The sequence below is a fragment of the Lygodium microphyllum genome, chromosome 6, assembly GCF_053477565.2.
Source record: "Lygodium microphyllum isolate KBCC chromosome 6, Lygodium_microphyllum_v1.1.10, whole genome shotgun sequence".
NCBI lineage: Eukaryota > Viridiplantae > Streptophyta > Polypodiopsida > Schizaeales > Lygodiaceae > Lygodium > Lygodium microphyllum.
The window spans coordinates 85,559,027-85,631,115 of NC_141140.1; the positions used below are offsets into that span (position 1 = coordinate 85,559,027).

The 72,089-nt window shown below is 42.1% G+C and overlaps 1 protein-coding gene across 2 annotated transcripts; it reads left to right on the forward strand.

The window, feature by feature from the left end:
* Positions 1–11,022: 11,022 nt before the first annotated feature.
* On the forward strand, positions 11,023–37,055 carry LOC148034765 (vicilin-like seed storage protein At2g28490). 2 transcript variants are annotated; one of them, XM_087679739.1, is made up of 6 exons: positions 11,023–11,801; positions 30,493–30,674; positions 30,760–30,831; positions 32,510–32,821; positions 35,302–35,428; positions 36,613–37,055. In XM_087679739.1, the coding sequence occupies exons 1-6, from the start codon at positions 11,117–11,119 to the stop codon at positions 36,768–36,770; spliced, it is 1,536 nt and encodes a 511-aa protein (XP_087535865.1). In that variant the 5' UTR covers positions 11,023–11,116; the 3' UTR covers positions 36,771–37,055. The 2 variants fall into 2 exon arrangements, with proteins under 2 accessions (XP_087535865.1, XP_087535863.1); XM_087679737.1 differs by having other exon boundaries at positions 11,029–11,801; positions 35,302–35,548.
* The last annotated feature ends 35,034 nt before the right edge of the window (positions 37,056–72,089 follow it).

Sequence of the window (72,089 nt, forward strand, 5' to 3'; positions counted from 1 at the left end):
GCAGGAAAGAAAGCATATAGTTTCGTGGATGGCTTCTCACGCTATAACCAAGTGCAAGTCCATTCGGACGACAAGTATAAGAGACATAATTTGCCACACTGAATGGGGGATGTTTGTCTACATAGTCATGCCATTTGGGTTGATCAATGCCCCTGCTACCTTCGAGTGCCTTGTGTGTGCCATCTTCAAGGGCGTGCTCAAAAAATGGTTAGAGGTATTCGTCGATGACTTGTGCATCCACACCAACTAGGAAGAGCACTTAGAAAAGCTACAAATAATCTTTGAACTGTGTAGGCAATAGGATCTCTTGTTGAATCCCTTAAAGTGCTAGTTTTGGGTGAAGCACGGTTGTATTTTAGGGCATGTTATATCAAGGAATGGGATAGCCATAGACTCCTCAAAAGTGAGGGTAATTGTAGGCCTTCCCCCTTCGACCAACTTCAAGGGATTGTAGGCCTTCCCCCTTCGACCAACTTCAAGGGATTTCAATGCTTCTTAGGCCACACAGGAGGGTACTAGCGACAGTTTATGCTGAACTATGCATTGATTGCTAGACCTTTGTACAAGCTATTGATAGCATTTGAGTGGACCAAAGAATATTAGCAAGCCTATGAAAGGCTTAAACGGGATCTAACTTCAACTCCTATCTTAAGAGCCCTAGATTGGTCCATTACCTTCCATGTGCATGTTGATGCATTGAAATTTTTAGTGGGAGCAATGTTGTGCCAACCTTGTGAGCATAACCTTGATTACCCACTGAGCTTTGCTAGTAGACAACTCATTGATATGGACATGAACTATTCCACAATAGAGAGGGAAGGGTTAGCCATGGTGTTTGCTGTAAAGAAGTTTAGATACTATCTTTTAGTGATACCCTTTGCCTTCTTCGTGGATCATCAAGCATTGCTTTATTTGGTGAACAAACCCTGTGCAATAGGATGCATTGCTTGATGGATAGTTCTGCTTTTGGAATTTAACTTCTCTATGGTAGTAGACAAAGGCAAACAACACTATATGGTAGATCATATATCTCGCATACCCATAAGTGAAGCGGCTAGATAGGGCATCATTGATGACCTATTGGATACCCAAATTTTTAGAATGTCTAGTGAATGAACGAGACTTATCTAGAGCAAACCTCACACCATATTGGGTGGATGACATAGTCCATACCCTAGAGAATGGATTTCCTGAACAACCCATAGAAAAAGTTAGGTTAAAGAGACTAACTTTGAAGATCCAACCCTATCAATTAATTTCCAATGAATTATATAAGTTGGGATAGGATGGACTTTTAAGGAGATGTGTCTGCAAATACTAAATGTATGATGTGCTCACAGAAGCACATGGTGGGATTGCTAGAGAACATTTCACTAGAGCCACCATAGCATGCAAGGTGCTCTAGTCTCAATTGTGGTGACCTATGTTATTCTACGATGTAGCTAAGTGTGTGAAGCACTGTGATGAGTGTTAACGGAACAAGGTCCCTATTCGTAAGGACAAAATGGAGTTGACCGAATGAGCTTCCACTAGTAGCAGACAATATGCGTACAATGGAGGGATATGGAGCAAAAGTACAATGGCCATTCCTAGACAAAGCCCACGTCAATATCAATGGCATTCCTCGGTATTGTTTGCCAAAGAAATTGTATCTGAGAGCTAGAGTATCCAAATAGAGATTCTACTAGCAGGTCAATTTTTCACTCCCCAAATAAGGTGGCATGGACAGGTGCAATATTCTTCATTTGCTGCACTATCATTAAAGTGATTTTCAAAGTCGCATGACATGGTTCTAGTAATCCTATTGCAAGTAAATCGCACTAATCAAGTCTAAATACATGCCCTGCACAGGTAAGCTTAGTACCACCATACCGACTGTTGGAATGTCAGTAGCTGTTGGTCTCAGAAGCCTTGGATGCTTCTATTATAAGAACCCCCCCCCCCCCCCCAATCCTACTCTCCAAGTGTGAGTGTGTAGTGTATTATGTGGTGTCAGCAAGGCCAATGTCAAGACTATTTATTCATCAAGGCACACATAACCATGAGGTGCAAAGTGGCACATGTAGAGCAAAAGTCAAAGAGGTGTGAAAGACCGTAGAGTAAATGGTAAGGGACTTTAGTGCAGCTGGACCTCGACACCTGCAAATGACCGTGGCTAGAAGGCTAGTGATGGGTGCCTTGGTTCGTGAGCAAGGTGTCCCCACATCCGACACTAAACTCTGGACAATGCTGAAGAAACTCCAACCACTCATTTAGAGGAACAAGTAACATACTATTCCATTCACAACACATTTCAAAAAATGTTTAAAATGCCATGCATATGAAGATCAATATTTTGTGCATGCAGGTTCAAGCACATGGTCCATGTAGCACACGCTAAGAGTGATCAGGGAATGGAATCTCATCTTCTAAAGTTAAAGCAACGTTGTGCATACATATTTTTCCATGGTAGCCTATTTCCTAGGCAAGCCGTTGACAATGATAGTAGGTGCTTTATATTCAAAATGTCAACAACTGGGCAAGCCTCAAGGGTTGACTTAGTGAATCGTATGCAAAGGAATGACACTGGGGACCTACGCAATAGCTGGGTATGCTTCGACCACATGCATCACATTAATGATTGGACCACCATGGCAGCACATGTGTATGACCCAAGGTAGTTTATCTTACTTGATTCTACTGTCACACAACACAAACTCAAGTAACATAGTTCTCCTTACTCTCCCATTCCTTTCTTGTGTTTCCATAGTGTACAAGAGTTGATGACTCCGGCAATATGTGAGATGAAAAAAGAGGATACAGATGCACAAGCTCTTTTTTGGATAAAGATGAATGAGGTGATGGAGAAGTGTGGACACCCAAGTGCTGATTTTTGAGGATTCATGGCAAATGAGGCAGCTACCAATTGGAGGGCCATCCACACAGTGTTCAATGGTGGTTCAGACAACGTAATGCAAGGAAGAGAGAGATCTTGCTTATTTCATTGGGAACAAAGTCTCCAAATACACACATCACAATATGTGCACAAGAGTTTTCAAGATGAGCATAAGTGCTTGTGCCACATGTGGAGGTGTGTAGTCACGGAAGATGATGCAACAATGCAATATCGATTCATTTGGGCCTGGTGGGCCTTAGGAAAAGTTGCGGATTGCAATATACCAGCAATGGATTGTTGGCTTAGTGGGTGGTATATCAGATATCCACATTGGAGGCGGCACTTTGTCGAGGTAAGACTAGTTCGTAATAGTAGGATGTGACATGTGGTGCATTTGGTTTCTCACATTCCATACCTTCTCGTGCTGTATTTTTGTCAAGGTGGTGGATGACATTGCTCATATGCCAAGCACGGACTTGGCAAAGCCAATGCATGCAAGTTGGTTGGCAGGGGAGGGATTCAAGGAATCTATTAGCTTATACGTTGCATGTGTCAGTGATTTGGCCAACGCTCTACTAGAAAGTGAGAGAGAGAGGGAGATAAACATGAAGAGTAAGTGAGTGACTAAGATATATATATATAGGTGAGAGGGAGAGAGAGAGAATGTAGAGTAAGAGGGAAAAATTGCATGTATAAACCTAACTGAGAGAGAGTAAAGACATGGAGTAATGAGAGAGAGAGAGAGAGAGAGAGAGAGAGAGAGAGAGAGAGAGAGAGAGAGGTGTGGACCATGGTGTTCCATTCTTTCGGGGGGTGATCACATGACTTGGGTAAGTTACTCATGAATATATGTGTGCATTGCGTGGGTTCGAAATAGTGTATTTTGAAAATACAATTTTTATATATTTTTTACACATAGAAGGGTGTAATATAAGGGGGTTATTTACATATTGAATAGAAAAGGATTATGTTTTATTCATGAAAAATTCACAGATAAGGATATTTATAAATAGGCCTTGAATGCACGTGATGTAGAGGATATACATATAGTAACTTCCCCGAGTCGCATGAATGAATCCACGTTATGTGCTAGAGAGAGAAATTGTTTACATAAGAAGGAGTGATCTTTGATCGAGTGTGCTAGAAAGAGAAAAAGAGAATATACACATAGAGGGAGAAACAAAGAGAGAGAGAGAGAGAAAGAGAGAGAGAGAGTAGAGTAGAGTAGAGTAGAGTAGAGTAGAGTAGAGCAGAGCAGAGCAAAGCAGAGTAGAGTATTATCGTCCACCACGGAAGGCCAAATTATGACCCATGGGATGTCAAGATTGTGGGAGAGAAGGAAGGAGTCTCACTTGTAGCTTTCTTGCTTGCACAATGGGGGAATACACACAAAGGTGGAGGCTGAAAACAGTTTTCCTCTTCTTAGTTGTGTAAGGCAAAGGAACTCAAGTACAAAGAAATAGAAGAACCCTAGATATGGGTCTCAAACCAAACTCAACTAACTAAGGTGGCATACTAACTGAGCCACGAACTAGAGTAGATAAGGATAGCTATCATGTAGCTATTATTCAGGGGCGGTGTACCAACCGCATCTGCAATTGACAAGTCGGTGACATAAATACACAACGATCACCCTGGCGTATCACGAGTGGAGCTCGATATCTCAATACTCCCCCTCGAGCTCAATCCCAATTCCTGCACACCAAGCAGGTCTCTGAACTTGCGCAGCTTCTCTGCGGCCAATGCCTTCGTGAATATGTCAGCTACCTGATCCTCTGTGCTGACATAAACTAGATCAATAAGACCTAGTAAAACCCTCTCTCGCACATAGTGATAATGCACCTCAATGTGCTTTGTTCTAGCATGATAGACTGGGTTATTTGCCAAGTGTATACTACTCATGTTGTCACAATAAATGACAACTGGCCCATCTGTATTATGATGCATATCATAAAGTAGCTTATGCAACCAAGCTACCTCACATGCAGCCATTGCTGCATCCTGTACTCAGCCTCTATGCTCGACAAGGCAACTGTAGGCTGTTTCTTGCTGCTCCAAGTGACTGCAGCACTCCCAAAAGAGAACACATATCCACTGGTAGATCGTCTATCAGAAATACTACCAGCCCAATCAACATCAGTGTATCCATGCAACTGTATGTGAACCCCAGTCTCATAAAATAGTCCATACTGCAATGTGGACTTCACATACCTGAGTATGCGTCTAGCCGTATCCAAATGTGGTTGCCTTGGAGTCTGCATAAACTGACTTACCAATCCAACAGCATAGCTCAAATATGGCCTGGTAATAGTCATATAAATCAAACTTCCTACTATGCGTCTGTACATAGTAGGGTCTTCTAGAAGCTCACCTGCATCTGTGCTCAGCTTCATATTCTGCTCCAAAGGAACTGAAATAGGCTTACAGCCTGTCATCCCATATTTGGACAGCATGTCCAATCCATACTGCCTCTGCAAGAGCTGTATCCCACTTGGTGATCTAATCACCTCAATGCCCAAGAAATAACGCAGCTCTCCCAAATCCTTCATCTCAAACTTCTGCTTCAATAGCATTTTCACATGAAGGATATCTTCATCACTGTTACCTGTCATAATCAAATCATCAACGTAAATGACAAGTAGCATAATACCTTTCTCTGTTTTTCTCACATAAAGTGAGAAATCTGCCTTGGAAATCTGAAAGCCAATAGTGACAAGATACTGTCCTATCTTGTCAGACCATGCTCTAGGTGCTTGCTTCAAGCCATACAAGGGTTTCTTCAACCTGCAAACAAACTCAGGATGAATAGCATGCACATAACCTGGTGGTTGCTCCATATAGACCTCTTCTTGCAAATCACCATGCAAGAAGGCATTCTTTACATCCATCTGATGTAAAGACCATCCCTTTGATGCAGCCATAGCAATGACTGCTCTTACAGTTGCCATCCTTGCAACGGGACTGAATGTTTCTTCATAGTCAATGCCATATGTTTGTGCATACCCCTTGACTACTAATCTTGCCTTGTATCTGTTCACAGAACCATCTGCATTGTGCTTCACCTTATAAACCCACTTACAGCCAATTGCATTCTTACCTTTAGGCAAAGGTACTAATTTCCATGTAGCATTTGCTTCCAAGGCATCCATTTCTTCATCCATGGCTTTCTCTCATTTTTCTTTTCCCATGGCTTGCTCAAAAGATGTGGGTTCTGGTTCCTGTATCACTTTGACCATATATGCATAGTGAATGGCTGTAAATCCATCATATTTCAGCCTATCCACAGGATACCTAGCTCTCGTAGACCTGCACAAAGTAGGTTCACTCCCAGGTGCTCTCAAAACATCCCTGGTCTTCCTTACTCCAGGTGTAACAATAGAAGGAATACCCAACTCATCATCAATGCTCTATTCTGAGCCACTAGATTCACCATCCACATAAGAGTGACCTGCATTCACATCAAACATGGCCTGATCAACCTTCTCTTTTCCTTTTCGTGATACCTGCATACCACTATCTGCATTGCTTTGAGAAGATTCTCCTGATCTCAATCTGCCTGTCCATGGCGAAGAATGTGAACCACTGCTAGAGGACGCTCCAGGTCCACTAATATTTTGTGACTGCTGCTGTGAATTCTGTGCAGCATTACCATTTTGTGCATCTACATCATCAATCACATTTACTGGTTTATACCAGCTACTCATCTCATCAAAAACAACATCTCTGCTCACTGTAAACTTACGAGTAGAAGGGTTATAGCATCTATACCCTTTTTGCTGCAGAGAGTAACCAATAAAGATGCACTTCTCAGCTTTTGGATCCAACTTGGATCTCAACTCATCTGGCACATGTACATAGGCAATGCAACCAAAAATTTTCAAATGAGAAATATCTGGTTTCCTACCAGTATACCTCTCCTCTGGAGTCATCCCATATATTGCTGCAGTGGGAGTCCTGTTCATTATATAGACTGCTGTAGCAACTGCTTCAGCCCAATAAAAATCTGGCAAGTCTTTTTCATTGAGCATGGCACGAGATACCTCTCCAATATGCATGTTTTTCCTTTCTGCAATTCCATTTTGTTGTGGGGTATAACTGCATGAATATTGCTGCTTTATGCCATGCTCCTGCAAGAACTTTGCAAACTCATTTGAGAGGTACTCTCCCCCTCCATCTGACCTTAGGCATTTTATTTGCAGGCCTGTTTCTTTTTCAGCCATAGCTTTAAGGGTTTTGAAATGCCCAAAAACTTCACTTTTCTTTTTCATAAAATACACCCAAACTTTTCTGCTATAGTTATCAATAAAAGTGACAAAATAATGACAGCCTCCAAGAGATGCAGCTTTAGTAGTCCACACATCAGAGTGGATTAATTCCAATGGCTTCTCACTCTCTTGAACATGTCTAGGAAATGGTTTCCTTGCCTGTTTTCCAAACTGACAGGCTTCACATACCTTATGCATTTTTGCAACCTTGAATTTTGGCAATCCTGCAACAATATTTTGGGCCTGCATTGATTTAAGTCGTTGTACATTAACATGACCAATGCGTTTATGCCAGATATCAATATCTGCAACTACACCGGTCCCATGTGCAAACATTGCTGCACTCAATTCAGACATGTCTGCATCCAACGTAAACATTCTGCCCTTCTTCTTTCCTTTTGCTATCAAGGAACCTTTATTTTTCATATCCTCAACAAAGCATCCATGAGGATTAAATCTGACCTGCAAGCCCTGCTCAACCATTTGACCGACAGAAACCAGATTCTTGGTGATATTCGGGACATGAAATACATCGGACAGGTATTTCTTTTTCCCATTCTGCATAGACAAGGAAATTTTTTCAATCTGCACAATAGGATGTGCAGTATCATCACCAGTCTCCACAAATCCTGGTTTTTCCATTTTCCTTGCATCCTCCATCCATTCTGCATGACCTGTCATGTGGTTTGATGCACCTGAGTCAACATACCATACATCATTGCTTTCTTCTGCACTTGTCACAGAATTGTTCATGTGCTACACCATGAACAAATGCTCATTTCTGTCATCACCCTGTCTGCTAGAAGATGCATAATTCCCTTGTTGCAATTTTCCATTCATGATGTCATTCTGCTTTTTATAGCAGTCTTTAGCCATATGACCCATTTTACCACAGTAGTAGCATTCAACATTACTGTTTGCATTTTGACCTCTTTGCCATCCACCACGACCTCTTTGGCTCCCCCTGCCTCTAGAGTTACCACGTCCTCCTCCATAGGACTGGTTTTCTTGAGTTTGCTACATATTCTGATTTCTACCACGGCCTCCAAATCGGCCTCCTCTACCTTTGCCTCTACCTCTTCCAGCATTTGAGTAGAAGACAGCTTCTTTTGAAGTTCCTCCTGAAGAAGATGCACCACCATTTCTCTGTTCCTCAGAAATTAGAAGAGCAATCAACTCCTCAAAATCAGGAAATCTTTCACGAACTGAAATGGATGTCCGAAACTGTGCATAATCCTTTCCTAGACCATTCAAGGTCACAGAAACTAAATCATCATCTTCCTCTGGTGACCCAAATGGAAGCAAGTGCATCTGCAATCTTCTTCACCTTCATGTGGTAGTCGTTGATGCTCATATTTTCTCTTCGCACATTGTGCAACTCTTGCTTGAGCTGCATTTTCCTGGCTTGCGTATTTGTGCTATACATTTTTGACAAAGTATCCCATGCCTCCTTTGGCGTACTTGCATCCTGAATATGCACAATCATAGAGTCTGAAATGCTGATAGACAGCCAATACATAACTTTCCTGGCTCTCTCATGCCATGCTTTAAATGCCTGCATTTGCTGTTGATTGGGAACATCAGGAAGAACTGGTTCTTCTTCATTTCCTGCAACAAATTCCCAATATCCTTTTCCCATAAGGAAATTCGTCATTCTAAACTTCCATGCTTGGAAGTTGTTCTTGTCAAGCTTTTCAGTGACAATCTGTGAAAGAGAATCAGATGCCATTACAGAAGACTGCAAAAAATTCTGTCACTGCAAAAACCACAGCTTCACCCTCACAAGGGAAAATCTGCAAAACTGGCGAAAGTGGTATTTGACCACACAGTCACTTCCTAGTGACGATTTTGCATCAACAGGCAACATGGATGATTCTGTAACTCCCAATGTCTCTGCGCACAAGCATACAATGCAATTTTTACAGTAACTATTCACCGACCTGTAGAACAGTGGCTGCACAGCATAAAACTGGGCCTTTTCCTGAGTGCGTGCAGAAAACTTCCGCCTCCAAAACAGGCCCCGAAATGGCCTCAAATAAAAAAAACAAGGTCGCCAAGGGCTAAGGCCCTTGCCCGCAGCATATACTGCCCTCTTGCTTCACCGCGAAGGGCGTCTCAACCTGAGACAATGCACTCCTGCACTTTCCGGCTGTGCTACCTGCAGAGATCTGCTCCCAAAACAGAAAATGAAAGCAACACTGCTCCTCTTACCAGAACACCGCGAGCTTGGCTTGCTTTCTTGAGCTCCTTACCACGAACAAGGCTCTGATACCATGTCAATATTGTGGGAGAGAAGGAAGGAGTCTCACTTGTAGCTTTCTTGCTTGCACAATGGGGGAATACACACAAAGGTGGAGGCTGAAAACAGTTTTCCTCTTCTTAGTTGTGTAAGCCAAAAGAACTCAAGTACAAAGAAATAGAAGAACCCTAGTTATGGGTCTCAAACCAAACTCAACTAACTAAGGTGGCATACTAACTAAGCCACGAACTAGAGTAGATAAGGATAGCTATCATGTAGCTATTATTCAGGGGCGGTGTACCAACCGCATCTGCAACTGACAAGTCGGTGACATAAATACACAATGGTCACCTTGGCGTATCACGAGTGGAGCTTGATATCTCAACATGGGACCTTTCCAGATATATAATGATTATCCTCTCCCATATTAGGAAAGGGTAGCTATGGTGAAAGAATGATCTATGTAGCCTGGTTCTCCCGAAAGCATAACATGCGGGTGATGAAAGCCCCTAACTTTGATATAGGAGTAGTGGTCAGAAACTGGTGAAGTGGCCCCTGTAAAGGGATATCAAAGTCAGCCCGTATGTGTGCATATGTTGGGCATGTCATAATCATGTGCTCCTCCGATTCTACACTCTGTAGTCCACACAGCTTGCATAACCTTGTCTCTCTTGGCTATCCACTCCATGCGTGCAATACTCCATCTAAATACCATTGAGAGTGGGTTGGCTATGTACGACTGTGTTTGTGCCTCTGCATGCATGTAGGATTCCCAACATGAAGGATAGATATGCATATTATAATAAGAAAGTTTGCCATTTGCTCCCTTGCGTTGATGTTTTGCTTGATACGCTTGTAAGAGGTCTGATTGAAACATGTCCATGCATATATCTTCAAATGCCATATCTAGATATCTATCCACTCCCCACCCTTTAAACCATTTTTGCATATCCAGCACCCATTCTGTTGAAAAAAATCAAGGAGTGGAATAAGTCGACTATGTGGAACAAGAAATGGAGGTTGCCCAGAAAAGCTCGCTCAAAAAGCTCGCTTCTCGCATGCACTCGGGTGCTTTTAGTGGACTATCATAGCTTTTTCATGATCATATTTAATGTGTAGTCATTTAAAGTAGTATTGGAAGAAGTAGAGGCAATTGTTCGTCGGCGAGGGCTATCTAGATTCTTGAAGGTAGATTGTGAGAAAATGTGGAATGATTTGTGAGACATGTATAGTTGTCTCAATTGATGCCTAGGTATTTTGCCTTAGAACACTCCAGTTACATGTTTGATTGTAAATGAATTATGGAAGAATATTGAGCCCATGTGGCAAGAAGGGTGGTTGCAACCATTGCTATTAGTATCATTATTTTATTGTAACTGTCGCTATAACCACACCCTTGGTATCGAATCTCGATGCTCCTAGCCCTACGTCTCTTTGACGCCTAAGTTAGATGCATCATGCGCTTCCCTAGAGCGGGGGCCCGGATATGTCTGAACCCACCCTTAGGATAGTTTTTTCTTTTTCAAAGGCCATGAAAGGAAAGTTCAAGGATGCACGTAGTATGTCTCCGCCATGCATGGCAAGGCATCGACCACCTGGCTTCCTCCATCTTCTCTCTGTTTCCAATATGGGCCACGCTCTCGGGCAGCACAAATCCTGCTGCTGCTGCTGTTTCGATTTCCCCTACACCTGTAACACAAAATATTCACCCTCCCTAGCTTCTGATCTGCAGCAGCTATGGCGAGCTCGTTGCTGCTCACGCTCCTGGTAATTTGTTTCCTCGCTTCATCTCTCGTGCAAAATGCAGACTTCCGCCTTGTCACCACCCCTTCGAAATCATCAGATCAAGCATCCCATGGTTTGATCGATCTGGCTGCGGCAACGGAGCTGTCAGGGATCCTTGGCGTGATTCAAGAGGCAACCGACATAAAACCTGCGAATATATTGGGGCATTCGGCGGGCATTCTCGACAGAAAGCATGGTGACAGCTTAGGCTATAGTACACACCAATACGACGGACTACGCGAAGAAGAGGAAGAGGACGAGGAGGCAGCGCACGAGGGGCGCCTGGACGAAGATGAGGCTGAGGACGAAGATTACGAGGATGAGAGAGCACATGAAGAGGAGGAGGAGACTGAAGAAAAGGAAGATCAGGGACGCAGGCGGCGCAAAAGGGAGGAACAGCAGCCGGAAGAGGAAGAAAAGCCAGACCATCGTCATGAGCGCAAGCAGAGATCATTCGTCCTTGACAAGACAATGAAGGTGATCAAGACCGATGCTGGGGAGTTGCGCATCCATCCGCACCAATGGAACAAGGCACTTGCCGAAAACCATGTAGGACTGGGTTTCCTGAGCCTGGAGCCCAAGGCCTTGTTGTTGCCTCACTACATCGACGGAAGCTCCCTATTCCTGGTTCATGCAGGTATGATCAGTCCTTAATTGTAAGGCTGAGGAAAAACTAACTTGGGTTGTAGTTTTTTAATATAACCCTCTACAGTTTCTGATTTGGCCTCAAATTCATTCCCCTTGCAATGTCTCTCCCACTGAAAATGTGCTATCTCAGGATTCATCTGAATATCCTGTTTCATCGGTAAGCTATGCATAATGCACTCTAATGATTAATCCCAACGATTAGAGCTTTAAGAGCTGTGATGCCCAAAAATGTTATAGACTGGAACTTGACAGAAATTTGGACAACCGTGCTGCAATTGAAGAGGGTGTTCTGTTAGGCATGTAATAATGCAATGTCGAAAGGCTGTAATGTACAGTAATGTGAAAAGGGCAGTTTGATTTGGGCTGAAGATAAATATCAGTATGGGCCCCAGATTTTTGTGGACGTGTCAGTTCTCTCCTGGTGACATGCCGGAAGCTTAAATTTTTATATTTATTTGAATAATTAATTTGGATGATGCAGGCCTGTCATCATCTTCTCACGTGGGCGCATGGTTCTGAGCGTTTGCCTCTGACAGACAGGGTGCAGGGTTCGAAACCTGGGGAGTCAGTCGAGGAGAGACCAAACCTCATTTTAGGGGCATTTTTAATCTGTGGGACCCATAATTACCTAGTACATGCTGAACCCGTCAAAATCGGTGGGGCCTGTGCTGATATATATCCACAGCCTTTGATTTGAGGCAACCATGATCTCGCAGATCTATGATGCTGTGAGCAGGAAGTTTTCTGAAATAGCAAGATGCTCTCATGACAGTTGGTTTGAGGCAGTCGTTGATCTTTGGGCTATGATAGTATGATTTTGATGACCGTTAAAACTATTATGGAGGCTATAAACCTTCTGTGGCCTCTAAGGCAATAAGAAATTAGGACCATGATGCTGTGATCGATGTGACTTAACTAGTTGAGGCTATGATAATTTGAGACAATAAGAACTTAGGACCATGATGCTGTGACCAACATGACTTAACTAGTTGCTCGGGGAAGTTACTATATGTATATCCTCTACATCACGTGTGTTCAAGGCCTATTTATAAATATCCTTATCCGTGGCTTTTTCTTGAATAAAGCATAACCCTTTTCTATTCAATCTGTAAATAACCCCTTTATATTACACCCTTCCATATGTCAAAAATGTATAGAAATTATATTTTAAAAATAACTTATTTTGAACCCACGTGATGCACACATATATTCATGAGTAACTTACCCGAGACTAGTTGAGGCTATGACAATTTGAGACAGTGAGAACTTAGGACCATGATGCTGTGATTGACATGACTTAACTATTGATTGACATAGTTGTAGTATTTTGGTGGGCTACATGAACCACCATAGAGGACTAGTTGTGCCAATTTCAGATAACGTTAAATGAGCAAGAGCCACTTTTTCACAAATTGACTTACAAGCTAACGGTCTGCACCTTCATGTGAGACTTGATCACACTTCAAGTGAGATGATTTGTGCTAATCAAGGTTTGCATGAAAGTCTAAATTGAGTAAGAAAAAGCTGGGGATAGAAACACACAGGAGACTGAAGGAATGGAGATATTTGATTGAAGGGCTTATTGCTGAGGAAAAATTTAATGATCTGAGTGATTGTTCTTGAGGCATATTGCACTACAAGGAAGGCTACTATAATTTTCGGTTGAGGCAGTTGTTGGATTCTCATGTGAGAGGAATTTAAGTGGATACTACTTTGGAGTAAAGGCGGTCATTGCTGTTGAGGGTTGTAATGTTTTGATAGGGTATTTAGGTTGAGAACTCCATTGAGGATCGCAATGCATTGATTGAGGCATTGAATTCCATAATATCTCAATGAAGTGTGATAGGTTTAATAGACTAGGATCAAATGGACATAATGCATCAATACTTCTAATGCTACAAATCGTTCTTCAGATCAATTATACCCACTATAGTATCTCTTAAGCTGCCTTTTGACAGCACTTGGATTGTGACTCTGAATTCTGAACTCAATGGTCACTGTTGTACATGTTATGCTTTTGGACTGATAGGGAATAACATCTAGGAAGTAAGGAAAACCGGTGGATAGTTCATTCTATTGGTGAGTTGTCACATGGCTGGGATGATGCAGTGTCGATGGTGATACGAAATTAGACTACAGATGTCAGCTTTACATTGTCATAGATTCTCAAGGGTCTCTAAATGGAGTAGGAGACCATTCTATATGACACGAAATTAGACTGCAGATGTCAGCTTTACATTCTCATAGATTCTCAAGGGTCTCTATATGGAATAGGAGACCATTCTATGTGTTAATTCATGTGATATTGTCGTAAGTGAATATGCAGATATTTGAAAATGCATAATGTTCGCGGTTGTGAAGAAAATTAATGATGTCTCTATGAACCTTCAGCCCGCCAATCTCTAACCCATCATGCCAAGTTATGCTGTCCACGAGCAGTCTTGGTGCTTCCATGACATCTTCAGCACATAGATTACTTTAGCTATTGGCGAGGCCTCATGCTGCTACCATGCCATCATGTACTGTTGTCACCACCAGCCTGCAATTAAAACAGAACTGTTGATGCCCTTTTCTACTGCCTCGGATCATCACAACTGCTACTATTGCAGCCTGGCTCGCAGCCTATGCTGCTTTTCCAGGCTGCCATGCAGCATCCTGTGCTAAAACACCATCCTGCAGGCTTGGAGCCCTAACACAAATGCTTGCAGCCCTAAATAGGGCACAGGTCTGTCCTCGCTGTCCGGAAACCCTACATGTGTGTGTTGGTTCACTGCTCACATTTGGGAAATGTCTTCCTGGCCCCTATGTAGACCTACAACTGGCTTTTTCTTTGGGCCTTTAGTCCTGTTTAGGCTTGGAAATTCCACCTCAGGTACAACATTTGGCATCTTTCAGCAAAGGTTGGCATTAAATTGGGTGACATCACATCGAGTAAAAATTTCACCCAATTTCTTCAATTTCTATTCAATTTTCAGGTAAAATTTGGGGCTTTTGCCTTAAATCTTCTTCACACTCAATGTGCAACCCAAAAAAGAAAAAAAGCTTCCTATTTCCTGACATTGAAGGAAATTTATATTATTTGAAGGCTCTTTTCAAGTGAATCTTCTCAAATTTTGTTGCTGTTCCCATAATTAGGGAATTCTTAGCCATTTATTTCTGATTTCAGCATATTGTTGATTGCTAACTTGTTTGGGTAATTTTTATTTCAAAAATTTATTATTTTCAGCATATTTTTTTCCTACCCAAATGGAAAAACAATAGGAAAACATTATTATCACATCATTCAACTCCATTGAAGCAGCCAACAACTCTTCTATCAATGATTCATCATTATTCAGTGATTTATCTTCTTTCTCTTCCCTCAAAAATTATTATATTATTGTTGATTTGCACTCATGGCCAGCCATGGCAATGATTATTGGGTATGCTTGATGCCAATGACAAGCTCAACAATACCAAGTATCCTATGTGGGCGTATCGTACCAAGTATCCTATGTGGGCATATGATATGATACGTGTTCTTGTCACAAAGAATCTTTAGAATATTGTGAATGGCATCAAGCAAAGGCCGGTTTCTCAAACACTAGCACCACCTCTTGCCTCCATATTAAGAGGTGGTTGTCATGATACTAAGTCATCTTCCTCTTCCACATCTCAGGCAATTTACTCTTTGTAAAGGAGATAGGTCACCGACAAGGAAGAATCCTACATACAAGAGTCGTATGACCCCCCCCCCCCCCCCCCCCCGTTACGGACCTTCATGGGACTTCATGGTAAGACCTGTCGTGAGGCACAAAAGGCACAACGGAATGGCACACAAGATATATCAATAAGGAATCTTTGTATTCATGATATCAAAAAGGGACTACATTGAGGCACAGCTCAGGGCTACACCCTCGTGACGCCGCACATGTGAGGGTTCACCACTAAGCATAGGGAATCACACGTAGAGTGGAAACCAAGCTAAGCTTAGAGTTATAACTACTCCCTATATAGGTGTTTCTGGCTCCTACGCCATGGTATAGCTACAAAGCCCATATCTTTACACTCACCCCTGCTTAATGAATTGCTGTCCTTAGCAATTAAGGGTGGATTCTTGACTCATTCCGAGGTCTTAATGGAGCTTATACTAGCAAGCTAGTTAGTGTTTGCTGGTCTAGGATTGACTCCTTAGCGGGGTCTTAACACAGCCTTTTCTATCAAGCTGGTTAGTGTCTACCGCACTATGACTTGGGGGTCTTAACATAGCTTATGCTATCAAGCTGGCTAGGGTTCCCATCTAGACTTAGTTCTTTTATTGTTTTTTCCATTCCAGTCTACCCTCGACTCAATTACATTTGAGGAGTGGAGGCTTCATAGTCCTAACTTGAGGTGGCTTGGTGGTTATGGCTTTGCATGCCAAGCTTTGTAGGCGCGATCCCAAGTTGTCACGCCATTGGGGTGAAGGCGTGGTGGTGCGGTTGTTGCTATGTTGTACCACGCCTTAAGGGAGGCAGTCCATTGAGTTGCTCCTTGCGCCGAGCCTCCCTTTCTTCGTGCCATCGCCTTGGGCCTTGGGGGCTTGGGTCTCTTGGTTCGTTTGCCAAGACGCTTCGCCCTTATCACCAAGTCAAGTACTTGGGTTGTTTTCTTTGGCCTCTTTGTCGGATCTTTCTTGCTTGCTTTATACTTAGACAAGCTGGTTGGTTCAGCTTGCCTTCTCACACGGAAGGTGCGGTCTTGGTGCATGGCACCTCTTTGGCTCTCCTTAGCCTCATTTGGAGTTGAAGTTATTGGTGGGGAATGGACTAAGTCGTCACACTTAGACCGGATTTTGGGTTGCTGAAGTAGAGGTATCTTTGAAGTTCTGCTTGCTGGAGCAAGGCAATGACGTCATTGGTACAAGTACGAGCTCGCGCACAAGTTCGCAAAGGGAGGATATCGTCAATTTCCTACCTGTAGTGGGTAGGAATCACGCATATAATGCTCCCAGGTACCTCGGCATCGCCTCATCGATGAATGCTGCCACAAGGTGGTGCCCCAGGACTGCATTCCTCGAGTGCGGATGAGTGCTCACCCAGTTGGGTAAACACACCTTGCCAACCTCCCCACCTAGGAGTAGCGTAGCTTCATCCTCTAAGGTACGCCCTCAGGACAAAAGGTCACGAGCTTCGCTTATAATACTCGAAATGTGTCTGTCACGTTCATCAGTCAACACAGGATAGGAGAGCAAGATGTGTGCATAAGAGGTTCCTGCTTTTTGTGGGAGCTGCATAGGGGACAAGTTTGTCGCCGAGAGTGACGATAGCTATCTACCATCTTCACACTGCCGACTCGTGCCAGGCACAAAAACCATTCCTTTGAAGCCTTGACGTTCTCTAATAGATTTGTGTGAAAGAGGTAGTTCCTTGAGCATTTGAACTTGTTCTCATTACAGGAGGAGAGCCTCACACACTTGTGCTACCGTTCCCATTTCTTCCATACATGATATCTTACAGCGAGTAGAGGTGCTTTAGGGACATACTTTTCCAGCCAACGCACGGTCCTGGATGACCAGGTCCACTTGTGGACTTTCTTAGTTACATGACCGTGGTTTTGAAAGCTCATAGATCCACATCGTGACCCCTGGGTACTTCTCAAAAGCACATGCACGTTGCCCGCCACAAAACGCTGGAATGGGGGAGATATTGAATTCCTTATGCAAGGTAGTTGTGCCGATTGCTATCGACTTGGCCCCCTTTTCTAGGATCCACTTCATCCCTGTGACCGCCATTGTCACTAATGGCTAAAGGAGTGTCTGACGATGTCCTCTCATAATATTGGATCCGTATACGTAAGAACTGGAGGCACACGCGCCTTGTAGACATTGAGTCTAGTCCACATGGGGATCGAGCAGGAAGAGAGGAAGGCTTGGTAGGCGTGAAGGGTCTTGCGGCCTTTCTCAATCCTCTCTCAAATTACTGTTTCAATTGAGAATTCACTATCCAAGACAATGCCAAGGTAAGTGTACCTCTCTCACAAACTTTGATCCGTTCGGTCCCCAAGTAGAGTGGTCGATCTCTCAGAGCTTGCAAGTTCCCAAAGAAAACCATGGCGTTGCATTTCGACAAGCCAAAACTCATTCCCCACTTGGTAGCCCACTCATTCAACTGGTTTAATGCCGCTTGCATGTCCTCGGCGGATTCTGCAAGTAGAACTAAGTCATCTACAAAAAGCAATCCCTGAATTTTCTCTCGAAGACCGGGAACGTTGACTCCGAATCCATCACCCTCATTTATGATATCGTTAATAAATATGTTAAAAAGGGTGGGGGATCCGGGGCACCCTTGGTGTACGCCTCACTTCACTGATATGGCTTCGGATAAGAGGTCTCCCACCCTCACCCTTATCTTAGAGGCTTGGTATAGACCCTCTATGAACCGTATACAACGTCCTTCCACTCCACAAGCCCGTAGCTTGCAAAACAAGGCTTGGTGTGGCACCGTGTCGTATGCCTTTTGAAATCAATGAAGGCGACGTACATGGGTTTGCCCTCCACACGCCGGCGCTTCACATCTCTTCGAGGCATGCAACTTGTCCGATACACTCCTTGTGTTCACGAAATCTGACTAATGCTTTAAGGAAGAACACGCAGCTCTCTAAGGCCTTATAGATCCTAGAGACCACAATCGACGTTAGCACCTTGAGCAATAGTGATATTAGAGATATGCAGCGATAATTGTCAGGGTCGGTAAGATCACCCTTCTTCGAGATGGACACCACAATGGATGATTCCAACACCTCCGGAATCTTACCAACCTCGAAAATCGTGTTCAATACCTTTTAACATCGCTAGCCCATAGGGGGACTTTGGGATTTCCCTCTATCCACCACGGCATCCATTATCTTTGTATGCAATCTTGAACACTTCTGGGGGGATGCCGTCTATGCCTGTGGCTTTATATCTTTTAAGTTTCCTGAGCACATGTCAGACTTCGTACCACGCAATAATGTCTAGGTCCTTAATATGGGGCCTTAGACACACAAGCTTGCATCCATTTGCTTCCAATGGTCGGCATTGTTACTTGTTCCAAGGGGGTCATCATACACCTTAAAGTAGCGGCTCTCCCATATCTTCATGAGTTCAAGGGGTTCCGTCTGTAGAGTCCTAGTCGCATCTTTGAGGGGTTGAGCTTTCTGCCCACCCCGATTCCTGACTCCCGCAATGCCTTTTTGGAGCTTCCACCATTTGTAGGCCAACCTAGCTTGTTGTAGGCCTTTTCCCTTGGCAATTATATGAGAAAAGCTTTGGTTCTCCCTATCATGACAAACTTGCTCGGCTCGTTTCTGAATCTCAGCATACTCTTCGAAGGTCTCAGGGTGAGATCTAAGTAGCTTCCAAGCCTTCCTTTTCAGGTTGATAGCATGATGTGCCTTGGGGTTAAGCCTAAAATGGTTCCTGGGTGGTGGTGGGGGTCTAACTGACATGATTTCGTTTTCTTGTGCGATAGCCTTCAACGTTTCAGTGAAGACTTTCGCCAATCGATCTAAGAGCGGGTCCTCTCCCTCTACCGCCTCATTGAGATCGGCTAGTGCTGCCCATTTATTGCTAGATAAGAAGGAACTTGTTGCGCGTCTACCCTGCACGCATAGATGCATGGCACACATGGAGTAGTGGGGTTTGGGCTTGTTACCATTTCATCCACCACTTGCATCTTACAGGTGACATGCCAGTGGTCGGAAATGTTAGTCACTCTAAAGACATGAGCTGCTAAGAGTCTAGAAATCGCGGCGTCATTCCCGACATAGAAGTCGAAATCCGACTTTCCATGGCCCATCTTGGAGTGGTATGTAAGCTCGGAACCAACGCTGTGTAGCACAGAGAATTTGGGGAAGTGTGCCTCCAAATACCGACTTAATATTCTTTGCTTGCAATTCCAATCACCGCTGACTATGATTGGAATACCTTTCTGATGCAGGGTCCTCATTCTCTGGCACACGTCTTTTAGTACTTTTCTTGTTGTGCACAACTGTTTTTGAGGAATATACACATTCCCATGGATCCATGGCCCTTGCCTCCCTGCACCCCAAGGGAAAAACTGCACTAGTAGGAGACTAGTAGGCAGTTGGGAATCGATTGGCATAGCTCAAATGCTCTATACTCACGTGAGATTATGGTGACCAATCCTCTCTCACTGAGTTTGTTCGAACCCATGCATTGGAATGAGTTATAGCCGTACAGTTGTAGGGGCCATCTGCCTTGGAATATTCGCATCTCTTGTAGTCCAATCACACGGCAATGTTCTTTCTGGGCCAGCATATCGAGTTCACCCCGCTTGGAGCGAAGTGAGTTGATATTGAGACTTGCAAAGATAGGTCTCTTATCGAGGCCTTGGTTTGTCTGTGATGACGAGGCCGCAATCTTGCGCTCTCTGAAAGGTACCGACAGGCAAGCGTGCCACCAACAAAACGTATGCTCTCTGAAAGGTACCGACAGGCAAGCGTGCCACCAACAAAACGTATGCTCTTCCTTAATACAAGTCAAAATGCTCAAGGTTGCTTCACGAGACTCGACCGTGATATCGAACCACACCGATCGATTTTGCAAGCACCTGATTTGATCGCACTTTTTAACCTTCTGATATAAATTTGATCGAAGCATACATCTGAAGGTGCTCCACATAGACCATTCTGTGAGGCTTCCAGCCCCCCATATCACAATTCTCGGGTATATACGCAAGCTCATCAACCTTAACGCTATGGCCATGTCTCTGTCCCTCTCTGTAAGAACAGTGTGGGTCTCATCACGAGGCATCGAGGGTCCCACTATGAAAGAGGCAGTTGTGTCGCCATATCTGACACTAGTTGTTCTTTGCCTTCTTCCTTCGGCACCACTATTCTATGCAGTGGCCAAGGCATTATTGGTCGCTATGACACAAGGTCCCTCCTCGGTCCTTTGACTCCCATTGCGTCAAGTCACTTGGGAGCTTCTTCGAGCAACGACTGAGGCATAAGTCATTGTTCTCCTTCTGATCCCGCAGTAGAACCCTTGACTACGAGACCTTAAACGTGTCTCATTAGGCAACCGAATGAATGCGGGACCTAATGGTTTCTCATTCATTCCATTCCGAGAGGTCGTATGGGCTACGAAGCTGGTTGGGTACTCAGAACTACCATTCTGGTCCTAGTACACCTGAGGATTCAGGTTTCCACCCTCTCCAAGTGCCGTGTCTCTGTCCCTCCCTGTTGGGACAGGGTGGATCTCTCTACGAGGCATCGAGGATATCACCATGTTATATTCCGTACTGCCGCCCTCACCGGCATTGGTTGTACAATGCCTTCCAAGTATGACCTTCCCTTAAGGCTCGGGGGAGGAAGGCACACTGATAACACCCTGCAGGCCTCGGTGCCAGCATAGTGGCATACTAACGTGTCCTTCAGATCCCCGTATGTCACTTAAGGGATTGACGACCGGCCTGATTGCGTTACCAAGGCGCTGCCGTGGTTCCGGATAAACAAACCGTGGGGTGGACCTTAGCATCGCGGAGCTCCCAAGCCCACCACAAGGAAGGCTCCTGGAAGAGCGTAATTCATTTCTTGTAAAATTCATGATGGGTAACGTGAGACCACCCTAAATTCATTGTGAATCCTGCCAGGGTGTCTCGCTCGAGACAGGACAACCCGACATACTCATGGATCACATTGTGGTGTGAGCTCAACATTTCTTGAAGAGGTTTTGGGGCATGGAGGGAGCGCCTACGCTTCATTCACCCATCTTAGCTCCTATGTCTCTTTGATTCCATGGTGCATCACCTTTGATTGCCATTAAGCTAGTCTCCATTGACCCCCACGACCGCAGCGTCTCACTAACGCGAGTGTAGCCATCCCATCTCATGAGACTCGATGGTGCGTTTGCATTCTGTCAACCATGGGTTCTTCCCTCCTCGATGGGCCCTAAAAGGCATGTAGATCAATAGTTCAAGGGTCCAAGTGGTCTTGCCTACCACATTCTAGCGGGCCTTCCCAAACCGCGTCGAGGTCCTCAAGAACCAAAGGGACATTTCACAAAATTCGGACTTTGCGTATTGATAAAAGCTACACATCGTGTCTCATCTGGGTGACTAATTGATTTTGTTGGGAGGGTGAGGGTCTTGTGACAACTTGGGCCATCCAAGTCTGTTGCACAAATCCTTCACCTATCGTATCTCATCACTTCCTGGACACTTGGTTTCCATGACGAGATACCCCTGCAAGGGCATCCCAGGTCACTTGGACCTGTCTTTGAAGTGTTTGGCATTGAGGTGCTCGAAAAGCTTACTATCTGCAGCATCAACTCCTTAAGCCCCCAACGATCTAATCGACCCATTGGGGCACTTGGAGTTAGCCTAAGTTTCCCTTGGAGATGGAAAAAACCATGCTGATTTCCACATTTTTGGGTAAAATACGCACAATGTTCACAATACAGTCCTCTGCGGCAAGTGTACACAAGTACCATATGCATCACCACATACTCCCTTGCGATAGGGTGGCAGGTGTGGGCATTAGACCATCTGGAATCAATGGGAATGAAGCAGCCACGAAAGTCGCAAGTCCTGCTAAGGAGAGAAACATGAAAATATGGGCACCCAATTTACAGGCCTTACAAGCCCAAACTAAAGGGCCACCACTTGAGACACTCCCTCGGAAACAAGGGACGAGCTTGAAGGACGACGGAGACTCTACCCGGTCACTTTTGAGGCGAGCGAGGAAGCAAGTGGTGTCGTGTATCCAAGGTCTCACGCCCTAATGCTAGTCCGGACCATTCTTTCTTTGTCCACTATTAGTTGCAGAAGTTGGCCTTTTATATGAAGCTTTCAACGATGGATCTTCCTCTTCCAGAGGATGGTTGGAGTGGGGCTTGGTCTCCTGAGTTGCTCACAGAAGTGGTCCGTATGGTGTTTGAAGATTCCGTGATGATGGATACCATGTTGCTGTCTTACATGTATCTACGAGGTGATCTATTGATTCCAGATGAAGTAGATATGGCGTGGTATGTGGGGGATGTGGTTTTGCAAGCTGTTCTCAACTTCTAACTCTATCTCTTCATATACTTCTTCATCTTCTTCCTCATCAAAGGCATCTTGTGCCTTGCAAGAGGGTGCCAACTTAGCCTCACCCTCAATCTCAATGGGTACAGGTGTTCCAAGATTCATCCTCACCCTTCTCTTTTTCTATCACTGGTTCTTCAACCAACTGGGCTATAACTTGTGGGTACAGTGGTTCATCCCTCTGACATGTCCACCTTGCTTCCTCTTCTTTTCTGTATCCTAACTCCATCATGATATTTTCTACTTTTAAACTCACATCCATTTTCCATCCTTCTCCCTTTACATAATATTCCATCATTTCTTCCTCTTCTGGGACTTCTTTGGTTTGGTACTCTTCGGGATAGGGGTAGTCGGTGTAGAGGTATTCTCCTTCCGGGTGGTAGTCGATGGGAACATCTTCAGGGTAGCAGTATCCATCTCCTTTAGGAGGTTATTCGTTGTTGAATTATTGATCTTCAGGGTAGCCTTTAGGGTAGTAGTCTTCCACGTAGTAGTCGAGATAGTGGCTTCTTCTTCTTGGGGGCGAGGTGTTCTAGGATCAGTGTCGAGCTCATCCTCCCCCTTGTCTTCATCTTCATCTTCATCTTCATCAAACCGTATTTCTTCTTCTTCTTTCACATGTTTTTGCTTCTCTTGGCTATTTGGTTCTTCTTTGGTTGGCTTTGCTCCATTCTTCAGCTCTTGGACTCTTTCAGCTCGCATTTGCTTCAAGTATGGTTCAGCCCGCTCTTTGGCTTCTTCAGATCCAGAGGTAGTCTCCCAGTCCCATCTCAGCATGATTTTCTCTTGTAGCTCCGTGTCGAGGTCTCCGGCTGTCTTCACTTGCCACAATCTGGCTCTCTCTCGCACCATGATCAATTGGTAGTCAACCTCTTCTAGGTCTTCATCCAGCTCTTCAGTCTTCTCTTCAAGATTGTCCATCACGTTGGCTCCTTGTTGGGTCTTCCTTAGCATCTTGATGGTCTTTCTTGTCTAGTCGATCATTTTGAGTCGTAGCTCATTCTTTTTGTATGCGATTTTGAGCTAGTGACATAGCTCATCTTCCTCTTCAAAGAAAGTGTCCTCCCATAGCCTAAGCTCTTTCCAAGTCATTTTTGAATGGTATACCATGTGTTCCTATCATGCCACGGCTCCCTCTCAACTTTGTTGGCACATCAGGTTCTCTTTCCACTTTCAGTAGAAAACTCGCCCGGGAGAGCGTCGCACCGCGTCGTGTCACATCGTGTGGGGGTCGTGTAGTGTCGAGGTCACCGCGTTGCATTGCACGACGTGTTATGGTAGGATCTCCTCCGCGTCCATGAGCCTGCTCCCCTTTTGAGCTAGCATGCTCTGCGCTAGAGTTGCTCTGATACCAAGTGTTACGAACCTTCACGAGACTTCATGGTAAAACCTGTCGTGAGGCACAAAAGGCACAGCGGAATGGCACACAAGATATATCAATAAGGAATCTTTATATTCATGATATCAAAAAGGGACTACATTGAGGCACATCTCAGAGCTACACCCTCGTGATGCTGCACATGTGAGGGTTCACCTGAGCATAGGAAATCACACGTAGAGTGGAAACCAAGCTGAGCTTAGAGTCATGACTACTTGCTATATAGGTGTTTCTGGATCCTACGCCATGGTATAGCTACAAAGCCCATACCCTTATATCCCCCCCTCCCCCCTTTTACCCTTATACAATGTATTGCATACTCCCCTTTGAGACATAAGATTTTATATTCTATTAAATTTCTCATATTGACTAGGCTTAAAAAACTAGAATATTTCTAACACAAGAATTATACATTACAATGTTAATGATACATGAACTTGTGCCTTCTTTGGTATGAATCATTGAGGCCAAAGGTAGGTTGATGGTGATACAATGCATAACAAATAGTGATGCCTATGAATTTGTCAATATATAAGCCCCTAGACATCAAAAGAAAGGGTTACATTAAGTATGACAACCTTTATGCAATCCCTCTCCCCCCCCCCCTTTTTACTTTTAAGTTTGGAGGGGAAAATTAATGGGGGCCTTAATGCATATGCTTATGAACTTTTTGGAAAAAGCCCCCTTCCTTGCATTTACATGATTCCATAAATTACCCATTGCAAACTCCTTAACTTTCACATCACCTCTCATTGAAGTGCAAATCTAATGGGAAAGCCATGATGCCCAAGTGCATGCCTTAATTGTAGATGCAAAATAGCCAAGCAAGCATTGGTGCAACTTGCATAATTGTATCAAGTGTGCAATGAAGCAACGAGAAGACATTAGCATGGAAGGAGGAGGTGATATTAGTTTCCAAATCACGAATTGATAGTTAGGGCTCTACCTAAAACTTTCGGTTTTCAAGACTAGTAGATGGCTTCCATAACCCTAAATGTGAGCCTTGCCCCCTTGCCCACCCCAAAAAACATTTCAAAAAGCTTGCTAGCACTATTGTCTGCTTCTTTGCCCTTCTTGCATCATCTACCCCACCAGCACTATCTTTGCTGTGTTAATGTGTAGCAGTCCCTCGGCAGCATACAACAACTTTCTCCCTCACCTCACTGCTCTCCCACTTCTCCCATCATGCCCCTCTCAACTGTTCAGCCCATTGAGCCATCTTCAAACCGACATCAAAGATATTATTGAGCAATTATTAAATATTGATGAATTGGTTCTAGATAATCAACTTGTTTTTGTCGCTTTGAATGGTCTATCTAAATCCCATCAAGGTTTTGCTACCACTTTGCACTTGGTAACCATGGGCAACCGAATCACCCATACCTTTGACTAGATTGTCTCTCTTTTGTTGTAGGAAGAACAAAGCCGTGTGAATTGTGATGCTACTTTGGTGCTAAACAAGCCTTTTCCACCCATCATCATGAAAAGCAAATGCCTAAATGCTGGTCATTAAACCTTCATGCTGGTCATGCTTCTACTTCCGCACTTTCTACACCAAAGTTTACCTCCCATGGTGGTTGATCCTCTTACAACCCTTCAAAAGAAGGTACATCCAACAAACTCAAAGAGGTGTAATTACTACTGAAAAAGATGGGGCATGACATCACTAATGATGTAAGTGCATTACATCGGAGTGGGAGGAGTCTGGTCTAGCTATCATCATTGAGACTATCAACCTCACAAAGCATAAGGAACATACTTTTGTTATGGAGTGTCAACATAAGCCTTGTATTCATCGTGCTTGTTTTTCTCTCATTGATGCGGCTTCTACTTGTTGGTATCTCAACACTGGTGCACATTATTTCTTGTCAAGAATTGATCCCATCTATTTCTCATGTACCTAAAGGGAGCACAATCATGTGCAAACAATGCCTCTTATCCAGTCAAAGGCATTGGCAATGTGTAGGTTACTAGTGTTTTTAGCACTACCATGACATTGCAAGATATTCTCAATGTGCTCGATATCAAGAAGAATCTCATTTCTATTTCAACCGTTGCAACTTTGGGGTTTCGATTCATTTTCGATGGCCCTTGATGTGTGGCATATGATAATCAAGTTTCTTCTTCCATTTTCCTAACAGACACCCTCATTAAAGGCGTCTACCTTCTTGATACATATGATGAGCTAATTGATCATGCCTCCTTAACTTCTTTCCAAGATACACATTTATGGCACTAGAGGCTTGGCCACATCAACTATTATGCATTGATGAAACTCCAATCAAAGGATATGGTCAGTGATCTTCTTAATATCCATCTACCATTGAAACATATTTGTGAAGGCTACCTACTTGTTAGTAAGATGCACTAGTTTTTCGTTTCCAAGGATTCTCATGTTGATTCTCCATCTATTTTTCATCTTCTTCATAGTAATGTTTGTGGTTCTATATAGACCAATCTCTAGGTAGATTCCTCTATTTTGTCATTTTTTTTGAAAAATCCTGATTCACTTGGGTATATGGGTTGAAGTCTTTAAGTATGAAGTCTTCTCTTGCTTCAAGTCCTTTATTGCCATGGTGGAGACCTAAAGTGGCTTGTGCATTTAGACCCTTTGCACCAATTTGGGGGGAGGGGTGTTTATCTTTCTAAACAATTTTCAAAATATCTTGCATCTTGAGGTATTCATCATCAATGCACTATCCCTTACTCCCCACAACAAAATGGAGTAGCGAAATAGAAGAGTAGATCGTTAATGGAGATTGCAAGATGCATGATGAAAAGTAAGAATTTACCAATTCTTTTTGGTTCATTGCTATTCTCTCTCTCTCTCTCTCTCTCTCTCTCATATGAGGACTTTTGGTTCATTGCAAGATGCATGATGAAAAGTAAGAATTTACCAAATTTTTTTGGTTCATTGCTATACTCTCTCTCTCTCTCTCTCTCTCTCTCTCTCTCTCTCTCTCTCTCTCTCTCTCTCTCTCTCTCTCTCTCTCATATGAGGACTTTTGGCTTATTGGCCTATGCTCATGTGCCTTCTTAGAAAGGGCCCAAATTGGATGATAAGGCTATTCGTTGCATATTTATTGGGGATAGTATTGAAAGCAAAGGGTACTAGCTTTATCAACATTCTTTTCAAGATTCTTATCAAGCAATATGTTATCTTTCTTGAAATTGTTTCTCATCCTTTGCTGGATTGTAAAAAACTCTCAACCTTCATTTTGACCACATATAGGTTCCTTACAGTAGTTGATTCAACTTGATTTATAGTCACATAATAATAGCTCAATACCTTGTTCCATGAATAGCCCACTATTGACGATCATTTGGAGCACACAAGAGTTGAAATTTAGCAATCTAAAATAGTCTCCCATTGGCTACTTCACACTTTTCAAGACAGCAAGCAATCTCTTCCACAAGCCTTTGCTTGCAAAGAACTAGATAATCTTCTTGCATGTGCATTAGTGGCTACAACATGCAATGAAGAATCTTTATGCATGCTACAAGCAATGCTTTTTTAGGTGATTGTTGGGTGGAAGCAATGAAGCCAAAAGTTGATTCCATTGTTCAAAATGAAACTTGGGATCTATATGATTTGCCTCCTAGCAAGCATGAACATGTACCAAATGGGTTTATAATATTAAAGTGATGTTGGATGGTTATATTGACAAGTAGTACAAAGCCCCCTTAATTGCTAAGGGCTATACCCAATAGCAAGGAATCGAATTTGAGAAGACCTTTGCCCCTACTTGAAATGACCCCCTATGATCCATCTTGCACATGAGGCACGACTCAAGCCATATTCATGAATATGAGGGACTAGACAATAGACTCACCTCCCAGTCATAAAGCCAAATGGCCGAGCCTAGGAGCTAGCAACACTTCAGGTCATGACAACATCCCAAGGATTGGCATCCCATACCACGAATCCATACCATCTCCGTATATGGATGTGTTTGGCAATGGACCAAGAATCCAAGAGTGGTGATCACACAATTATGTGTGCACTAGAGTGTCCTTAGTCCATTTGCACCTAGTCACTTCATAACCATTGTGACCAATGCTACTAGTGTCCATTCAATATCCAAGGACGTGACACTACCTCTCCCATCACTATCATTAGGAGTATTATTGCCCTTGCTTCACATTTTCATTGGGAGGTGCATCGGTTGGACATCAAGATAGCATTTCTCCATGGTATCTCACTGAAGAGGTATATGCTACACAACCTCTAGGATTTGAGGTCAAAGACTCCAAGCACAAACTTTGGAACAGGTTTTGTGTGGTGTAAAGCGGACTCCACATGCTTCATATGCCCACATAGATTCTCATCTATTGCATCTTGGCTTCTAGAATAGCCCTATGAAGGTTGCTCTTTACATACGATATCAGGGATCTAATTTTATTATTCTTATTTTATGTTGAAGGACAAGAAAATGCTTTTATGTTGATGACATACTTATCATTGGAGCCAATGTTGGTCAAATTGCAACATTTAAAGTAGACCTTTGCCATGCTGGATCATCGTGTTTCTTATTTTGGGATTTGTTTATTGTTCCTAGATCAATTCGCCCATTTCAGGAAGGGGACTTTGTAGGCTATCTCATGGGCTAAGCATTGATGCCCTTTGATCCATGATCTGGGCTCTCTAGTCATCTAAACTATCATTAAATGTAGTTGTTGCCCCTAGTGTCCTAGACACTGAGTGACACTATTAGAATTTTCTATGATGGTTAAGCCGTGTAGGGTTACATTTTAGTATAAGAGGACAATGTGTGTCAATAGCACATAAGTGTGGTGGTTGAATAATTCTTTTGAAATGATGAACAAATCACAAAAACAACTCATGTAGACTTAAAGGGAAGGCCAAGTTCCAAACAAGTAATAAGTGGACACTTTTTTATCTTCTAAGTTTAAAGATAAAATGCAAGTGGACTATCTTAAGATTGACAATCTCAAAAATTTCTAGAAGGGAGATGTGTTTAATTGCCAAAGAGGAGTTAGCCTATGACGTTATTTGTCATTTTCTATATGTAACTAACCATGTGGCATGTCCATTTGACATATCACTCCCTACTGACTACTTATTTTGAGTGCTTTGTCACAAGCATATACTTGCCATTGCCTATTGCCACAAATAGCAATAGGGCAGCATGAGCACCATGATTGTGCATCAAACTAGGGCAATGTGTGAGCCTGTCTCTCTACAACTTCAGCTGGAAAGAGAGATCCACAATTTAAATGATCTTGAGAAATCAAGGACCTTTCTCAATCTCTTATCGAGGTTTCTTTTAGAGGTTGTGAAGGTTGTTTTGCCTACTCAAGCTATGTGTTCATGTATTTTGATCACATATCATTTTGTAAGTTTTCGTTAATAGTTAAAACATGTCACTTTCAATGCTTTAAGATGACATATCAAGTCTTAGACTCTTGAGTGCTTTGATTAAGCATGTGATGTCCTTTTTTCTTTTTTGGAGATGAGTCACATTGCCCTAAAGTTCTTCCCCTCCAACCATGAGCCAGAGAGAGTAGGTAGGAGTTATTGTTGCATTGTTTGTATGCCTAGTTAGGATATTATGCAAGCTAGATAAACAACAAAGCTTGAGTTATTTGGGACCCTCCTTAGTAACCCTACTAGTGATGAGAAATTGAGTATTCAAGTGGGCAAGAGCCAAGACATAGAGTGTCTCAAGAGATGCACCCAACAAGATGCAAACCCACAACTTCATGATTATCAGACTGATTGCCCAAGTGTTAACAGCTAGGCCATCACTATTTGGGATTGTGATGTTCATTCTGATTACTCCTAACCTTACCAAATTTGAGCTAACACTTCGACCATGATCAGGTCGCAAGTATACACCAACTCTTACCCACTGCTAGGAATCAACTGGGTAGCATGAGCACCACAATTGTGTGTGTGAGCCATTTACTTTGACTTATCACGTGCATAATTGTAGGATTCTATGTTAAGTATATGGATTCTAGGTTTTGGTCTAGGTTGTGGACTCACAAGCAATATATTCAATGCAAGACTTGACAACTTATATATTGAATGTTAATATAATTTTCTAATTAAGGCCCTTTGTTAGGACCTTGTTTGCTGTGCTCAAGTTGTGGGTTTGTGTATTTTAATTTGCAGGATATTTTGTAAAGTGTATGAGCCCTTAACGGAAGGTTTGGATCATGTAAGAGTTGAGCAGCCTTTTAAATGTAACAGACAGTATTTCTAGACATAAGTAGAAATGCAATATGTGCAGGCAAAGGTAGACTGTCCTGGGTGGACAAAGGTGAAAGTCGAGAAGCAGATTTAGGGGTTGGAGATGTTTTGAAGATCGAAGGAGGCACGGTGTATTACATCTTTAACAGAGATGACAGCCAAAGGCTACAGATCTTCAGTATATATGGCACTGAAGATGTGTATGATGATCAAATGTTCCATGTTCGTTCTCTCACTCTCGCATGTAAGCTTCAATTATGCTGTGGAAAAGGCGACAGCTTTGCTCATGAACGTGTTGATTCTGCAGAATTACTTCGTTGCTGGATCCAAAGCTGTTTTTTCCGGCTTTACTGAAGAGGTGCTTGCAACAGCTTTCCAGGTGTGTTTGCTTTTATTCCCTTTCAAGTCTTGAGGTTGTCTGCAAATGAGATAATGTTCTGTTTCACATTACCATTTTGGATATGATTGTTTCTGTAGCCATTTGCATGTTGCAAGTTGCAATTATAGTTTTTCAAGGTATATGAAAAAGCCATAGTCTGCAATCATTGGAGATGCAAACTTATGACTGGCCCGGACTTTGATGGTTTTCTAATCTTTCTCATCAGTCTGCCATAGATTATGTTCGTGCATAGTTGCATTCCATCTGCATACAGAACTGTTCCATATGGTCTGTTCAATACAACTGGATGTGTACAATCCGAACTGGACCCATCCAGTCGAAAGTATTCTGAAAGAATGATTGGTTTCTATCCGTTGCTGTTTCAACACGTGACCAAATTTGCCCATATAGAATGTTCCATCCAATCTGTATAGTACAACTGAGTGCGCACAATCCATACAGGATCCATAGAGTCTGTATAGTACAATCCATACAATCTGTATAATACAACTGAGCGCACACAATCCATACAGGATCCATACAGTCTGTATAGCACAATCCATACAATCTGTATAGTACGACTGAGCGCGCACAATCCATACAGGATCCATATGGTCCAAAGTGTTCTGAAAGAATGACCAGTTTCTGCCCATTGCTGTTTCACAAAGTTTCTAAATTTGTTCTTTTTTAAAACACTTTTTTTGTCTATTTGAAGTTTGAACTGGGGCAGATTTGAAAATTTAGCCTGCCACCTTCTTTTAAGAGCAGTTCCTCATTACTTAATCACTCACCCCTCAAGCAATCAACCTCTCATCTCCAGCCTCTCTCTCATACAAGCTTCAAGCACTTCCCTCTTCCTCTTCCTCTACATCTGTCTCTTTTCCCCTCGGCTCACCTCTACCTCTACCTCTACCTCCTCTCCTATCTTGTTCCTTACCTGTATCTCTATCTTACTCTCTACCTTTACATATTTACATTTTACAATATGACTCATGGATTATAATGTTCGAACCAACAAATTTCTTAAATCTCTCCTTTAATTGGCCCCCAAACATGATTGATAGCTTAATTGTTAAGTTCTTCTGTACTTTTTAATGGTCGCACATAAAAACAGTTTTTATTTGCAAAATTTGTGCGTATATTCCATACCACGCTAAGTATGCATACTGGGCACATCGCAGGAATCAAACTGAACTACCATTTGTTCATGCCACAATCACTCCTCTTGCCTGATGTAAAGATAAATTTCAGTTTCAACATCCAATGTGAGTTCTGTAGTCTAAATCACAAATTACTGTGTCTTCCTGAATCAAATCATGGCAGGCCCTTAAGATACACTGATGTTCTACGCTGATGGTATTGCTAGTAAGTTGTTACTGGATGCCATATATTGTTCTGTAGATTAAGTTCACACTTGGCAACTGTGCTTCAGGCTGAGTGTGCAGTTGCACGTAGACAAATCCCATGCTGATAATGTAAGTTTTAAAATTCTTGTTGGAATTTTTCACATGCTATGCTTCTACATTGTTACTGGCATTGTTAACCTGATTTTGAAATAATGTTCTTATTTTGTTTGATATAATGTTGAATAACATTTTCTTTTTACCTTTCATTTCATGATACAGTTGGTGTGCTGTTTTAATTTCCGAATTCTTGACTGTCCTACTTTATTCCACAGGCTTCACCAGAAGAAGTTACAGACTTGCTCATGTCTCAAACTCAAGGATCCATTATATCTTTAACCAACAGTAGTGGATCTAGACCGGAGCCCCCATCAGCTCCTCAATCAGTTCCATGCCTGCACAGCCTTGACAGTAGGCACAAGAACCTTGAGATCATTCACAATGATACCCATGAAAAGCCGTACAATATACTGAGTAGAAAACCCGGCTTTATCAACGAATATGGGTCAACAGTGGCTGTTGATGGAAATGATTATGAAGCACTCAAAGATGTCAATAAAGGGGTGTTTTCAGTACAGCTAAAGGCTGTAAGTATCATTATGCCTTTGATTGTCTTGAGATGTCTAGTAGATTTCTGTTCATAAGAATGTAGTATTAGTTCTTGTACATAATTGTGAGTGATTGGACTTGACTAAAGGTGAAAGGCTTGTGAACATTAGCTAGTTTATGTGTACTTGTACGCATTTCTAATGTGTCTAGTGACATACCATTATTGCATCAGTATTACTGGATTTTTAAGACCACTTTCTTTCTCCCGTGTTTGCAGGCATGTGTACTTTTTGTAAACCACTGCATAATTAGATTGTGGGGTGGCTGATTGCCGTGTCTGACCTTGTACCAGGTGTGACTGCCATGCTTAGCCATTTTACTGGAAAATTGTTTGTTCCTGGGCTCAACCTTGGACCATATGTCCGTCTGATGTCCATGCACAAACAGCCTCTAGTTTATTGCATTTTATATTTTTGGTGATAAATGCATGATGATGTTTTCCCGTATGCTGAAACATGAATAGGTGTTATGTCTGATTAATGTGAGTAATACTGTGTAGCCTTAGCTGAGCACATGTGCTAGTAGTTTGTCAGAGTGCAGCAAGGTGGAAGCATATGCAGACTGATCGAACACAGAGAGAGAGAGAGAGAGAGAGAGAGAGAGAGAGAGAGAGAGAGAGAGAGAGAGGAACACTGAGAATGCTGAACACTGAAAGCTGAATAATCAGGGCAGAAATGACTACAAGAGGCTGTGCACGTATGACAACTGGAGAACCTCACAAAACACGAACTGTCTGACGGTGACCAGCAGCAGGCCTAATATAGGCTGGTGTGGGGGACTGGAAAAGATGCAGTTGGCCAGCCCCAGGCTGGTGGTCTGCGACTGGGCAAGCCCGGTCAGGCTTGCCACATGGCAGGCAGGCCAACTGGGCAGGCCCATGCCCTGCCCATTATTGGTCCCTGCATAGTGTCTTGCCCTACCCGCCACCTAGCTGCCTGCTGCCTGACTCAACTAGTGCTTCCTGAATGGATGTCCCCCCCAGCCTCCCTGCCCATGCTGCCTTACCACACTCCTTTCTGGGGATATAGACATATGTGTTGCACCCGAACATGTGTGGCACCTGACATACGTGTTGCACCTGAACACCTTGAAATAAGAAACATCAGGCTCCTGACCAAAATATGTCTCAAATGGAGTCATGCCTGGGATAGTTGATATGGGTGATCTGTTAAGGATATGGACAACTCTGGCCATGGCCTCTGCTCATAAAAACTGGGGTACCTTTTGATGCTCTAGCATAGTCCTTCACATCTCAATCATCATGGTCCTGTTCTTCCACTTCAAGAAACTGTTTTCCTGCAGGGTATTGGTGTTGGCAAACTCTTGATGAATCCGTCGGGTCCTGCAAAAACAAGCATTTTTGTTGAAGGTGAATTCCCTGCCTTTGTCAGACTAAGAGTCTTCAACTTCCACCCAAACTAATTTTGCTCAAAGATGAGCCAGTCTCAAAACTGCGAGAAGTCTTGTGACTTGAGCCTTTTTCACACTTTGACAGCTGTCCTGCACAAACAAACAGCAAAGAAGCCTCCTTTCGCACGTGTCTTTTCCCACTCCAGCTATGTGTTGATGCACATCCCTCTTGCTCATGCTCAAAGCACAGCCTTTTGTCATGCTGAATTCTCCTCTTCAGGTCTATCCACTCTTGATAGGCACTAACATTGCTCTGATACCATGTCAGAATACAGCAATGCGAAGCGTATGCACGGTCTATTCGAAGATGCTGAACACGAGAGAGAGAGAGAGAGGGAGGGAGGGAGGGAGGGAGGGAGGGAGGGAGGGAGAGAGTGTGTGTGTGTGTGTGTGGGGAAGCTGAATAATCAGGGAAGAAATGAGTACAAGAGGCTGTGCGCATATGACAGCCGGAGAAAAATGTGTACCATCATGACAAACTGTCTGATGGCAACCAGCAGCAGGCCTAATATCGGCTGGAGCAGGGGACTGGAAAGATGCAGTCGGCCAGCCCCAGGCTGGTTGGACTAGGCAGGGCTGGTTGGTCCTGTTGCCATGGGGCAGGTAGGCGACCGAGCTGCCCGACTGTGCAGACCCTTTCTCTGCCTGCAATTGGCCTCTTCCTGGTGTTCCCCTCCCATCCCCCCTGGCTGCCCATGCCCTGCTGCCTGCTGCCGGACATAATTGGTGCCGCCCAAAATGGTGTCTGCCCTCCCCAGCCTGCCCACCTGTCCAGGAGGTTCACTTTCTAGCAGTCTCAACCTAGGTAACCATTTTACCTGCCAGAGACAAATAATATAGCCATCCATGTAGACTTGTAGTTACAATGCATAGCCTTGCTAGTATGTGCTTGCAGCTCCAGGCCAGTTTCCATTTATATATGAGAGAGGATAATAATGTATTTATACATTGCAGTGTTCTGTTTGTGTCAAGCATTTTTTCTCATGAGTTTGAAGCTTGGTGGTGCTTGAGCTTTCATTCATATCCAGTGTGAGTCATTACTTCTCAGGGAGCACTATTAGCACCACATTGGAATCCAAGGGCAACAGAAATTGGGATTGTCACGAAGGGCGAGGGGGAGATCCAGATTGTCTATCCAAATGGAACATTGGCAGCTCGGGAACATGTTAAAGAAGGTATGGTGTTTTATGTCCCACGCAATTTCCCCATGTGCCAGATTGCTTCAACAAGCGGACCATTTGAATTTATGGGTTTTACTACTTCTGCAAGGCCAAACAATCCGCAGTTTCTTGCAGGTACGTATGTAAATTCGTACGTACTTCTGTGTTTGAAGACATACAAGTTCTATTGTATAGAGATCTTATCACCAGAAGTAGTGACTGTGTTAGGGAGTAATGTGCTTTTCTTGAGCTTCTGGCAATTTAATGATCTGATTTAGCCTAAGTAATGTTGTATCTAGAATGGTTTTTCTTGAACTTTTGGCAATTCATTGGTGTGAATTAGCTTGCTAATATAATAATCTTATGCACAGTTCATTGGATTCTTACCCTCGTGTTTCAGTGTCCGTGATCTTATCCTATGAGTTAAACATTGATCTTTTATAGTCCGTGATCTTATCCTATGAGTTAAACATCGATCTTTTATAGTCGTAATTTTTGTACGAGGATGGTTCACTCTACTGTTTTATGAAAGGTTTGCCCAAGGATTTTTGTTCTCTTATTAATCTTTATTACAAAGATTATACTGCTTAGTTTTGTATCATCTGTACAATTTATGATATGGATTTCTTGTTCTCATGTTGATCTTTTATTTAAATGATATGTTGATCACTTGATAAGAGATACCTATTTTTTAGGTCTCTTGTATCTAGCTCCTTAATTTTATATTGTTTTTCTGTACCAAAGTGTTTTGTTAAGTTTCCAGAAAATCTCAAGGGACATGACTTAAAACTTTAATTGCATGATTTGAGTGTGCTATGGAGATGGGACTTTTGCAACACATGGGATAGACATCAATATTTTATTCAGTTTGAAGCACAAGAAGTTTTAGACATTTTCCCATGTGGGAAAAGTAGCTCTTTTCCCTCATTTTCCCTATGGTGTTCAATGCCATGAGGTTCTGCTAAGGAGGCACCACATACCTAGCTAGGTTTGCAGGGGGCTGCTGGCCCCAGCCATACCAGTCCCCCTACCCCCAGGGGCACCTAGCTAGGTATGTGGTACCTCCCTTTGTAGAAGCTGGTGATGTCGTAATTCACAATGTGGGAATTATAGTGGGAATCTATCTAAAACTTATTGTGAATGTAGTGAGAATGGGTTTTGGGAGGAGTCCTCTTGCTAACTAAGCGAATTGTTCACAGGACCGAATTCGGTGTTGCGAGTCCTAGATGCTGATGTTCTAGGCTTGTCATTCAATGTGCCGCCTGAACATCTCCGACATTTTCTAGATGCTCAAACTGATGCTGTTGTGCTGCCTGGCAAGCCAATTGTGCCCAGGCTAGACAGAAGAAGAACATGAATACCTTTTGGGATATGTTTTGAGAAGGCTTGAGCTTAAGGATCAAATGGCCCCAAGGATCACATCATGTTTTGGGAAGGAATAACCCCAAGGATGGCACAATGAAAGTGTATAGAGAGAATTATGATAATTGTGGGGTTTCACAAACACTTGGGCTAGCAATGGGTGATGAAGAATCCAAGATGTATGAATAAATCTTTTTGGCAATGTATAAACAAAGACCTCTTGACATAGCAAGTGTTCTCAAGAAATCTATGAAGAAAGCCTTTTGACGTGATATATAAAGTGTTCATAATATGTTCTTTGATTAAATAAGTTGGACAAGCTTAAGCCGCTTTAGAGACAATGCTGGACATCAAAACTTTGCATAGCTGAATGAACAATGGATATAACGTGTCCTTTGATTGAGCATTAAATTATGTGAAAACTTTGTATGCTTCGAATACAAGGTTTGCTTCGAATACAAAGGGGTGACATGTTCTTTGATTGGGCATTAGGGGCACACCATGTGCAACTTTGAGAACTATAAATAACTCTAAGAACTATAAATAACTGCAAGTAGTAGGTGCATGGATCAGCTAGCTCCTCCGATAACATGAAACTTAAAAGGGATGAGAGAGAATTGACATTTGTTAGACAAGTTCGATCGTCAATATACTTTCATCTCAAGTGTGAGTAAAACTTCTTATAACACCAATATCATTACAAATATGGAGATTTGGAACCTACTAGTGGTGGGGGAATGTGTTGAGCAATATTTTATTGGAAGTCCCTTTGATGATGGACACTTTGATAATAGAAATACAAAACTTGAAACTATAGGCTATCTTTTATGATCTTGTGGATCAAGGAAGGTACAAATCAATAGGTTTGCAAGGGCCAACTTAAGCAAACAGGACATTTGTTATGATGGGGGTCCCTAATTACTTAAAAGATTAATGAAAGGCTTTTTTATTTTGGTGGCCTTATACTCCCATTGCAGTGCAGGAAGGCTAATGTTGAGATTCTTTAGGCCTTCAATGCACATTGTAACTATTCTTTTTGCACATAAATATTATAAAAGGTGATTGTAACTATTCTTTTTTCATCAACAGATACTTGCAAATAAGGCACTTGTAATGATGGGAGTTCTCAACCAACTGAGAAAAAGGAAAAGCATTGTTTTGGTCATTTGAGTTGTGGCCTTAGGAGATGCACTTTGCAAGAAGTTTGAAAGATTAGTGCTTTAAGTTATGACAAGGTTGCGATTGACAAGCATTAGGTATTTAGTGTTGAGGTTTTAACTTTCATGTAGTTCAAGAAATGTGCATTGCAAAACTTTTCTTTGAACTGCTTGTTTTGAAGTGGATGTGCACATGATAAGGAACGTGTTGAAAAATTCCATGCAAAGCCCTTCACCTCTTTGACTTTGATCTTGGTAGAAAATGAGAAATGATGAGATATACAAAATGTTGTATGCAATGATCAATTCACGGCATGGTTAGTCTAACATGCAATTTATCATTTGGTATTGTGTTCGAAAGGTGACAAAACTCATAACACTTGGGAGTTATTGAAGCATGGTCAAGCTATGGTTCTAGTGGTATTAAGGTATGAACCTGAGGCCTTGGGCTTTTGACAACCTTTATGGAGTTGAGAATAAGAATAAAGAAAGTGAGTTGGAGATGATATCCTTGAAACCAAAAGGATTGTGATAGAATCTGTCTAGTGTCATAAACCTTTTCCGTAGCTGATACAAAAGTTTTGAAGGTTTATATCATCTAACAAGTTTTTTGTAGCCAATTGTAATATTTTCACACAATAAAAAATTAGTTGGTTAGTTCGAAAGTTAGTCAATTATTAAGTTAGTAAGATTACTAACTAAAGACCAAGTAAAGTAAAAACTAACTAAAATTAATAATTCAGTATTTTTATTTAATTAAAAATATATGTTTAAAAAACCCAGAGTCGTAATCCGATATTTTTCTCGGATTTATAAGGACTGTAGCAACCTTTCATGGAAGTGACAACGTGAACAAGAGTTGTGAGCCATACTAATCACTAGTATTAATGTGTATAGTATGGATGGTTCAAAAATATTAGATTTTTCGATAAAAACTAGCATATTTTAGATATTATCCTAAAAAGATATGGAGATTTTTAGAATTGGATGTCATATAAAAAAAGAAAAAAGAAAACGTGACATTTTAGGTAGTTTTGGAGATTTTATAAAAAGAAAAGAGAGAGAGAGAGAGGCGAAATCGTGCGCGTCGCGATCGCAGTTTGTAGGCAATAGACAACACTTCGAATAGGGAGAAAAAGGAGTGATCTGAAAGATTTCTAACCATGTGTCTTGAGGTTTTACCCCCTTTTGGAGCCAGTGGAACCATAAGATTTATGATTTGAGCATCATATCACTGATTTTTCCAAGATCCTTTCCAGAAAGAGCTCTTCCTCTCATAGCCAAACCCTTCTTCTTTTGTTTAGCTATAAATATGAGGCATGGGAGGCACAAGGAAGCACAAGGAGACCCGAGAGGCTGCAAGGGAGAGAGTTAGCTCAATTCCCCCTATCTCGATTTTCGACTAAGCCACCTTCTCTTACGCTCTTTCATCTCAAAATCCATTCCTCCTCCTTATCTGTCAAATCTATCTGCAGGGACGATGGCCCCTAAGCGAAGAATGTCGCATACGAATGACAACCCTACAACCAACAACGAAGCTTCGGGCGAAGGTATCATTGCCAATCCAATTGTGGTATCGGTCGTAAGTAATGTATTTCCAAATTGATAGATGCTGGTGTGATTTTCGCATGAGATACGTTAGGCTCTGTACTTTGCCGTGCTAGAGTAGGTTATTAATAAAGATAAATCACATCTTGAATATTCAAAGATGAAGTTTGCGAAGTGCTTGTATCAAGGGAAGTTAATGCACCTAGCTGTTATGTGACAAATCCATGCATAGCATAAGCAGCATATGGGACTAAAGTATTAAGAATTGACGAGTCTTCGATCAATCTTTACCTAGGATAATAATATTTAAGGTTTGCAATGCACATAGACGGTACATACATGGGAGAGATTATGTAAACTTTACATCAATGACACATAACTCCTTATCTTAGGAGAAAGGAAGATAAATTCAAGATAAAATGTTGCATAGTAGGGAAAGGCTAAAATATAAATGTCACTTAGAGAAGAGGCATAAATGCTCTTGCTAGATTGATTGACTCGTATTGAAATGATAGGACTTATGTCATGTAGAGCAATTGAAGCCTTAGCATATACCTTAGCCGAAAGAAGGGAATGTTAAGTAAATTTTAATCTTTGGTCCCAAGGAGGAGAGCAAATGTGCAATGGAAATGTTATTGCATCTATTCTTGTAATGCTTGGAAAAGAATACAAATTTTTTGTTGGTTAATCGAACAACACGCTAAATGCTTCTACAATCAATTGATTATTGGATTATGGTTTGGATGATTATTCCAAGTACTTGTGTTTGATGGTAAATGCATGGTAGGGGTTTGTGATGACAAGTTGCCATGGGAATAAATGAATGCTTTCTTGGACAATGATATTTGGGTTGAATGCCTTGATTGTGCATGATTCTTAATTGGATTAATTAAGGAAGGATATTTTGCGCGGATGGATTATTTCCAAGGTCATGTCGCGTTTCAACCCAAAAGGGCATTGCTCGATTCACGGGCCGTCGCAGGTCGAGTGGTGAAAAGGTAAACCATAGAAATTGTGTCTGACTCTTAGGTCGCTTGGGGTTAGTGGAGCTCTAGATACCCCTTGCCTAGTCTAGAACGGAGTTGAAGATTGTCGTGAGCTCAACGTCTAGGGCATTAGAAGATCCTATTCTAGATACTGGATGGAAATTATGGTGCCATGTGATTTGGACCGAGTACTTCTGTTGGATAGAAGGGAATATATAATTTCTCATGTATGGGCAGGAGACAAAGATTAACTTGAAGATAAATTAAGGAACTTATTTGTCAAAAGGACAGCTTGCTCTGTTTTCATATCTGTGCCATAAATGACGCAAATGAATCCCGTTCCCTAAAAGCCCTAGTTAAGGAAGCTGGTTTTGAATGCCACACATAATTTTGATAGAAACTAATTAGAAAACTAAAGCTATCAAGGGAAGTGGGTAGGAAAAACTCCTGATGGGTCCGTTCTATGGTAGGGTGGTCCCAGAGAATTGGGAGGCTTCTCACAAGGTTTTACCGATGTTTGACCTTTAGGTAGTGTTAGGTTAGAACCTGATTCATGCCATTTTAGAGGACTGGAATGGGTCTGTTCTCTACGGGCAGAGAGCTTGAGCGACGCATCCCTCTCGTTTTCCATTTTTTTTGAACCAAGTGTGGTACAAATCTGTTTCGGATTAGGTCTCTCTGTGTAAAGTAGGATGTCCAAAACCGGATGCTAGAATGTTGTTAGGAGACCTTGATCCCTAGGAACCCAGATCTCAGGTCGATCCTAGTGGGTTTGGCTGCGAACGTTCCGTTGCGAGGCGGACTCGGGAAACCCTAGGCGACAAACCTCGGAACATTCCATGGGAGTGCCGGGCGGCGATGCTTAGACTCATTTCTCGATGGACCCCTAAAATATGCTTGGACAGCCGATAGGTGGGTACGTTACAGTTGGTATCAGAGCGGAACTTCGTAATGTTGCATGACTGATTAATGTATAGTTCGTAGACATATCTTAAACAAAATAACCTAAATGGTATGGCTTGATTATCAGGCACATTGTGCACCCACGAATGCTGACATGCAAGAGAAGAAATTCCTTCTCAAGCAAATTAAGGCACCCGATTTTGAAGGGATAGATGTCGCAGCAAAAGCGGAGATATGGATTGAGTCGATGGATGATTATTTCTCTGCTACTTTAAGAACCGCTTTCTCCAATCAAGCAATGATAGGCAAACTTAAGTTATTTGGCCAAGCTCGAACATGGTGGAAGCAATGGTGCAAAGATCAAGGTATTTCCGAAGCCGCTGTTACTTGGGCTTAGTTGAAAGATGTTGTACACGTGAACGATACCTTCCACCAACCTACTAGACTTTGAGGATAAATGAATTCTTCAAGCTCAAGTAGCTGGAATTCACCTTGGAAGCCTACTACTCGAAGGTTGTAATGCTACTAAAATATGTGCCACCTATAGATATTGCGTAGAAAGTATCCAAGTTTTGCCATGGCCTGAACACTCCTTTGAACCACTGTCTTGAGGCAATGCGTCCAATAGACTTGCAAGATGCATTACTTTGAGCAGAGCCAATCGTCCAAGAACTTAAACTGGGGAACGTTGGCAAAGATGATTTTTGAGATTAGGATAAGAGATGCCACACATGCGGAGAGATAGGGCACATCTGTAGGAGATGTCCCTACCGTCAATGCATCCATTGCAATGAGCTAGGACGTGTCCAAGTAGACTGCCCTGACTTAAGGCCAAATTATATTGAGGCTCCAAGAAAATGAAGCTACACAAGTGTAGTTTTTGGATATATAGGGGAATCAGATGAAGAAGTAGACCTAGAACCCACTACATCCCTTCAGGATGATTAGAAACCCTATATATCTTTCTAAAATGTAATATATTCGATATTGAGAATACCCCAATAAATCCTACTCTTATACCTATAGTTAATTTGCATAAGATGAGTTGCACTGGTTTTGAAGCTAAGTACTTGTGTGACTAGAGTGGCGCAACGAAAATGTGGTGGGTCCATAACCCACAAGTTCCCGAATGATACCCCCGGTTTCTCTGGAGATGAGGACATCTCGATTTCTCTAAGGGGAGGAGGATGTAATATTTTCACACAATACAAAAATAGTTAGTTAGTTTGAAGGTTAGTTAGTCAATTAATAAGTTAGTACGATTACTAACTAAAGACTAACTAAAGTAAAGACTAACTAACGTTAATAATTAAAGATTTTTTTGAATTAAAAATATACGTTAAAACAAACCCAGAGTCGTAATCTGATATTTTTCTCGAATTGACAAGGACCGTAGCCACCCTCCAAGGAAATTACAACGTGAACGAGAGTTGTGAGCCATACTAATCACTATTATTAATGTGTATAGTATGGATGGTCCAAAATTATTAGATTTTTGGGCAAAAACTAGCATATTTTAGATATTATCCTAAAAAGATATGGAGATTTCTAGAACTGGATGTTATATTAAAAAAAAAGAACAAGTGATGTTTTAGTTAGTTTTGGAGATTTTATAAAAAAAAAACAAAAAGAGAGAGATTGGCAAAATCACGCGCGTTGCGATCACAGTTTGCAGGCAATAGACAACACTTTGAATAGGGAGAAAAAGAAGGAGTGATCTAAAAGATTTCTAACCAAGTGTCTTGCAGTTTTACCCCCTTTTGGAGCCAATGGAACTATAAGATTTATGATTTGAGCATCAGATCACTGATTTTTCTAAGATTCCCTCCACAAAGAGCTCTTCCTCTCAGCCACAACCCTTCTTCTCTTGTTTAGCTATAAATATGAGGCATGGGAGGCACAAGGAAGCACAAGGAGACCCAAGAGTTTGCAAGGGAGAGAGTTAGCTCAATTCTCCCTATCTTGGTTTTCGACTAAGCCACCTTCTCTTACGCTTTTTCATCTCAAAATCCATTCCTCATTCTTATATCTCAAATCTATCTGTGGATGATGGCCCCCAAGTGAAGAATGTCGCATGCGAATGATAATCCTACAACCAGTAACGAAGCTTCGGGTGAAGGCATCACTGCCAATCCAATTGTGGTACCGGTTGTAAGTAATGCATTTCCAAATTGATAGATGCTTGCTGTGATTCTTACGTGTGATACGTTAGGCTTCATACTTTGTAGTGCTAGAATAGGTCATTGAAAAGGATAAATCACATCTCGAATATTCAAAGATGAAGTTTGCGAAGTGCTTGTATGAAGGGAAGTTAATTGCACCTAGTTGCTATGCGACAAATCCATGCATAGCATAAGCAACATATGGTACTCTAAAGTATTAAGAATTGATGAGTCTTCGATTAATCTTAACCTAGGACAATACTATTTAAGGTTTGGAGATGCACATAGACGGTACATACATGGGAGAGATTATGTGAACTTTACATCAATGACATATAACTCCTTGCCTTAGGAGAAAGGAGGATAAAGTCAAGATAAAATGCTGCATAGTAGGAAAAGGCTAAAAGATAAATGTCACGTAGAGAAGAGGCACAAATGCTCTTGCTAGATTGATTGACTCGTATTGAAATGATAGGACTTATGTTGTGTAGAGTAATTGAAGCCGTAGCATATGCATTAGTCGAAAGAAGAAAATGTTAAGTAAATTTTAATCTTTGGTCCCAAGGGGGAGAGCAAATGTGCAATGGAAATGTTATCACATCTATTCTTGCAATTCTTGGAAAAGAATACCTGTTGGGGGTAAAGGTGCCTCTGCCTAGCCGTCCGTGTATTACTACACTAACAGTACCCGCCACTGCACACTGCAGGTGGTGGACACCTATCACAGTCACTTATTCTTTATTCTTTTAGTGACAGTTTGAATAAAGGAAGGCCCAACCACACATTGTGGTTGTTGAAGTTTCTATATAGTGAGCCTCTCTCTCTCTTTCTCTCTCTCTCTCTCTCTCTCTCTCTCTCTCTCTCTCTCTCTCTCTCTCTCTCTCTCTCTCTCTCTCTCTCTCTCTCTCTCTCTCTCTCTCTCTCTCTCTCTCTCTCTCTCTCTCTCTCTTGCTCCATCTTCCATAGCTCCTCTTGATCGTGCTTCCCTTCTTGGGCTCTTGTCTCTTCAATTGGTATTAGAGCCATTGCATCAGCATTGCGGAGCTCTACCTGGTAGTGTCTTATCTCACATTCGTTGACCTTCAGCTTGAGGTATTGGCAGCCATAGCCTTCAAGGTATGTTGCGAGCTTTCTCTCTGGTTTCTCTCCATCTTGGTTGAGTTCTTATCTGGGAGTTCTTGGACATCTCCTAGAGCTCTCTTTGCACTCTTTCAATGCTCAGACATTGGTAGTAGAGACATAAAAGCAAAACAAGCCTGCATTCAGTCCTCTTCTTCACTTCGTTGGTTCTCCTCATTCAAGCACTCTTGATCAGAGATGAATGCTCATTCTTCATCACATTGAAGGGGGTAATATGTCCTATTGAGTGCTCAATACCTAGCAACATCCCGCCCCAACACGTCAACATCACATAAGTTTCCAACCTATATTTTGTGCTATTGATAGCCATCAAATGCCCCAGCAGGTCAAGTGAAGAGTGACAGTAGCAAGCACTCATTTGGTGGACACTAAGTGCTTAGTAAGTATTCCATTGTGCTTACCATCATTACTCCTCCAACACCCCAGGATTCGTAGTAGCAGTCCATGTTTGTTTTTTCAGCTTATGCCATGCTTCTTCCATCACAGGTGATCACTGACAGCCTATTGCCACTTATTACTGGCACGATTCATGGGCATCATTGCAGCTCATTAACAGCTTGATATTGCTCCTACATGCCTGGGATGCCTTTATGACATTGATATTTCATTGACAGCTTCATTTTTGAAGCACTATATTGTGGTTACAGCTTGTCAAAAACAAGCCTGCATGCTAAAATAATCCAGGACAACCATCATTTTATGCTATTGAGCTTTACTAATACTAAATCAATCATGTCATTGATGTTCATCACTTGGAAAATGCTTGGCATGCTTTATGCTAAAATATTGGGCTGAGAAACACATGTTATGCAGAGATTTTACTGGTGAATCATTGCAGGCTGAAGTACCTTGCTTGTCAGTGACATTGTTTGCTCATCATTGGCAGATACTTGGATGCTTGGCTACTCATGAATTGATGTCTATACCTCATGCCATGCATCTGGATATGCTTATGGAACACTATTGAGATGAATACTTGATGCTTGGACATTTACTTGAACTGTTATATGCAGTCTTGAAATGCCTGGTTCATGCTACTCTTTGTTAGTTACATTGTATTCATGCTCCTCTTGGATGTCACATATATTTCGCTTGGGTATCGGATGCTAGGTGATATGCATTTGATGCTTGCATTGGATTTTGCTTCAAGTAGGAGCCTCTGATCGATCTTGGATGTATATAGAGCTTTGGCACTTACAGTTACGCTTGAGTTTGTGGGATCTCTTACATTATATGCTCGTCATGTTGCCCATTTGTAGAGCTTTAGTTATGAGCTGATCTGACGTTGCCATTGAGCAAGCACCTATTCCTGTCACTTCGTTGTTAGCGGTTTATGCATTTTGGTTGGCTACTCACTGAGTATTGATATTCATACTTAGTCCGTTTGCCTATGGTTGTTGGTCTCCTCTGCTATCATGTGACCCTCTTTATGCATACATGGACTTTGCCTATGAGATGTATGTCCAACTAACACTTTGCATTGGTTTTGACAGTTCTTGGTACCTTCTTGCCCCTGGTAACTCACTGCTAGATGTATCTTGCTACCACAGTGACATATATATCAGTGATTGCTTCATTTTAGGACAGTTTTATATACTGCTTTCATTTATTACAGCAAGCTGAAATCTGCAGATTTTGAGCACTTCTATGAGTGTAATGCTTACTATTTGTTGTTATCTTGGTCATATTTGGTTGACAGGTGCTTTTCTTGGTAAAATCTACCCTTTCAGCAATTTTAGCAGTGGTTTTAGTGCATTTTCTAGTAATTATAGCAACATGCAATTTTTAATTTTTTGCTTTGATTTGGGACAGTATGGTTGGTCATTTGAAAAACACAGCTCTCTTTAACATTGCCAAGTTGGATGGTACCAACTATGGATATTGGAAGTCCCAAATATGGTAGGTTTTGTTGCAGAAGTTATAGATTAAACCCTTGGGTTTCAAGGGTGTTAAACCTGTAGATATGGATGATGATGTTTGGATGGAAGTTGATAAGCTATGCAAGTCTACCATTATTTTGTCACTCTCAAAAGAGGTCCATCATAAAGATGAGAATCAGAGTGCATGGGATTTATGGGAGAAGATTCATGAGCTTTATGCGCAGCAGAGTCCTGTGTCACAGATATATTGGCTGAAGCAGTTAATGGACCTTCGCATAAAGGAGGGGACTTCCCTTTCATCTCATTTCAATCAGTTTCATGCTATCATGAAGAGTCTAATGTCACAGGGTATTGAGTTCAAAGACAACTTGCACCCGTTGTTTCTGCTTGGTAACTTGCCTAAATCATGGGATGTCTTCTGTACTGCCATATGCACGAACAAGCTTGATGGGCTGAAAATCAAAGATGTTGAGAGTGGTCTATTGACTTAGGAAATCAATAGGAGAAACAATGATGCTTCCCGCTCTTCACATGCATTGACCGTTAGAGGTGGCAGAAATGGCAGGCATGATAATGATCATAAGGGCACAGCCTCTCACAAGTCCAGGTCCAAGTCACGTGGTCGCAGTAAGTCTCATGGACAGAAGTCTATTCTTACTTGTCATTATTGTGGGAAAGCAGGACATATTAGGCCGCAGTGCCATAAAATGCGCGATGATAAGTGCAAGGAAAAGGGAAAAGAGAAAGTGCAGGAAAAGTCTTCTAAGTGCAGTATTGTATTTGCAAAGTCTAGTGTGAAGATAGAAGAGGTTAATGTCATGCATGCCCCTAATTCAGATGATAATTACATACTTGAAGCTTCTTCATGCGATGCCTTACCGAATTCTGAGATACATTCTTTGTATGCGCAATGCTGGATCTTGGATTTGGGTGCGTCCTTTCATGTGACACCCTGTAGAGATTGGCTTCATACCTATCGTACCATGTCTAGTTCTGTGCGTCTTGGTGATGACATGTCTCTTGACATTGTGGGAATTCGAGATGTTAGGCTGCAGTTTCCTTTTGGTAGTTCTTTTGTTTTGCATAATGTATGCCATGTACCTGCGTTGACTCACAGCCTTATTTCAGATGGATAGCTTGATGATGCAGGGTATTTTGTGCCTTTTGGAGACTCTGGATGAAAAATTACTCGTGGCAGGCTTGTACTTGCAAGAGGAGCCAAGTCTAGCAGCCTCTATCCCTTACTTGTATTAGCAGCTACATTGGATCATATTTTGTCTGTGGGTTCTATTCGCCATGTATTCCTTTGGCATGCTCGTTTGGGGCATATGTCTCTTAAAGGAATGAAAATGCTCCATGCTTTGTAATATCTTCCGCCTTTTGACTATTTTCATTTTGATTCTTGTGATCATCGTTTTTATGGCAGGCAGACTAGAAATATGCATAAAAAGTGTGGTAAGAAATGCATGGGTGAGCCCTTGGCTCTTGTGCACTTCGATATATGTGGGCCCATGCCCTGTCAGTCACTTGGTGGGGCAAAATACTTTGTTACTTTCATAGATGAATACTCCCGTAAGGTTTGGGCTTATCCCATAAAGAGAAAATTCGATGTCTTATATATATTTCAGCGTTGGCTTGCATTGACAGAGAACCAGTCTGGGAAAAGGCTCAAATGCCTAAGGTCAGATAATGGGGGTGAGTATATATCATATGCTTTTGAGCAGTTTTGTGATGAGCGGGGTATTAAGAGTCAGTTGACCGCCCCTTGCACCCCACCCCATAATGGTATGGCTAAACGCATGAATAGAACCATTCAAGAACGGGTCCGTAGCATGCTTAGCCACCAGCTTGGCTTACTGCAACATTTTTGGGCTGAGGCAGTTACTACTACAGTGCATCTCATTAACAGGTCGCCTAGTAGTGGCATTGCCTTTCATGTTGCAGAGGAGGTATGGGCAGGCAAAACCCCCTCTTATGATCATTTGCGTGTCTTTGAATGTGAGGCATTCTACCATGTACCCAAGGACAAACACAATAAGTTGGATCCTAAAAGTGTCAAATGCATTTTCATTGGCTATGGAGATGCAGGAGAGATGGGTTACCGTCTATGGGATCCATAGGCGTGGAAAGTGATCCGTAGCCATGATGTCATCTTTCATGAGGGCAAAAATCATTTGCAGCTTGAGAAAGTGGTTGAGATACGTAGAGTTATCTTTTAGAAGGAGCCACCTGCTCTCGTTCAGCCCACTCCATGGCTAGCTAGACAGCGTGCAACATCACCTTATGCTCATGGCCCAGATATTAGACATGCTGATGTTAGACAGGATGTTGGTCAGGTAGTAGTAGAGCCTGGATTGAGGCATTCTACTCGAGATAGATAACCTCTTGACCGTTTTGCACCCTCTATGGATTATGTATTGGTTACAAATGCAAGCGAGCCTCTCACTTACGATGAGGCTATGCGCAGGGGTGATTGTCACTCTTAGGAGAAGGCTATGCAGTCTGAGCTTGAGTCATTACATAAGAATCAGACTTGGGATTTGGTTTCCTTGTCTCAGGGTAAGAAGGTTTTGCCATGCAAGTGGGTGTACAAGCTGAAAAGTACCCTTGGACACCCCAAGCCGGCATACAAGGCTCGATTGGTTGCTAAGGGTTTTAAGCAGGAGCATGGTGTTGACTTTTATAAGGTCTTTTCTCCCGTGGTCAAGATGACCACCCTATGCTTAGTCTTGGCCTTGGTTGCACAGCTTGGCCTAGACTTGTACCAGATGGATGTCAAGATGGCCTTTTTACATGATATGGGGACTTGCATGATGAGATTTACATGTAGCAGCATAAGGGCTTTGCCTAGTGTGCAAACTAAAGAAGAGTCTATATGGCTTGAAGCAGGCACTTAGGGAATGGTACCATAAGTTTGATGAATTCATGCAGTCACATGGCTACAGCCACAGTGCTATGGATCCGTGCTTGTACAAGAAGAAAGCCCATGACAGTTATTTATTGATTTTGGTACTCTATGTGGATAGCATGCTTTTAGCATGGACAACTCATGATGAGCTAGAGATGCTATTAAGGCTCAGCTCAAGAAAAGCCTTGAGATGAAAGATTTGGGACACACCTCTCATATACTTGGCATGCTCCTTACGTGCGATTGATCTCAGGGATTACTCTATCTGTCATAGAGGGAGTACATTCATAAAGTCTTTGAGCGCTTTCGCATGCGGGATGTTAAGGCTATTGGCTGTCCATTATCTTCTCATGTGAAGGTTTCACAGGCCAATTTTTTCTGCAGATGAGCACAGGGCCGAGATGGCCAAGATTCCCTATGCATCAGCCATGGGTAGTCTTATGTATGCCATGATAGCCACCCGTCCAGATATTGCTTTTGCAGTTGGAATTGTGGCACATTATATGGTTACACCTGGCAAGAAGCATTGGGATACTGTGAAGGGTATCATGAGGTACCTGAAGGGCACAACATATATGTATCTTTGTTATGGCAGCCAGGATACAGGAGTCATAGGATACACTGACTTTGACTATGCAGGACATGTAGATAGTAGGAAGTCCACTTCTGGCTATGTGTTCACTTATGCTGGAGGGGCTATCTCTTGGATGTGCAGGGCGCAGAAGTGTACGGCTCTTTCTACTACAAAGGTCGAGTATATTGCAACCACAGAAGCTTGCAAGGAGGCTATCTAGTTAGGCCGTTTGATTGCAGACCTTAGTATGACATATGCTATGCCTACATGCATTCAGATTCTATGAGTGCCATTCAGTTGGCCAAGAATTCGGTCTTCCATGCGAAGATGAAACATATTGAGGTGAGGTATCATTTCATTCACGAGGTCATTGAGGACAGGTCTGTTGACCTTATCAAGATTCCGACTGAGCAGAACCCTGCAGACTTGCTCATGAAAAGCCTCACTACCAAGTGCTTTGCCTTCCTCAAGAGATTGATGGGCATTGGATGAGATGACGCCTTTTTCCTCATCCTGTTGTACATGTGTACATGTTATACTATCTTTTTTTTTCTCTCTCATTGGGGTAGATTTGCCTTTAAGTGGGAGGTTATTGGGGGTAAAGAAGGCACCTTTGTCTAGCCACCCGTGTATTACTACACTGATAGTACCCACCACTGCAGACTGCAGGTGGTGGGCTCCTGTCACAGTCACTTATCCTTTATTCTTTTAGTGACAGTTTGAATAAAGGAAGGCTCGGCCACACATTGTGGTTGTTGGAGTTCCCACATAGTGAGCCTTTCTCTCTCTCTCTCTCTCTCTCTCTCTCTCTCTCTCTCTCTCTCTCTCTCTCTCTCTCTCTCTCTCTCTCTCTCTCTCTCTCTCTCTCTCTCTCTCTCTCTCTCCATCCGCCATAGCTCCTCTCGATCGTGCTTCCTTTCTTGGGCTCTTGTCTCTTCAATATCAATTTTTTGTTGGTTAATCGAACAACACGCTAAATGCTTTTACAATCAATTGATTGTTGGATTGTGGTTTGGATGACTATTCCAAGTACTTGTGTTTGATGGTAAATGCATGGCAGGGGTCTGTGATGATTAGTTGCCATGGGAATAAATGAATTTTTTCTTAGACAATGATATTTGGGCAGAATGCCTTGATTGTGTATGATTCTTAATTGGATTAATTAAGGAAGGATATTTTGCGCAGGTGGATCATCTCCAAGGTTATGCCGTGTTTCAACCCGAGAGTGCACTGCTCGATTTACGGGCCATTGTAGGTCGAGTGGAGAAAAGGCCAACCACAGAAATTGTGTCTTACTCCTAGGTCCCTTGGGGTCACTGGAGCTCTAAACATTCCTTGCCTAGTCCAGAACGGAGTTAAAGACTGTCATGAGTCCAACGTCTCGGGCATTGGAAGATCCTATTCTAGATATTGAATGGAAATTATGGTGCCACGTGATTTGGACTGGGTACTTCTGTTGGACAGACGGGAATATATAATTTCTCCTGTATGGGCATGAGACAAAGATTAACTTGAAGAAAAATTAAGGAACTTATTTGTCAAAAGAACAGCTTGCTCTGTTTTCGTGTATGTGCTATAAATGACACAAATGAACCGCGTTCTCTAAAAGGTCTAATTAAGAAAGCTGGTTTTGAATGTCACACATAATGGTAATAGGACCTAATTAGAAAACTAAAGCTATCAAGGAAAGTGGGTGTGCGAAACTCCCCATGGGGCCATCCTATGATAGGGTGGTCCCAAAGAACTGGGAGGCTTCTCACAAGGTTTTACCGACATTTGACCTTAAGGTAGTGTTAGGTTAGAACCCGATTCATGCCATTTTAGGGGACCAGAATGATACTGTGCCCTACAGGCAGAGATGTTGAGCCACACATCCCTCTCATTTCCCATTCTCTTTGAACCAAGTGTGGTATGGATATGTTTCAGATTGGGTATCTCTATGTAAAGTAGGATATCCAAAACCGGACGCAAGAATGTTGTCAGGAGACCTTGACCCCTAGGAACCCAGATTTCAAGTCGATACTAGTGGGTTTGGCCACCGCGAACGTTCCGTTGCAAGGCGGACTTGGGAAACCCTAGGCGACAAACCTCGAAACATTCCATGGGAGTGCCAGGCGGTGATGCTTAGACTCCTTTCTCGATGGACCCCTAAAATGTGCTTGGACAGCCGATAGGCGAGCATGTTATAGTTGATATGAGAGTGAAGCTACGTAATGTTGCATGACTGATTAATGTATGGTTTGTAGACATATCTTAAACAGAATAATCTAAATGGTATGGCTTGATTTTTAGGCACCTTGTGCACCCACAAATGTTGACATGCAAAAGAAGAAATTCCTTCTCAAGCAAATTAAGGCACCCAAGTTTGATATAGAAGGGATAGACGTCGTAGCAGAGGCAGAGATATGGATTGAGTTGATGGATGATTATTTCTCTGCTACTTTAGGAACCGCTTTCTCCAATCAAGCAATGATAGGCAAACTTAAGTTAGCTGGCCAAGCTCGAATATGGTGGAAGCAATGGTGCAAAGATCAAGGTATTTTCGAAGCCGATATCACTTGGGCTCTATTGAAAGATGCTGTACGCGGAGGATACCTTTCGCCAAGCTACCAGACTTTGAGGATGAATGAATTCTTCAAGCTCAAGTAGCTGGAATTAACCTTAGAAGCCTACTACTCGAAGTTTGTAACCCTACTAAAATATGTGCCACCTATGGATATTGCACAGCAAGTATTCAAGTTTTGCCATGGCTTGGACACTCCTTTGAACCACCATCTTGAGGCAATGCATCCAATAGAATTGCAAGATGCATTACTTTGAGCAAAGCCAATCGTCGAAGAACTTAAACCGGGCAATTGTGGCAAAGATGATTTCTGAGATTAGGATAAGAGATGCCACACGTGTGAAGAGATAGGGCACATCTGTAGGAGATGTCCCTACCGTCAATGCATCCATTGCAATGAGCTAGGACACGTCCAAGTAGATTGGCCAGACTTAAGCCCAAAAGATATCAAGCCTCCAAGAAAACAAAGCTACACAAGTGCAGTTTTTGGATATATAGGGGAATCAGATGAAGAAGTAGACCTAGAACCCACTACAACCCTTTAGGATGATTAGAAACCCTTGATATCTTTCTAAAATGTAATACATTCGATATTGAGAATACCCCAATAAATTCTACTCTTATACCTATAGTTAATTTGCATAAGATGAGTTGCACTGGTTTTGAAGCCAAGTACTTGTGTGACTAGAGTAGTGTAGCGAAAACGTGGTGGGCCCATAACCCATAGGTTCCCGAATCCTTCGTATAAAATACTACATTTTCATATAGGATGTAGTGCCTAAATTTCTTCATTGTAAAGACCATGCCAAGGGGAAAAGCCCAAAGATAGCACCGAATCCACCAAGAGAGCACGCCTCATGGTAGCATCTACAATGCACATGCCCTCCAAAACTTGCAAGAAATATCCTTCCTCTCACTAAGAAGCCATGCTAATACACAGAAGAATTAGACACGCAAGAGATTTGTCATGATTACCATCCTCACTCTCACTCTCTTCTTCCATGGAAGAAATAAAGCAAGAAAGCACCGGAGAGAAAAAGTAAGAGTTTTACCAAATAAGGGAGAGAGAAATGAAGTGTGAAAGGAGAAGATAAAGGAAGAGAGAGGTTGTAACCACCTCAACCTCCCACCTCCCCAAATCACACAATAAGCCTCTTTCTTTTCCTTTTTTGAATTGAAATATTAAAATTGCATATATTTTGCTAATGTTTAAAGACATCTCATTTTGGAGAATGAAACAAAGGTGTTTGAACTTTCCTTTTCCAAGATGCAATTTGATGCTGGTGATTTGGTCTTTGAGGTCCAGAGAGGCTGCCAGAGATGCCATGACTGATTCGCTTGGCTCTTGGGTGATATTGCTTCAATCTAAGCCTCTCATCAAACTGAGAAGAGGGGGATATTGCTAGTGTTTTTTGCTGTGTTTGAGGAGAAGAATTTGGGCTTTTTCTCAAGCATTTAGGATCTTCAATTTTAGGAGAAATCATGCAGGTTTTTTGTACCAAGAAAAGGGGGGGGCGGCCTATTCGTCGTCTTCTTCTTCTTCTTCTTAAGCTTTTAAGATTTAAAGTTTAAATATTTTAAACTTGCCTTGCTTTGCTAAATTTTAAATGGATTTGGTCAATTATGACTTATGGCTCATGACTTGCATTCGTGTGGTGACTTCTGTGAAGGATGGCTACAATCCCTATCAACCTGGAACTTTAGACTATTTTTGTTTGAGATTTCCTCTATTTAATGGTCTAGAATTCTTCAAATCTAATGGTAAAAAGTCAAGAAGATTGAAAATAAAGTTGAAATATCACATCCTCTTCCCATTAGAGAAATCGAGATGTCATCATCTTAAATGAAACTAGGGATATTGGTTACATAGTGATTTTTGGTCAACCCAAGTGGGATCCTCTTCAAGGTAGTCTTTCCACTTGACAAGATTTTCTCTAAGGGTTTTTCGTTGCCACGCCCCATGTGCTCCCTTTGAGCTTCTATTTCCCTGACTGGGGATTTTTTGGCCAACGTCCGAGGCGGTGTCGCTTGGGGCCTTGTTTCTTTGCATACCTTTTAAAGGTAGGTACGTAGCGTTCCGGCGGAGGAGCTTGTGCTGCATGCTCCCTCCGATAGTGGATAGTGTCCTTGCAAGCCAACTGCATTGGGTGCTCCATGTCGGCTACCATGGGGGGACTTGCAAATTGCGAACCAAGGATTAGGCCCTGAGGCAGGATAAAACTATTCGCATGGAAGGGATTATACAGTGGGTTACCTAGCGCATATGACGAGGAAGGGTGAGGCATGCAACGTTTGTTGTAGAGAGACAACCCCCTATTGATGTTCATTTTGCCTCCAGCTATTAGCAGATCTTGGCTTATGCTAAGTTTCACGGAGTGGTTGTCATGGAGTGGAGCAAGGCTCATCCCTGGAAGGATAGACCGAAAAAGGGGAAAGGTGTATAGAAATGGACGGTGCCCTATCTACACCATCAGAGATGTTGGTCAGAGCTTCTTATGGCGGTAATGAGGGTTGCACGCCCTCCTCTTGGAGGCGGGAATGGTCACACGACTTCTAAATGTGTGGTGAGAGGAGGACCTGAGGAGCTTAACCTATCAAACCCAACTCTTCTCCCTGCACTTGACTATCATTGCTTGTGTATGTTGATATTATCTATACAGGGTCACAAAATTCATTGCGTATTTATGTACATGTTTATGAATCCATGTCACTTCACAAGGATAAAAACCAATTGTAGAACTCCGAATTGTACTAGAGTGTGGCACACACATCCAGTACTCGTGGCAGCTTACTCAATAACGATAGATATTTTGCAACATCGAGTAGCATGGTGCCTTGTTCGAGTCTACTGGCAACATGTAACTCCTCCTCAGTGAGAACCTTATCAGCCAGAGAGTTCTCTTGGCTAGTTCGAGCTTAGTCCGTACCCCGAATGGCAGTCAACACTCGAAAGAAAGTTGGTGCCACATAGGTTGTGTCTCTTTGAGATCGCCATTTGGCCAATCGCTCCTCTGAGACTGTCATAATTTGGGCTCCTTGTTCGGCCATTGCAACACGGTTTTCAAACCAACGTTTTTCAAATTGACTTCGACCCTCTGATTTTCACTTTAGTTTCTCTATCTCTAAGAGATTTGGTTGGCAGAGCATGTCATTGAATGTTATAGTTAAGCATAGTTCATTGGCTTCCTCGTCAGAGGTGACACACATGCGTTCATACAAGAGCCTGTCATAGTGCTCGTCAAGATGTTCCTGCTCTTCCCAAGATAGGGGAAATGGCAAGTATTCTTCAAGCTGCTCCCTAGGGAATGCACCCATGTCTGCAAGGATGTAGACATGTGCGAATACCCTGAGTTTAGCATCCAACTCGGTTAAGTATTTTGCGACACTTCTATGTTTAACGAGGGCTTGCTCGGTTGCTATCTCATGCAAGGTTCTAGGAGTTTGCCTAGGCTTTAGCATAGCTGGGGGATCAGGCCTGGATGAGCAAGATTGGTCAACGCTAGGATTGCTTATGCTCTCGAGGTTTCCATGTTTCTGCTGAGGCTTTGTTATTGCGTCATGGTTCTCCTTGGATGTGACTGGTATAATTTTGTCACCTTATTGTGACAGTGTTGTATCCACTCTTGATTGGTTAATGTGAGTTCTGTTGTTAGTGGATTGAGTGTTGCAAGAAACCGTTGATGGTAACGGCCACTTTGATTTTTCAGAACACATGGATGTGTCTGAGGTTTCACCGCTATTAGGAGAGACATCAATGGGTTCATTGGTGGATGGACTCGATGCTTTATTCCTCAGCACTTCAACACTCTTAGTTTCAATCTTCTTGGGGTCTACAGCCACTTGCAACTACTGTTATTGTTTTCGTTCTTTTCTCTTCTTTTTCTTAGGCAATCGAGGTGTATCCCTTGAAGACTCGGGACCTTGAACTAGGTCACTCATCGATGTGCTTGGTTGGGCCTCAGCATTTTGTTTCTCTAGTGTGTCCTCATGGGACATAGCCGCGGCCTGTTGAATAGCCTCGCTAGGTTGTGAGGGTACAACTGCCTCTCTTTTTGGAGAGTCTAGCTCTTCAGCCAATTCCCTTGTGTTTAACTCCTCCAGCCTAGGCTTTAGGCGCTTTAGAAGTGCTGGATTTGTCAAGGAAGTTGGTTGCGACACCTCCTCCACATGTGAACTACTAAGGACACATTCCACAAGGGGCATTGTCATGGCCAAGGGCTGTGACTGCTGTGATCCTTGATTGGAAGTAGTAGTAGCTAGTTCAATGGACTGGCTACTATTGGTGGATTGCGGTGTCAAGTCCTTAGACCGATTAAAAGTGGTCGTGTCTTTTGTTGCCCTTTGAGCATTCACTTGTGCAGATCGAGCCTCAGATGTTCTAGTCACAATAGATTGCACAAGCATACCCTTGGGCCGAGAGCTATGGGTGGTGTCATGTCCCATCTCTTGGACATTTGGAAGCTTAGATGGAGATAGAGATTGGGATTGAGCAGCTGCCCTTGATGACTGCTGTTGTGCTTCCTGTGTCCATTTGGGAAAAGAGGGTGTATGAGATCTAGGACTCTTAGGTGGACTTGGCACTGGCTAAACGATTTACTCGAGGTTGTTAGACGATTGTGCCATTTGCTTTGTTAAGCAATCAACCTTCTTACGAGCAACGTTGTGCCTCTAGTGCTCATTATCCTCTCACGAAGTCAAAAGATCCTTGAGCACTAATGTCCTTTGTGCACACTTAATGGTTACATCAGACATCTTCTTATTAAGCATGCGAGGCTGAGGCTCTTTCTTTCGAACACTCATGTTTGCTTTCTTACCCCGAGACCTAGAGTTTCTCTTAGATTTCCTCCTATGCTTTGTTGCTTTTGATGCAATCTGGCCTTCATGATAGAGGTGGTTTAGCAGGGGGCTTTGGTACCCAAATCCATCGGTTACTTGCATAATATACTTGAGCTCATAGCAATGCTTTGGATATCCATCTCGGCGTTGTATTGGCTCTCCATCTTTGCCTTCATCTATAAGTCTTAGGCTTCTTTTGGGATCTTCTACGATATTTATAAGTCCAAAGCATGTCCTTGGCATTGGTTCCTAATCTCATTGTTTCAAGCATGGCCTCACTCACCGGTTCTCGTTGTTTGACCTATGATTGTATCAACTCTTCCAACAAGTCCTTGCTCTCGTTAAGCAGGCTTGACTGTTATGTTAGTACCTTCCTTGCCTTTCCCTCCAGGTTCGATGAGGTCACCCTTGCTAAAGGTTGTGACAATCCTCACACCTGGTAGTGTCAAGTGTATCCTCTGTGCTACATAATCGGCCTCACACTTGGTCGCTCTTTTGAAGGGTCTTCCTAGGAGGGTTTCCTTCTTGTAATTAGCACTATTTGGAGGGACATGAAATAGGATAGGCAAGCTTTCAATTTCAATTGTCGCAAGGATTTTGCACTTTCCTATGAGTGCTTGTGGGTATCCCTTGTAAGGGCTAAGAGTTGCATTAGTCGGTGTGAGCTCTAGTTGGCCTAGTAGGGTCCATGCTTCGTAGGTCAAGATATTAAAATCTACTCCTTCATCAATCAGAGCATCGACAATGTGCTCTCTTTTCGTGGTGAGTTTGAACCTAAGATAAGCAGGTGGTACTACGTCTTCATCTTCTGGGTCTTGGCTTGTAAATTTAAGCCTTCTGACAAATGCCCTTGAGTCCCCAACTACACGATCAGATGTGGATTCTCCACTGATGTCTTGGATCGTCTGTGCACTACTATTCAAGAAGCATCTATCGTCAGGATTATCATATCTAGTCATTCTCACCATTGTAGCTTGATGTTGTTGCTTTCCGTTTTGACTAGATGCAGTCCGAACGCAACATGTACATATTTTTGTAGTGTGGCCTTTTTGTCCTTGTTGGCTAGATTGGCCCGTTGAGGTTCTAGGGTGTCTGTCTGTCTTTGTTCGGGTATGGGCTTTTGGTTGCTCTTTTGCAAGTGAGAATCCATGCTCGTGTAGAGCCATTACTACACTAGGGTCTAATTTGGAGAACCTGTCACGGCGCGTGTTTTGTCTCCAACATACTCGGGGGAGGTACGGAGGGGGCAAAGCCTCCTCTGCGGGGGTCCGGGGGGTTTATGGCTCAGTGGGTTGTCTCTAGGACTCTAGGTCTCGCGACAGCCTATGCAAGCTGCTAAGCGGCTGCGCCTTACGATTTTTCCTATTCCTTGCGTCAGAATCGAGTTCTGAGTGTCAGGAGGACTCACGACAGGTTGTGCGGCGGGCTGAGCTCTAGCAGGGTCTGGTCAGATTTCTAGAAAATTTGGAAAATGCCATACTTTGCCCAACTTGTCCGAATTGCAGGGACTGAGTGGGTGACTCGGACGTCGAATGGACGACTCGGACAGGGTGGACTCGGACGGGCCGAGGTGCTGACTCGGACGGGGTCACTCGAACGGGCTGAGGGAGTCTACTCGGATGGGCTGAGAAGGTCCACTCGGACAGGGTCACTAGGATGGGCCGAGGGAGTCTACTTGGACGGGTCGGGGCACACGGGCTGAGGGCCGAATCAGGGTTATTCAAGGGCCGGGTTTTGCGCGGGCCGAGAGCCGAATTGGGTTGCTCGACTGGGCCGAGGGCCGAGTTTGTAAGTGGGATCGGGTAATGTCACTCGGACGGGCCAAGTAGGGTTTCGGGCCGAGTCGGACAAGAGACAAAGGGCCAAGGGTCAAATTTGAGACTTGACCCAGAAATCGGTTCCTCGGACGGACCGAGTTGCACATGACGAGGCAGCGTTGAGGCGATTTTGACCGAAATTGATGATTTAGCTAATCATTTCACACACAACCTTCCAGATCATAACTAGGATGCAAGGAGAAGTGATTGATATACCTGAAGCGATCGATAGGCTCTCCGACGACAAGATCGAATCGATTCTCTGTGGGCTCTCTCTCTCTCTCTCTCTCACTGCAAGGGTTGCGAATGAGCTCTCCCTTGGCCTCTTGGCTCTTAAACCCCTTCCCAAGTAAGGTTTGGATGCTCCCAATCACTCACTTGCCGACATTAAGCATCCCAAGCAATCTTTTTGCCATTTTTTGCATGATTTGTGCCCTGTTTTGCCGTGTTTTGCAACGGTAAATCCTACCCTTTCCCGATTCGATTTCCTAATCCTCAACTATGCTAAATGGAACAAGAATCGAAAGCAAAAAATTGAAATGATTTCTCCATGTTTTCCAATCATCAAACAAAAAAAATGACCCAAGATACTTACTTGCTTCGAAGATTAAAAAACCAAACTTCCTACCTATCTCAAGCTCCGGTTCGAGGATGAATCCGTTACTTCGATGCTCGATATGAGTCACGCAAGTGCTCAAGCTTAAAACCGTTGGTCCCGGGAATGGAACCAAAATGTAGAGGGAGCTCACACTCAATTGCCAAGACCCAAGGACCGCTTATTGTTTCAAGCATTTCTAGCGAGCTCTAATGGCTATCTCTCACCTAGCCAACACGCCGTCGATCCTACGAGTGTAGTGAGCTTACCTTGATGCCGAAATTGAGTTATCTCCTCTCCCGCGTACTCCGGTAGCTCCACGATCCAAGTGCAAGCTTCAAGAAAGCTCCATCCTCAAGCTCCACGCTCCAAGCTCTATAGCTGCGAGCAAGACAAGAGAAGAGAAGAGAAGAGAAGAAGAGAGGGGAAGATGGAAAGCTTCTCCTCCCCGGTCCCTCACCCTCATACACTCACTCCCTCACACTCTCACACTCCCTTTCTCAAACACAAGCTCAAGCAAGCAAGCAAGCAAGCAAGCAAGAAGAAGAAGAAGAAGAAGAAGAAGAAGAAGAAGAAGAGGAGAACCACTTTTGGCCACACACAAGAATGAGCTTCTCATTCACTTTTCAACTTTATATACAAAAACCTAAATCTCTTTTGGGCAGTCATCTCCTTATCCCCTTTTTTACATCCCATTGTCCACCAATCAAAGGCATAGGCCTGATCACTTGTAGGGAAACAAGATGGCAAGAGTACATGCTCTACTGCATCATCATGGGTAACCACATATACCTCACCACTAGAAAGAGTGGTAACACATGCTACATCGCTGACTCTCTACTCATATCGATTCCATCTTTGTCTCTGCTACTCTCTAATTCATCTAAAACATTTTCTTTTAACATGCCCAAGCTTTCCATAATGGAAGCATACAACATATGTAACTGAAGAACTTGTAGAAGATGACAAGGAATCCAAGTCATCATGAATAGGGCTATCCATAGCATCCATGGAGCTCAAGGAGTCGAGGGATGTCCCAACAAAGGGAACCTACTCATAAAGACAATCATCTGCAAGTACATCAATAGTAGAAGCATATTGTAAAGACTCATGAAATCCCAACAGACAAGAGGACATAAAGGCATCAACCAAGGATGCAAAAGCTCCCACATGAAGAAGAGTCATAGTCAATTGCATGACATAACCAACCATAGTACGGTAAAGCATAAGACATCTATCATAAGAGCATACGATATTTAGCCATGAAGTCAGCCCATAACCATATGCATACACATAGCTCTGGAGTACATCATGCCACCTAGGAACATCCAAGTCAAGTAAAGTTCGACAAGTGGCAAAGCATCTTGCAAGAGTCAAGCTCTAAGAGAAGCCCAAACATCTGTACAACAACATCCAAATAAGTGGCTCTGTAAGGTACAAGACAGTAGACAAAGTGAATAGCCAGGTAAGCATGCATAGCATCCGCTCTCTGACATGCACGGGCAATAAGAGCCCAACTAGCATAGAGGCTAGGCAACAAAGAAGCAAGAAAGCAATAACTGCATCCCAAGCACTATAAAGCCCTCTAATCGACCATCTGCAATAAATCCAAGCACCAACGAGCATACAAAGCTAAATAAAACTCTGTCAAGACAATGAAGCAACTTTGCTCAATACATGTCTGCATCAATTAAACATCCAAGGATCCATAACATCAGAGCATAAGGCCAAGTAGCATCCAGGGTCATAACGAAAAAAGCCAATTGCTCCATAAAAGTCCTGAAATGCAAGTCTTGTCAAGCCCAAACATCTGCCATACTGCAGCCGACGAACCCAAAAGCATCCACCAAGACATAAACCCACATGGGTAGCCTAGGCATAAGTAGTCATAAGTGGAATGCCAATTGCAAATAAAAAATGACACTAAACCATAAAATTGAGCTCTACTTCTTGCTCAAAAGCATTCTGGGAGCAAAAAGAACCATGTGGCATTATCCAAATACATCAGTACACATAACCCTAAATAGCCGGGGAGCACCCCGTGATAGGCATACCCAAATATAGCATAAATAACTTCAGCCCTGAAGTTTCTAGCAGTAAATAAATGTCCAAAACTGAGTAAATATTGGCTCAATCCAAGCTCAAAACCATAGGCATACTTTCCCATATGTATAGGCACCAACCTAGCATAATCGAGCATCAAATGACCATGTAACATAAGCATAAAATGTAATGATAGGGGCTACCCTATTTTGGCTACCTATGGACTATGTAAAAAAGTCAATGATTGAGCAAATTCAACCCCAAAAGCATCTCACATCATAGGCATACATTTCTTGATATGTAGGCACCATCTTGGCATGATCGGGTATCAAATGATATGGGTAAATAAGCATAGGCACGAAATGTTGGTTGCTACCCTATTCTAGATAGATCCTGGTATTGTTCGAATAGTCCATGGCTGAGATAAAACAGCTCCAAGCTCAATGCTAACCATAAATATTAGTGCCCAAACCCAAAGCCAAGTGTCAGAAGGCTTCAAGAAGCCATAACCAAGTGCCAGATAAAGTAAATGAGCTGGGGGCTGCTGTAAATGTCTAGGACAGACTAAAATTAGGCATGCTACTATTTATATGACCAAGAGGAGCTCAAGATCAAAGCCCCACATCATGTCTAAGTGCCAAGCTCAATACAACTGTCGGGGGGTCTCAATAGACCATAAACAAGTGCCATGGGGGTGAGGAGCTGTTGTAGATCTCACTTATGTTGGAAAAAATGTTTGTCGACATGGTGTGATTGCGTCAGCTGTAGATATGGGACTGGGGGGCTACTACAAAGGTTGCAAGTGGTGGGGGGATCTCCAAGGGGCCAAAGAAGGCCACTAATCAAGCCAAAGGTGGAGGGGAAGCTTCAAGCTTCACGAGCAAGCTCAATAATGGCTGCCCTCTTCAAAACCCTATTGTCCATGAAAATGCCTAAAGTGAAGATCTCATACCTCATGTGGGAAAGGTCAAGAAGAGGCCAATAAGTGCTCGCAAAGGACCCGCTCTGATACTAGTTGAAGGGGATGCAATGGCAGTGGAGAAGGAGAAGAGGAAGATGCCAGAGAGAAGAGCACACACAATGTAGGTGATGTTAAGAACAATATGATAGCCTTATTGCACTTTCATATTATATATGAATAAAGAATGGGTGGTCTATGTACATGGGTAGGCCTAGTGGTCTTTTGCCCCAACATATAGCATTTGGATCTCCATCTTTGATGTACTTATGACATGTACTTTGCTTATATCTGACTGGTCTTGACATGCTTGGCTTATGCCATCTTTATACATGCTACTTACATTGTCTTGGAGTTGATTGCTACTATAGTTTACTTGGGCTTTTTCCCGGAGTGGCTATTTCTTGGTTTGCCAGAGTTACAAGTTGGATGTACTTGATGTCTATGTATGCTATGTATGGATGCTACATGATCTACATGCTCAGGATGTCTCATTGATACTTGATCTTGGACACTTTTCACTGGTACACTTTTACGTGCTTTGTTTGAGCTTTCTTGCTTGACACTTACTGCTTTTGTGCTAGTGGGAGCATCTTTGGATGCTTGACAGACATTGAGTAGATGGTTTATGCTACTTGATCATTCGGATACTTGAGATTGGGATCTTCACTTGGATGTTGCATGGTTGATATGTCGTGGTCCTCACAGATATACTTGAGATGATTTGGGCTTTGCACTCCCTGAGCATACACCTATTTGTGTCAGGTCTTGCTAGAGTTGTGTACACTTTGCCCTATTACAAAGAGGGTGTGCTAGCTTACTAAAGGATTCTTCCACTAACAGTGCTATCTTCAACATCACTAAGCTTTATGGTATGAATTATGCCTATTGGAAGAGCCAAGTTTGGCAAGTATTGGTGTAGAAATCACAAATAAAGCCACTAAGGATGAGTGGAGAGCAACTTGAGACTATGATTGATGACGAATGGATGGAGCTTGATGAGCTATGCAAGCCCACCCTCATCTTGTCTCTCACTAAATAAGTGCATTACAATGTGGTTGAGGAAGCACAGAGTGCTTGGCAGCTTTGGGATAAGATCAAGAACCTCTACGACAAGAAAATTCTAGCAAGTCACATGTATTGGCTGAAGCAGCTTATGGACTTACGCATGAAGGAGAATGCGACAATGTCTGCTCATTTGAGCCAGTTTCATGCTATTCTCAAGAACTTGACTTAGTAGGGCATTACTTTCAATGATGAAATTACTCCATTGTTTTTGCTTGGGACTCTGAGTGAGTCATGGGATGTATTTCACACTGCCTTATGTGCTTATGCGGGAGCTTCCTGATGTTTGTGTAATGAGGCACTATGCCTACATGGTATGGGATCTCCCTCTAAGGAGAAGGGAAGATAAATGTTGGACTACATATTAGCTACAAAGATAAAATTAAGTCTATCTATTGTTCATCTGTGTATTAGAGACGCTCCTGGCCCGCGAGGCCATGTGGTGGGGTTGTCTGTTGTGTGCATGAGGTCTGGCTAGTGCCATAGCCAGTGTTGGCCCATTTTAGGTCCCATCAAAGAGGCATTGTACTTATCACAAATGCCCAAGGATGGATTCTTTGTCTCCTCTTCATGATGTCCCCTCTTTCCCCTTCGTGCACTTCTCTCTCTTCTTCATGTACGGTGGTGGCCACGGTGGTGAGAAGCTCTCATTCTCTCTCTTTCTCTATCCTCTCCCTCTCCTTTCCAAAGCCACTATCTCTTTCGGTCTCTCTCAAACTCTTTGCGGAAAAATGCTGCACTTGGGTTTTTACCACTTTTGTTTTTTCAAAGTGGCGTTGCAAATAGCGACACTACTATTTTGCGTCAAAAATGACTGTCGCTATACCCCCATTCCCTTGTAGTATCTATTCAGTGTCTTTTATGATGAACATTCCTTATCATGGTATTTACATAATGTGACATAATTTCTAATGTCACTTTGGATGTGTTTCAATCCATGGGAGCAAATGCCACAATGTACGTATTGCAAATATTCTTCCAAGAAGTCATAAGTGCGTGCATACTTTAGTGGGACCTTATGGACCTTGGTAACCTAATATTTGGTGTGTCTTGGGTTTAATAATATTGAACCAACAAAGGATATGAGGAGACAAGAGAGAGAGATGACATGATATTTCAGTCACAAGAAGTGCATATTGACCACATTGTAGATATACTTATATAGAGGGACCAAGCATTAGCTAGTCTATGTATAGAAGTTGCCTATTTATAATTCCAACTACCCCGCTCACACAAGGGTCCCTAACTATGGATGAGAAAACACTTGGGGGTTCCAAGTTAAAACCCACATCTCTAGATACTTCTATTGTTATATTAAAATTTCTAAAGGATTGTAAATAATGCTTGAGGATCTACACCACTCCTCTTTGTACAAGACATTCTTTGAGTCACCACATCACTACCTATAGAAACTTTACCACAGTATGTAGGCTTTCTCAGAAGATCTTGTCCATAGTCTTTGAATGTTATTCGCAGCTTAGTGGAGATAATCAAGTCACCCAAAAACTCCTTGATATTTCACAAAGTCCCTTTCTAACATTATTGTCTTAAGAACACAAACTAAATCAAGTATATGCATAATATGGTGAGTATCTCATTAAGGTCTTAGAGAAAGTTTCCACATGGTCACATGTATCAAGCACTCCTAAAGGGAGAAGCAGATGTTGCAAATATAACCACAAAAAAATATAGAAATAAGAGAGTGGTAAAATGTTCAGTGCCGGTAATCGACACGACTATTTTTGCGGCTATGGATAAGTGGGTAAATTGGTGGTTATATGCATGGTTATATAACCATGCATATAATTGCTAATATACTCGCATCAGTATCTGTGACTATAGCCGCTATATGTTATCTAAAAAAACAAGGATGCCCATTTGGATGGTCCACATGGGGACCACCCAAATGGACATCCTTGGTTTTTTACGTGTAAAAAGTAAAGAAAAATTAGAATACTATAATTTACTAGGAATAATACTAATAATTAAAATAATCAATATTTAATTAATAATATTTAATAATTGACATTAAAATAAATTAATATTAAAAAAACATTGAATATTGACTTTCATTTAATAATAGACATTCAAAAAAAATAGGCTTTAATTAATAGAAATATTTTTGTTCCTATACAAAGAGTAGATCAATGGTACTCCTCCATAGATCCCTCCTCATTCTCATCATCCGCAACAGCATGATAGTGGCTATCACCACCCTAACTTTGCCAGTATAAATAGACATAAAAAAGTAAGTAATTATAAAGAGACATAATTGAAAACAAATACGTTAAAAGCACAAGGATTATATCGGTTGGAGTGTTTGCATGATGCCATTGAATTGATCCTATGTGATGTATTGGTTTTCTAGTAAACGAATCCCAAGTTTCTTGCTCTTCTGTATAGATGTTGTGGATTAGTGGATGAAGGTCGGTAAGGAAGTCCAAACATTGTTTGTCACCCATATGCACTGACCCATCATGATTTGCGATATAATAACGACTTGTATTGGAGTAGGTGTATCATGGTCTGGTCCTCATCAAAGAGCATGGATGGATCTGAGCGAGGTGAACGTTCTCTAGGGAGGGGAGGAGAAGGCTCTGGGGGGCTCAATATGTTGTATCCAATCTCACTTTGAAACATATTGAGACTGCATCCCAGCCCCTAATATACATAGACTAGGTGGATCAAATTTCAGATGATCTTGATCGCCATTCATGTGGATAGCTAATGTGGTTTGAGTGTGTAGGTAACAACGATTGGAATAACAAAGCACCGAAAAAGAATTATCAACCGCATCAAGAATCCAAATCTGCTCACAAGACAGTAACACGACTAACTACGAGATTCCAGAGTTGATCCATCAAGTAATCCATGTAATCCTCACATCCTTGTTTGTCAATACATGAATATAAATATATGTGTGTATATGTATATGTATATATGTATACATACATACATACTTACATACAGATGTACATGTGTGTGTGTATAAGTACTATATATATATATATATATATATATATATATATATATATATAGTCTTTTAAATTGAGGAATATGGAAACTGTCCCACAAGTTTTGGGACACATAGTCAAAACTTTGGAGTTTCCATAACTTGAACACCACTACTCTAAATGGTACATTTATGGCTCACTAGATTCCATTTTTCAAGCACTTACCAATAATAGGTCATGTGATAGGGTTTAGATAAACTAGTAGGCATGTTAACGAGGTTCCACCTTATTAGTATTCAAAACTGGGGATAAGTAGATTTCCAAATACATACATACGTATATACATGTGTGTTTATGTATGTGGGTTTGTCTGTGTCTAAATATATTCAAATTTATCCTTGGCCAGCCATTTGACTATATGAATACCCCTTCTCATGCCAGTAGAGTGAGAGGATTGTTATATATGTATATACATATATAAATATATATATAATGTAAATGTGTGTGTGTGTGTGTAAACACACACACATGCATGCATGCATGCATGTACATACATACATACATACATACATACATACATACATACATACATACATACATACATACATACATACATACATACATACATACATACATACATACATACATACATACATACATACATACATACATACATACATGTGTGTGCATCCATCCATGTATGTGTGCGTGCGTGTGTGTATATATACATATATGTATATATGGTTTTGTGTGTGTGTGTCCTTTTTTTTGTCTTTTAAATTGAGGAATATGGAAACTTCCCACAAGTTTTGGGACATAGGGTCAAAACTTTGGATTTTCCATAAGTTGAATACCAGTACTCTAAATGGTACATTTATGGCTCACTAGATTCCATTTTCAAGCACTTACACATAATAGGTCATGTGATAGGGTTTGGAGGAACTGGTAGGCATGTTAATGAGGTTCCACCTTATTAGTATTCAAGAATGGGGATAAGTAGATTCCCAAATACATACATACATATGTACATGTGTGTTTATGTATGTAAGTTTGTGTGTGTCTATAAATATCTTCAAATTTCTCCTTGGCCAGCTCATCCAACTAGGGGATTTAATATTTGCGAGCTTTTGTTTTCATGCTTTTGAAATCAATCATGTTTTTTCGAGCTTTTCGCAGTACATGAAATAATGTTACCTCCCATTGTTGAGCTTGACACCATAATTCAAACTATGGTTGCTACTAAAAAATGGATAGTCTCCTTTGTACATGGGTGAATATCTCAAACCATAAAGCTTGCACCATCAATCAGGCTTCCATATGGACTTTAAGGCTATGTAGATTCTTTCACATCATAATTCAAACTAAGGTTTTCTACCCAAAAAATCGGACAGAGCCTCCTTTGTATTTAGAGCATATTTCCCAATAAAATCCCACTTGATATCAAGTTTTCCATGTGGAAATTAAGATGCTTGAACAAAATCATGTATGCATAGGATATTCCAATATGACAAAGCATAATCATATAAGCTTATAACATATAAGCTGAAGCCCCCCCCCCCCCCCCCCCCCCCCCCACCCTTTTTTTTTCATATCCATGCTCAGCTTTTTTTGTCATGTACAACATCTTGCTAGAGAATATGTATTCCTCAAGTTCCACCACCTTGAAATGGAGGATATGTACGGATTCTTTGGAACATCGAGTGCCATTGAGAAATGAAGAGGTTCTATTGAGTGCTCACTATCTCCAAAGCCTACTACCTCCTGTTTGTAAGTTTTGGGGACTAAAAGCATGTATTGTAAATGAAAGGAATCAATATCAAATCAATATTTCTCCACGATGGAATCATGAAGGTCATGAGCATTATCTACTCGAAAAATCACTTTCAACAAGCTACAAAACAGTGCATTCAGACAATTATGTTTATGTTTTTGATAGTTTGGATGAGTCAGAAGATGATACAAAGACCTTCATGAACTGGATGCTTGGCAATAGCAAAACAACACCTTTGTGCATTGACGAAGACTATAACACACATGAGGACATTGATGCAACTACAAATGATGATGCAAATATGTTAGAGGTTGTTCATTTGGAAAGTGATTTTGAATCCAATGCCAACTCAGAGGTGACATCAATTGTCCATTGGATCCTATAGAGCCTAGGAATAAGTCCTCTAAAAAAACTTCTAGGAATGTGTGGAACTCCAAAGCAAGTTGATGAACTTCTAGCTGAACTTCTAGCAATATATGATGGAACAATTTGTTTTGGGCTCCTAGCTACCTTCGGCAAAAATAAAACAATGGATGGGATGGAACAGAAGTATGACATTGCGGTCATCTATGGACCTAGCCATCTTAGACAAAAATGGCAATACAATGTACTATATGACTGAGCTATTGTATTAGAGACCTTTAGTGTCATAGGGTTATATGCCGTTACTACATAAATGAAAAGAAACATAATTATACTTTCTTTCATGGACATTTGGACAGATAGGTGAGCAAGGGATATCTTGCAAGTGAGGATAAATCAAGGATAGTTTGTCACTATTGCCAATAAGTTGTATCTTGCACAGTAGTTTGCACCTGCATGATATATTATGTCTTGCCAGATGACAATAGGGTCCGTCTATTGATTCATGTTGTACATCATGCTCATAATGTTTAGCAAGGTACGTGAAGGGCGTTAGTTGTGAAGGGCATTAGCCCGGTTAGCGTCGTTTTGAAGATTGAAAAGGGAGGGCCACGAAAAGTACAAACGTTAGTGGCATGTCAGATGCTTTTTTCAATCATTGACAAAAGAAGATGAAGTAGAGACAACTGATAAAGATCTTAATCATTTTCTTGAAGAATTGATGCCACTTATACAAAACAAAGGGTAAGTTTCATCTATATCATTTGTTATGTGTTACTTTATTTTTGTACTTTTATGCATTGAGTGTTTTTTTCAATAACTCTCATTGATATAGTTTCAAGAGTATCATTTCCAAAGAAAAGAAAAAATAAGGGATGCCAGTTGGTGATGGATATGATAACATACTGCAATTGCAATGACAATGTGTGTTTCCCTACTTTCATGGAAGCAGATTTCCCGACTAGGGGGTCTTAAGGAAAAATGCTACTTGTTCAAAATGTCAACCAAAGGTTCTGCATCTGAAATAGATTTGGTGAATCACATGAGATGAATAGGGACATGTGATCTATGAAATGCTTGGGTGCATTTTGATCACACTCATCACATAGAATGATGGGCAACAATGTCTTGTTTCGTATACGATCCAAGGTCATAAACTTTACTTGCAACCAAAATATTATACTTAGGTATATGAGTTGACATCTGTTGGAGCTCGTCATAGCACTTGATCCAACAAAATGGTCAACAAACGGAGGGAAAGCGACCCGACTAGGGCATGGAAACATCACACTAGAAGCATGGTGAGTCTACACACTTAGAATGTGAGAGTCAATGTTGAGCAAGAAGAAGGAATATGGGATTAGTGTATAGATTAAGCTAATCACACACACATACACTTAATCATCACTCAATCTCTTAAACACATTGACAATGACACTCATCTCTATAATCACAAGCAAGACACACACTAATTAAGAGCACACAATCAATGAAAGCTCCTAATCTATGTGGACATAAGAGAAGAGAAGAGGATTAAACATTTAATCAAGTATCATCAACACATATGCACAAAAGAGAGTAGATGAAAGGACTTAGCTTGCATTGAATCCACAATGACATCGCTACATATGCACCAAAAGCTTCTCCATGGCCATCTCCATCTCCATCTCCACACTCCACTCAAAGTAAGTTCCCTAGAGTGAGCTCTCTCTAAGTGTAACTCTCATTATGCCTCAAAATAAGCATGTTTTAGCCTATATACCTAGGGTTTTAAGCATCTACTAATCTTATCCCTTATCTCTAAACACCTAGGCTCATCTAATTAAGCTCAACTGGCAGTGTATATACAAGTTGTGAGCCCAACAGAATACACGTAATGAGTGGTCAAAGTATGGAAATGCTACGAAAAATAATGTGCTTGCTGCTATGTTTGCTCATCTGCTAATACCTACCAACATTCCTCCCCTCCTAGTTTGGGGCACATCCTCAGGCACCGCAAAAAGGAATGTGGTATGTTGAGGTGGATGAGAATCTAGAGCAAGAATGAGGTTGCAATCTATGCAGTAACAAAATTTTTCTCCTCAATCTTCATATTTAAACCTGTCTCTTTTTTCCCTTCATCCTGCTCCTTATCTTTTCCTCTCTCATTTTTCCACTTAATGCAGTCCTTCTTCATGCGACCCTTCTTGTAACAATAGTAACATTCCATATTCTTGCCACGGTCATGAGACTTGCTATGGGACTGATTCCTTTCCATAGACTTGCCCCTTGCATAGGACCTTCCTCTCACCATGAGAGCATTGGAACCCTTGGTTGGTTCCATGTTTCTTCTTTTAGCCTCTTCTGTCAACAAATTGCCTTCCACATTTGCACTTATGAGACCATCAGTAGGGTTAGAGTTACTAAGAGCTGTTCGAAAAGTGTCCCAGCTCTTTGGTAATGTGACTAGTAGAAACATAGCCTTCACAGAGTCATCAAAATAGATACCCTTTACTAACAAAACTAATTGAAAATGGTGTTGAACTCATTTAGATGATTAGACATAGCCATTCCTTTCTTCATCTTCAAGTCCACCGATTGTTTTAGCCAATATACTTGTGAGAAGCTTCTTGTACAAGTCACATAATTTTTGCCATAAGGTATAAGTTGGGGTCTTATCCTTGATATTGAAGTACATTGACTTAAACAACATTAACATGATGGTGGATCTGGTGAGCTCATCTAACTCCTGTCAGTTATCCTCTGTCATCCCTTCTATTTTTGCCTCTTTCAACTTGATGGGCTTAATTTGCTTCTTTTGCATCAAGACATTGCAAATTTGCTTCTTCTAGAATGGGAAGTTAGTACCATCTCTTGCATAGCCTATGGCAAGGTTTCCGTTGAGGATAACTCCAACATACCTTATCCACCTCCTTGTGGTGCTTTACCAAGGCACTCACACCACAAGGCTTAGCAAGTTTAGTGACGGCAGTATCAATCATCCAGATCATAATCTTCAAATGCATACTCTTCTTTGGGTGGGGTGGTTTTACCTATGGTGTCCTGAATTTGCGCACCCCCCCTGTGTTTGTTCCTTGTTGATGGGCATGGA

What these genes read in the sequence shown, in the direction of transcription:
- LOC148034765 (XM_087679737.1), top strand. Translation starts at nt 11,117, where the DNA reads ATGGCGAGCTCGTTGCTGCTCACGCTCCTGGTAATTTGTTTCCTCGCT. An exon ending in TTTCAGTACAGCTAAAGGCT is followed by an intron (nt 32,822 to 35,301) that starts GTAAGTATCATT and finishes ATTACTTCTCAG; the next exon opens with GGAGCACTATTAGCACCACA. An exon ending in CAATCCGCAGTTTCTTGCAG is followed by an intron (nt 35,549 to 36,612) that starts GTACGTATGTAA and finishes AATTGTTCACAG; the next exon opens with GACCGAATTCGGTGTTGCGA.